Source organism: Enhydra lutris, unplaced genomic scaffold, assembly GCF_002288905.1.
Source record: "Enhydra lutris kenyoni isolate GAN:26980312 unplaced genomic scaffold, ASM228890v2 scaffoldscaffold24, whole genome shotgun sequence".
NCBI classification, from domain to species: domain Eukaryota; kingdom Metazoa; phylum Chordata; class Mammalia; order Carnivora; family Mustelidae; genus Enhydra; species Enhydra lutris.
Genome location: NW_019154108.1, coordinates 18347233 through 18419321, shown reverse-complemented (window position 1 = coordinate 18419321; position 72089 = coordinate 18347233). Strand labels below are relative to the sequence as shown.

Below are 72089 nucleotides of genomic sequence, written 5' to 3'. Positions count from 1 at the left end.
TGTTCTCTGTATTACGGGTCTGTTTCTGCTTTTATTTGTTCTTTGGGGTTTTGTTTGTTAGATTCCACATATAAGTGAAATCATACAGTATTTGCTTTTCTTTATTTCATTTAGCATTAAAGTCTCTAGTCCCATCCATGTTGTCACAAATCACAAGATCTCTTTCTTTCTTTTTTTTTTTTTTTATGGCTGAGTAGTATTCTATTGATGGACACTTAGAGTATGTCCATATTTTGGATATTGTAAATAATGCATAAACATAGGTGTGCATATAACTTTTCAAATTAGTATTTTCATTTTCTTTGGGTAAATACCCAGTAGCAGAATTACTGGATTTTATGGCAGTTCTATTTTTAATTTTTTGAGGCATCACCATACTGTTTTCCACAGTGGTGACACCAATTTACATTCTCACCAACAGTGAATGAGGCTTCCCTTTTCTCCACATCCTCGCCAACACTTGTTTTTGCTTGACATTCTGACAGGTATAAGGTGGTACCTCATTGTAGTTTTGATTTACATTTTCTCAATGAATCATGATATTGAACATCTTTTCACATGTACATTGGTACATTTTTTAAGATTGTATTAATTTTAATGAGAGAGAGCACAAGCAGGGGGAGGGTCAGAGGGAGAGAGGGAGGCAGACCATCTTAAGCAGACTCCTTGCCGAGTGCAGACCCCTACATCGGGCTCGAGCTCATGATCCTGAGATCATGGCCTATGCCAAAATTGTAAGCCCAACATCTAACTGACTGAGCTACCCAACCATGTCCATCTGTACATCTTTTTTGGAAAAAATTTCTATTCAGGTCTTCTGCCCATTTTTAGTTGGATTTATTTTTGGTGTTGAGTTGTATATTTCTTTATATATTTTTGGATAGTAACCCTTTCTTACATATATATCACTTGCAAATATTTTCTTCTTTCACTAGGTTGCCTTTTTGTTTCCCGATGGTTTCCTTTGCTGTGCAAAAGGTATTTATTTTGGTATAGTCTCAAGAGTTTAATTTTGCTTTTGTTTCCCTTGCTGAGGAGACATATTCACAAATATGTTGTTAAGGCTGATGTCAAAGAGATTATTGTCTCTGCTTTCTTTCAGGATTTTTATGGTTTCGGGTCTCACACTTAGGCTCTAATCCATTTTGAGTTGATTTTTGTGTATGGTAAAAGAAAGTGGTTTCATTCATTTGCATGTAACTGTCCAGTTTTTTCAACATTATTTAAGAGACTATAATTTCTCCCATTGTATTTTCTTCCCTCCTTCATCATAGATTAATTGACCATAAAAGTGTGGGTTTATTTCTGGACTCTACATACTATGGATAGATCTATGGGTAGATTTATCCACAGATCCAGCCAAATTGATCTATGTGTCTATTTTTGTGTCAGTGCAATATTGATTTTTATAGCTTTGTAGTATATTTTAAACTCTAGGATTCTGATACCTTCAGCTTTGTTCTTCTTTTGCAAGACTACTTTGGTATTCTGGAGTCTTTTGTGGTTCTATAAAAATGTTAGGATTATCTGTTCTAGTTCTGTGAAAAATACTATTGGTATTTTGATAGGGATTGAATTGAATCTGTATATTGCTTTGGGTAGTACAGACCTTTTAACAATATTAACTCTTCCAATTCATGAACATGGTATGTCTTTCCATTTGTTTGTGTCATCTTCAATTTCTTTCATCAGTGTTTTATAGTTTTCAGAGTACAGGTCTTTCACCTCCTTGATTAGGTTTATTCCTAGGTATCTTATCCTTTTTGGTATAATTATAAATGCAATTGTTTTCTTAGTTTCTCTTTTTGCTATTTCATTATTGGTATATAGAAACACAACAGACTTCTGTTTATTAATTTTGTATCCTACAACTTTACAGAATTACATAAATTACATTTATTACTTCTAACTTTTTTTGATGGCATCTTTAGTGCTTCATATGTATCATATCTGCAAATAGTGACTGTTTTATTTCTTCCTTACCAATTTGGATGCCTTTTATTTTTTTTTATCTGATTGCTGTGGTTTGTACTATGTTAAAAAAAAAAGTAATAAAGTGGACATTTGTGTCTTATTTCTGATCTGAGAGGAAAAGCTCTCAATTTTTCATCATCAAGTATGATGTTAGTGGGTTTGTGATATATATATATGGCCTTTATTATGCTGAGGTATGTTCCTTTTCAACAAACTTTGTTGAGAGTTTTTATCATGAATGGATGTTGAATTTTGTCAGATGTGTTTTCTGCATCTATTAAGATTATCGTATGATTTTTTTATCCTTCATTTTGTTAATATGGTATATCATGTTGATTGAATTGCAAGCACTGAACCATCCTTGTATCCATAAAATAAATCCCACTAGATCATAGTAAATGATCCTTTTAATGTATTGCTGACTTCAGTTTGCTAATATTTTGTTGAGGAGTTTTGCATTTATGTTCTTCAGAGATATTGGCCTGTAGTTCTCCCTTTTTATAGTGTCTTTGTCTAGTTTTGGTATCAGGGTAATGCTGGCCTTGTAGAAGATATTTGGAAACTTTCCTTCATCTTCTATTTTTTAGAAGAGTTTGAGGAGAATAGGTATTAATTCTTCTTTAAACAGTTGGTAGCATTCCCCTGTGAATCCACCTGGTTCTGGTATTTGAAATTTTCTCATCACCAATTCAATTTCATTACTAGTAATTGTTCTATTCAGGTTTTCTATTCCTTCCTGATTCATTTTTGGAAATTGCATGTTTCTGTGAATCTATCCATTTCTTCTGGGTTGTCCAATTTTTTGGCATATAATTTTTCATGGTAGTCTCTCATAATTCTTTATATTTCTGTGGTGTTGGTGGTTATTTCTTCTCTTTCAAGAAAATAAAGATTTTTTAAGTTTTAGGGGTTTCCTAGGGAAATCAGATATAAGAATCAGAGGGGAGTGTCTTTCTAAGCTGTCCAGGTCTCAGAGAAAAACAAAATCTTGTTATGAGTATGGTTTAGAGTGATCTTTCTGATCCCACATGCCACTGGTACAGCATGCAGAAGTCATTGGTAAGTCTAAGGTGTACGTAGTGGAAAAGGAGAACAGGAAGGGGGAAAAGGAGAAAAGAAAGACAATGGACAAAGAGAACATATAAGAGATAAAAAAGATTGGGAGAAAGACATGTTTCTGAAGGAGAATCGTAGGGTAGTCTTAGGAATTGAAGAGTGGCACCTTACCTTAAGCTATAACTTATAATGCAAATAATCACTATGTAGCCAATAGGCTGACACTTCCTATACTCTCACATGGCAGGCATTGTCAATCAGTTCTCAGACTTTTTCTTGATTAGGTGCTGCCCCAGAGTTCTTCTAAATGGCGCTCCAAACATTTGCTACCCAATTATAACAGTAGACATGAAAGATGAATATCATTTGCTGACCATAGACTAGAATACAGAACAGATAATTCGCCAGTGATTGTCTGCCCAAGTGGTAAAAACACAAAAAGGAGAAAGGTCTACAAGTGGCTTGATGCTGTTTACAAGGTCCTACTCACCTCCTTTATAGTTTCTTCCAGAGTTACCCTCTGGACTTCCTCTTCCTTTTATCTCTCTATCTCTCAATTCACACTTCAGATTTAGGTCCCTCTCTCCCCATCCCAAAGGCTCTGCCATTCAAGAATCTTACCAAGTTATAAGGTATTTCTGGCCACAAGCTCCACTGTGAATTTTCAACAGTATAAAATGGTGTCTGACCAAAGACCTGCAAAAGAAAGCTAGGAAACAGCCAAAGAGGTAGAGCTTCTCTTCACAAATATGTCACACTCCAATTGCAGCCACAAGGGAAGGGGATTCCATTGATTTCCTATCTCAAGGGACATTAACTCTTAAATTCATTCCCCTAAATCAACTTGCCTTGCAGAAAAGCACCCAAAATAGACTAAACTGAAAGATTCATTGATCTTTTGGGTCTGTTCTTCCCCAGCCTGGGAGTTATCTTGTCTGTGTACAAAGGCCAAAGCCCATAATATTATTTTTGCATTGAATTATTCATTTCTTTTTTTTTTTAAAGATTTATTTATTTATTTGAGAGAGAAAGAGAGAGAAAACACAAGTGGGGGAAAGGGTAGAGGGAGAGGGAGAGACAGAATCCTCAAGTAGACTTCCCTCTTCCCTCTGAGCAGATCCTGATATAGGGCTCAATCCCAGGACCCTGAGATCATAATCTGAGCTGAAACCAGGAGTTGGACACTCAACTGATAAGCCACCTAGGCACTCTGCATTATTCATTTCTGCATGGATTTAGAGAGTTAGAGCAAAGACTTGAAGCTTTTTTTATAAAGAGAAACAGCTTTGGATTTGCCTCAACTCTTAAACTGGAGAAAGTAGAGAGGCCTAAGAATATGAGGACTAGGAGTACAAATTACTTAGTGGAGGCAATTAGAGTGTCCAAAATTGATAGATAATTCTATATTACTGTACTGGAGAAGGGACAACCAGCTTTGAGACTAATGGTCATGGGGTTCTATGTTTACAGGTATCTAAGCTTAGCATTCTCACCATAGGTACCAACATGTCTCGAAGTATCCCCACATCAATTGTGATAAACTAGAGGGTCTAAAGCCCTAACTCCTGGCTGCACTCTCAGCACTTTATGTCAGCCTGACCATCTCCCCAAGACTATCAGCCCCGTATTTTGTCAGTCTGAGACCCGCTCCTTCTCTCCCCTTTGTTCTTGGCTATGAGATATAAAAGGAAGGCAGTGGTACCTATTGTACCTTACAAATATCAGGCTGTGAAGGAGGCTCAGTCCTTAGTGACCCCTCTCTGCTCTGCACTTGGGGTTTGACATGACACGCCCTGCCCGGCATGTGAAAATGCCTTAATGAGATGTGTGGTAGGGCTAAGGAGTCATGAGGTTATTGTGGGAGTAGCACATGGAAGCAGTCTCACCACATGATGTTGGTACCACAGAGCCCATGAGGCTGATGTGGAAAACATGCCAGGTATAGAGCCTCAAAACCTGGTTGGGTCCTGGAACTTCCCTAGACTTGCCATATGTTCTTAGGTAAGTCATTTAATTTCTGAGATTCATCTGTGAGAAGGGAATGGTGTCCATCACCCAGGGTGATTATAGAAATTAAATGGCCAAATTATAAATTGACAGTGGTATTCAACAGGAACTAATACTGTCTCTCTAAATAGACCGCAGCTGCCTAAATGGCCAAGACTTTCTTACATTCTTGGCTGGCATTCTACTTTCCACACCATTCTCACCATTTCTAGAACATTAGTATAGGCTGCATAAATTGTGTTGATGAATTAACGAGAATGCCTCACGATTACTTCTGTAAACTTTCATTTAAAAAAAAGACAGTAGCACCTGACTCCTCCCCTAGGTACCAACTCTCCCTGCATTGAAACAGTGACAAGTCCAATATTTTTCTTCCTAAAAAATCTCTTATTTATTCCATTCTCTTCATTCTCTTGCTTTTAGACCTCCCTCACTGAAATAATCTCCTAACTGGTCTCCTTGCCTCTACCATGATCCCCCAGACAACCCAACCTATGGTCAGACTTCAGCAGAAATAATTTTCCCAAATCAAAGTCTGGTCATGTTACTTCTTTACTTGAAACCCTTTGATGGCTCTCTAGTACCTTCAGGATGATGCCTGCCTGCTCTCAGAGCCCATCTGTGCTGTTTTGTGTCTTGCTATGTCTGCCTGTCACAACTTCTTCTTCAGCCTGCCTTAGCTGCTTAGAGTTTCTCCCCAAGTACCACAAGATTGTTCTCTCTGGTGCCTTTACTTACTCCATTCTGTTTGTAAGGTCTCTGCTTCTTATTACTCAACCCCTCCCCCCCCCCCTCTTTTCCTCCTATCTCTTTAATCACATTTTGCTCCCCATTTTCTTTCCCAGCCAATTGTCAAATATGTTGTTGTCTTTAAAAACTTGCTTGTGTCTTCTATTCATGGAAGCCCTTCCTGACCTATAGCTCTGATGCACTTATACTCTTGCTGCCTTCTAGACACTCCTATCATGTCACTTAGAACCCTTTTTGCACTTACCTTAAATATTATTCTCATTATACTGGGAATTCCTTGAGAACAGCAATGGCATCATTAATATCTATATCCCCAGTACGAAGCCCACTGACTGGCACAAAGTAACTACCCAATAAATATTTGTGAAGTAGCACGAAATGTTTTTTCCCCAGTTGTATGAAATTTCACCTTTTAATATGTAGTGTTACATGGGAAAGGACACACTGAGCCACAAATTATAAGGCACCAACTTTAAGATATAACCAGAAACTTAAACCAAAAAAGATATGGGATCAGTCTAGGTTTGGATCTAAGAATATTTTGATGTTTCAGATTTTAGTTGCATGGGTTAAGGAAATACATCTTCAGTTTCAGGCAACATCTTAGAAAGTGCTAGATTCCAAACACCTGGTAAGAAAAATAGAGCAAAATACGTAATCCAAGGTCCTTGTCCTGCAGGAATTCACAGTCTCACAACTAAGTGGGAGAGACACACCCATACAATACAACAGAGTTGGAAAGTGCCCATGGGACTCAAAGGCAGGGAGAAACAAGTTCCGATTAGGAGATAGAAATTTCTCAAGAATAGGATTTAAGTAGAGATTTGAAAAATGGTTAAGATGTTGGTAGGTGGTGGAGCGCCTGGGTGCTCAGTCGGTTAAGCGGCTGCCTTCGGCTCAGGTGATGATTCTGGGATCAAGCCCCACATAGGTCTCCCTGCCCAGTGGGAAGTCTACTTATTCTTCCCCCTCTGCCCCTCCTCTGCTTATGCTCTCCCTCTCTCTCTCTCTCAAATAAATAAATAAAATCTAAAAAAAAAAAAAAGACTTTGGTAGGTGGAATTATAAAAATTAACAACACAGCCAAGAAGGGGTGCAGCGGTGAGAGAATGCCAGGTGTACTCCGTGAGGGTGCAGTTGCTGTCCCTGCAGATCTGGGTGCCAGCGGAGGATGTGATGGGAAATAACCAGACAAGCAAATGCAACTCAGAAATCTGAGGGTTTGGGATTTATTAGTAATGGGAAACTCCCAGAGATTTTAAAGGAGATTCTGGTTCCTACTTATTTGCTCAAATTTAAATAGCCTTGAGTTAGTAGTTTACTTATTTATTTTTTAAATGTACTCAGCTCAGTGTGATTCACTATTTGGCTATTGAGCAAACATTTGAATTTAATTCTGGGAATACTTACCGGAAGAGAAAGAAATGTGTTGAAAAAGTCGGCAAAGATTTCATCCTCTAGCAGAATTATAAGATTTGTAGAACCGATTATCTCTATATGGGGAGAAAAAGCAAACAAATAAACAAACAAATAAAACCTTATGAACCAGGGTTGTTTTCAGGATGAGAAAACGAAGAAATAGCACAGATTATTTCACTTGGCCAAATCTCAGCATTTGATGACCTTTAGGGTCATCTATCTTGATTTTTCCTTCTCTCCAGGACTCTTCTGTGCAATATCGCTCTGCTTAAACACTCCCAGCTGTGGGGAACTCACAGCTTCCCAGGGCTACCCATTCCATTTATGAAGAAATGAAATTGTTAGGAAGACTTTCCTATTGTAAACTGCCTTCTTTTATCTTCTTTCCATTTGCAGAAATTCTGCCGTCTGAAGCTCAACAGAATTCATCTAAGTCCTCTTAAATGGTTTGATGCTCCCATATTTATAAAACCATCTCAACCTTCTGTCCACCTCCAACCCTTCTGGCTCATCAGTCACTAAACAATTCCTCAGCCATTCTTCAAATGGCCTGCTTTCTACCTGGGTCCTCCCTCTCTGACTAGAGTGGCACCTGCAACTCAAGCACTCTGCATGCTTCCCAGGGAAGAGCAAAGACAACTTTGTCCATTTATATGTTCTATTGGTGTGGCCCAAAATGGGGTTAGCTTTGGGTGCTGCCATATTACACTATTAACTCCACTATCCACTATCCTTTATTCATGCAGTCACTTTTCAGAAACCAAGGGCAGGAACTTACATTTATTCCATTTGAATTTCAACTTGTTGATTTAGACCCCAACAAGAACTTTTTTGAATACTGATTTGGTCATGCAAAGTATTTATTACTCCTTTCAGGGCTGATCATTGTGTAGCGGAATTTAATCTGAGGGGATGAATGTTGAATGTCATGAAGCCAAGCGCAGAGACCACAGGTGGACTGTGTGTCTCCTCAAAGTTTGCTCTAACTCACTGTGTATGCTCTTTAATGCCCAATATTCAACAAGTGAATAATCCAGTTGTTTTATCAATGTCCAGCATTTTCCCATCATACCCAAAGTTTATAATGAACGACGTATAAAATGAGCAACATAAATACTATATTAGTCCTGTCTCTTAGTCTAGTTAAATGTCTGGTGAGAACAGTAAGTGCCACTCACAGCTGCTAGAGTGCAGTTGTGATAATATAAGAAAACTAAACATTTTTTATGATGATGGTCGCTATTGTCTTTGTGTAATAGAAATAGGAACCCCAAATCAAACACTATTGCAATATAGCTGATGTCCAGTTTGCCCTTTGCTACACAGATATCTCTGCTCTTCTTTTTAGAAGCATTCACTGATCTATTTTATGTAGTCCACATGAATGATTCCAAAACATATGTTTTTAGTCCAGACTTCTTTCCTTGGCTTTAGTTCTAAATATCCAATGAGCTATGGGACATCCCTCCATGAACATCTACCAGCACTTCCATCTCAACATTTTCAAAGCTGATCTGATCATTTTGCTTCCTAACCTGATCTTTTTCCTGTATTCCCAATCTCAATCACTAGAACCACCACTCTTTCAATTGTCTAAATCAGAATCCTGAAAATCATCTTTGATTACCCCCTTGTTCTGTTTCTCTTCCTCTCAAATACTCCCCTAAGAAATGGAGGACCATGTTATGTAGTCTCTCCTCCTACATATCTCTGGAATCTATCCTTTCCTCTCCATCCATTAAGTCACTGTCCTTTTTTCAGGTCCTATCATCTCTCACCTAATGGTCTCCTTAACTTTCCCTTCCAAGCGCTTTCCACATACTGCCACTATAGTCTTCTAATGCTGTGGTTGTTAAAGCCCTTCCAAAACTACTCAGTGTCCTACAAATCTAAGGCTTCACCAGATCTGGCCTTTGGGTTATGTGCCAGCACCATACCATGCTTCCTCTTGTTTGCCAGCCAAGATATTGCTCTTTCCTACACGTGCTATGCACTCTCACTTTCAATCTCCATATCTTTGTTCCCATATTCCCATCACTTAAAATGTCCTCTCAACCCATTTGTTTGCAAATCACTAGTCATCAAGAACTGATTTACATATGATCTTCTTGCTGAACCAATCATGGTAGAATCTACCACAATTGCAAAGTCAATCGCTACCCCCCTGCACCATTATTTATATCTCCCATTGTTATAATTAACAAGTCACTGTTTTCTTCCATTGATGTATCATCTGTCTTCCTCAACAGACTGAGCTCAATGAGATGAGGAGCTCTGTCTTTTAATATTCTTCTCCTAGGCACTAAAGTGCTTACATTAATATCTAAGCTTTATAAAAGTTGAATGAACTCTTCTTTCAAGAGTTCTTCAGTCTTTTGAGCTTTTGTTCAATTGTTGATTTATCATTCAGAGAGCCTGGCATGGATTTTTTAATAAGATTATTGAGACAATCTGAATGCAGGAAAGTGGGGTTTGGCAGAAATTTCCCAACTGATTGTGTTCCATAGCTATACATGCTATTGGTGACAAGGGGCTTGACTATGACAGAATTTGCCACTAATAAGACAGTCTTAATGGGGTATATAAACTAGGTTTTCCACATCTTTCCCTTCCTTATCCTACTATGTCTTCATTCCTGTGTTTCTATTTTCACCTGTTCTGCCTTGAAACTTCCTAGTAATTTGGGCAGGCCTTCAACATTCATTCCATACAATAATACTGACTTGGGAACAAATGAAATCATTGGGTAATCCCAAACCTCATGCTAGCCTTCTCCCTGGAGGAGACATGGCACATGATAGCCCAATCTGTGTTTTTCTTCCTCCTTCTTAGTGGCTTTACTCTTCTATGATTGGGGCTCTGTCCTATTCTTAAAGATCAGGTGGCATAAAGTGGGGGTGGGAGTTGGGGAGGAGAAGAAGGAAAAAAAGGAAATAAAGGGCATGAAACATAAAAGCCATATGTGGTTTAAGACTGGGAAGGTGAGAGGTTTGCCTTATGTCGGGGGAGCTAAAAGCCTCAGAAACATCCCTTTTAGACACTCACCAGCATTGCTCATGTTGCCATGCTTTCCCTGCCACTGTGATTGATTAGGAGGCAGAATTTTAACCCCCAGTCAACAGAACTCCACCCCTTGTGAACATGCAGTGACACCCCCTCCAAGGGGTTCCAGATTCTATCAGGAAGTGGCCTATTTCTGTCTGGTGTAGACCTCAGTCTGAAGATAAGTCTTTGTTACCTCATCTCCTGGATCTCCTGGAATGTACCAGACTCTTCCTATACTTAGGCTTTTAGTCCATATACTATTTTGTGTGCTCTGACAAGTTCTTCATAAGTTGTTTTCAAGTTATACAGGTCCCGAGTTTTAGTTCTGTCTCTTTAACTTGACACTATGCTTCAGGGAAGCAAGGATCTGTTCATTTATTTCTAATGTGTCTCTTGTGTCTAAGATCCTTCTAGAAATTTAATAGGTACTTGGTGAATGTTTAATGTTTAATGAGTTGACTTATCTTCCAGATAAGCTGGCAAATTCAACCAACTATCCACGTGTGTTTTCTACCCTTTCTCCTCTTTCCCAGATAGTTTCTCTTCTGGTTGGCTGTGGGTTACTTCATAATCCATTGGCATTGAAAAGGAATAGAATAAACATTCGTTGAATATCTTCCATGAGGAAGAAGCTAGGCTAGGTATTTATAGTTTGTTCTAATTTGATTCTTAACCCACAAACTAGAGGTTATTACCTCTCTTTCACTGAAAGACAGGAAGTACAACACAGATTTTAGTCTGCCTATTTGATTCAAGAGCCCATGTTATTTCAAACATGCTAGTAAATCATACCTCCTTTTCACATGCATTTGAATGGACTTAAAAATAAGCCCCTTGGGGCCGGCTCCCTGCAAGTGGCGGAGCAACGGAGCACAAAATCAGGACTTTTAAAAGTCTGTTCCGCTGAGGGACATCGCTCCAGAGGCTTAACCGGGGTGAAGCCCACGCGGGGTCAGCATGGCCTCAGGTCCCGCAGGTCACAGAAGGATCGGGGGTGTCTGAGTGTCGCAGAGCTTACAGGTATTAGAACGGGGAAGCCGGCTATAGAGACAGAGCCGAGGAGTAAGCTCTAAGCTCGGGGTTACCTTGAACCGGTCGCAGGCTCGGTCAGCTCGGAGCGCGGCCGGAGGCAGGGTGACGGGAGTAATTGGGCGCTGTTCTCTGAGGGCGCACTGAGGAGTGGGGCCCCGGGATCTCGGCTCCTCTGGGCCGGAGACCGGGAGGCCGCCATCTTCATTCCCGCCCTCCGGACTCTACGGAAAGCGCTCAGGGAACAAAAGCTCCCGAAAGCAAACCCGAGCGGATTACTCAGCCCGGCCCCTGGTAAGGGCGGTGCAACTCCGTCCGGGGCAAAGACACTTGAGAATCACTACAACAGGCCCCTCCCCAAGATTATCAACAAGAAACCCAGCCAGGACCAAGTTCACCTACCAAGGAGTGCAATTTCAATACCAAGGAGAGCAGCAGAATTCCAGAGGAGGAGAAAGCAAAGCACGGAACTCATGGCTTTCTCCCTATGATTCTTTAGCCTTGCAGTTAATTTAAATTTTTTTTCTTTTTCAATTTTTTTTTCTCTTCTTCTGCTAAATTTTTTTTAACTTTTACCCTTTTCTTTTTTAACTTTTTTAACTAGTTTATCTAATATATATATATATATTTTTTTCCTTTTTATATTTTTTCTTTATTGGTTTTCTTTTTTTAATTGTTTCTTTTCTTTTTTTCTTTTTTTTCTTTCTGAACCTTTTTATCCCCTTTCTCCCCCCTCACGATTTGGGATCTCTTCTGATTTGGCTAAAGCATATTTTCCTGGGGTTGTTGCCACCCTTTTAGTATTTTACTTGCTCCTTCATATACTTTTATCTGGACAAAATGACAAGGCGGAAAAATTCACCACAAAAAAAAGAACAAGAGGCAGTACCAAAGGCTAGGGACCTAATCAATATAGACATAGGTAATATGTCAGATCTAGAGTTCAGAATGATGATTCTCAAGGTTCTAGCCAGGCTCGAAAAAGGCATGGAAGAGATTAGAGAAACCCTCTCGGGAGATGTAAAAGCCCTTTCTGGAGAAATAAAAGAACTAAAATCTAACCAAGTTGAAATAAAAAAAGCTATTAATGAGGTACAATCAAAAATGGAGGCTCTAACTGCTAGGATAAATGAGGCAGAAGAAAGAATTAGTGATATAGAAGACCAAATGACAGAGAATAAAGAAGCTGAGCAAAAGAGGGACAAACAGCTACTGGACCACGAGGGGAGAATTCGAGAGATAAGTGACACCATAAGACGAAACAACATTAGAATAATTGGGATTCCAGAAGAAGAAGAAAGAGAGAGGGGAGCAGAAGGTATATTGGAGAGAATTATCAGAGAGAATTTCCCCAATATGGCAAAGGGAACAAGCATCAAAATCCAGGAAGCTCAGAGAACCCCCCTCAAAATCGATAAGAATAGGTCCACACCCCGTCACCTAATAGTAAAATTTACAAGTCTTAGTGACAAAGAGAAAATCCTGAAAGCAGCCTGGGATAAGAAGTCTGTAACATACAATGGTAAAAATATTAGATTGGCAGCAGACTTATCCACAGAGACCTGGCAGGCCAGAAAGAGCTGGCACGATATATTCAGAGCACTATACGAGAAAAACATGCAGCCAAGAATACTATATCCAGCTAGGCTATCATTGAAAATAGAAGGAGAGATTAAAAGCTTCCAGGACAAACAAAAACTGAAAGAATTTGCAAATACCAAACCAGCTCTACAGGAAATATTGAAAGGGGTCCTCTAAGCAAAGAGAGACCCTAAAAGTAGTAGATCAGAAAGAAACAGAGACAATATACAATAACAGTCACCTTACAGGCAATACAATGGCACTAAATTCATATCTCTCAATACTTACCCTGAATGTTAATGGGCTAAATGCCCCAATCAAAAGACACAGGGTATCAGAATGGATAAAAAAACAAAACCCATCTATATGTTGCCTACAAGAAACTCATCTTAAACCCGAAGACACCTCCAGATTTAAAGTGAGGGGGTGGAAAAGAATTTACCATGCTAATGGACATCAGAAGAAAGCAGGAGTGGCAATCCTTATATCAGATCAATTAGATTTTAAGCCAAAGACTATAATAAGAGATGAGGAAGGACACTATATCATACTCAAAGGAACTGTCCAACAAGAAGATCTAACAATTTTAAATATCTATGCCCCTAACATGGGAGCAGCCAACTATATAAACCAATTAATAACAAAATCAAAGAAACACATCGACAATAATACAATAATCGTAGGGGACTTTAACACTCCCCTCACTGAAATGGACAGATCATCCAAGCAAAAGATCAACAAGGAAATCAAGGCCTTAAATGACACACTGGACCAGATGGACATCACAGATATATTCAGAACATTTCATCCCAAAGCAACAGAATACACATTCTTCTCTAGTGCACATGGAACATTCTCCAGAATAGATCACATCCTCGGTCCTAAATCAGGTCTCAACCATTATCAAAAGATTGGAATCATTCCCTGCATATTTTCAGACCACAATGCTCTGAAGCTAGAACTCAATCACAAGAGGAAATTTGGAAAGAACCCAAATACATGGAGACTAAACAGCATCCTTCTAAAGAATGAATGGGTCAACCAGGAAATTAAAGAAGAATTGAAAAAATTCATGGAAACAAATGATAATGAAAACACAACGGTTCAAAATCTGTGGGACACAACAAAGGCAGTCCTGAGAGGAAAATATGTAGCGGTACAAGCCTTTCTCAAGAAACAAGGAAGGTCTCAGGTACACAACCTAACCCTACACCTAAAGGAGCTGGAGAAAGAACAAGAAAGAAACCCTAAACCCAGCAGGAGAAGAGAAATCATAAAGATCAGAGCAGAAATCAATGAAATAGAAACCAAAAAAACAATAGAACAAATCAACGAAACTAGGAGCTGGTTCTTTGATAGAATTAATAAGATTGATAAACCCCTGGCCAGACTTATCAAAAAGAAAAGAGAAAGGACCCAAATAAATAAAATCATGAATGAAAGAGGAGAGATCACAACTAACACCAAAGAAATACAGACAATTATAAGAACATACTATGAGCAACTCTACGCCAACAAATTTGACAATCTGGAAGAAATGGATGCATTCCTAGAGACATATAAACTACCACAACTGAACCAGGAAGAAATAGAAAGCCTGAACAGACCCATAACCAGTAAGGAGATTGAAACAGTCATCAAAAATCTCCAAACAAACAAAAGCCCAGGGCCAGACGGCTTCCCGGGGGAATTCTACCAAATGTTTAAAGAAGAACTAATTCCTATTCTCCTGAAACTGTTCCAAAAAATAGAAATGGAAGGAAAACTTCAAAACTCATTTTATGAGGCCAGCATCACCTTGATCCCAAAACCAGACAAGGATCCCATCAAAAAAGAGAACTACAGACCAATATCCTTGATGAACACAGATGCAAAAATTCTCACCAAAATACTAGCCAATAGGATTCAACAGTACATTAAAAGGATTATTCACCACAACCAAGTGGGATTTATTCCAGGGCTTCAAGGTTGGTTCAACATCCGCAAATCAATCAATGTGATACAACACATTAATAAAAGAAAGAACAAGAACCATATGATACTCTCCATAGATGCTGAAAAAGCATTTGACAAAGTACAGCATCCCTTCCTGATCAAAACTCTTCAAAGTGTAGGGAAAGAGGGCACATACCTCAATATTATCAAAGCCATCTATGAAAAACCCACCGCAAATATCATTCTCAATGGAGAAAAACTGAAAACTTTTCCGCTAAGGTCAGGAACACAGCAGGGATGTCTGTTATCACCACTGCTATTCAACATAGTACTAGAAGTCCTAGCCTCAGCAATCAGACAACAAAAGGAAACTAAAGGCATCCAAATTGGCAAAGAAGAAGTCAAACTATCACTCTTCACAGATGATATGATACTATATGTGGAAAACCCAAAAGACTCCACCCCAAAACTGCTAGAACTTGTACAGGAATTCAGTAAAGTGTCAGGATATAAAATCAATGCACAGAAATCAGTTGCATTTCTCTACACCAACAACAAGACAGAAGAAAGAGAAATTAAGGAGTCCATCCCATTTACAATTGCACCCAAAACTATAAGATACCTAGGAATAAACCTAACCAAAGAGACTAAGTATCTATACACAGAAAACTATAAAGTACTCATGAAAGAAATTGAAGAAGACACAAAGAAATGGAAAAATGTTCCATGCTCCTGGATTGGAAGAATAAATATTGTGAAAATGTCTATGCTACCTAAAGCAATCTACACATTTAATGCAATTCCTATCAAAGTACCATCCATTTTTTTCAAAGAAATGGAACAAATAATCCTAAAATTTATATGGAACCAGAAAAGACCTCGAATAGCCAAAGGAATATTGAAAAAGAAAGCCAAAGTTGGTGGCATCACAATTCCGGACTTCAAGCTCTATTACAAAGCTGTCATCATCAAGACAGCATGGTACTGGCACAAAAACAGACACATAGATCAATGGAACAGAATAGAGAGCCCAGAAATAGACCCTCAACTCTATGGCCAACTAATCTTTGACAAAGCAGGAAAGAATGTCCAATGGAAAAAAGACAGCCTCTTCAACAAATGGTGTTGGGAAAATTGGACAGCCACATGCAGAAAAATGAAATTGGATCATTTCCTTACACCACACACGAAAATAGACTCAAAATGGATGAAGGACCTCAATGTGAGAAAGGAATCCATCAAAATCCTTGAGGAGAACACAGGCAGCAACGTCTTTGACCTCAGCCGCAGCAACATCTTTCTAGGAACATCACCAAAGGCAAGGGAAGCAAGGGCAAAAATGAACTATTGTGATTTTATCAAGATCAAAAGCTTTTGCACAGCAAAAGAAACAGTTAACAAAACCAAAAGACAACTGACAGAATGGGAGAAGATATTTGCAAACGACATATCAGATAAAGGGCTAGTGTCCAAAATCTATAAAGAACTTAGCAAACTCAACACCCAAAGAACAAATAATCCAATCAAGAAATGGGCAGAAGACATGAACAGACATTTCTGCAAAGAAGACATCCAGATGGCCAACAGACACATGAAAAAGTGTTCCATATCACTCGGCATCAGGGAAATGCAAATCAAAACCACAATGAGATATCACCTCACACCAGTCAGAATGGCTAAAATTAACAAGTCAGGAAATGACAGATGCTGGCGAGGATGTGGAGAAAGGGGAACCCTCCTACACTGTTGGTGGGAATGCAAGCTGGTGCAACCACTCTGGAAAACAGCATGGAGGTTCCTCAAAATGTTGAAAATAGAACTACCCTATGACCCAGCAATTGCACTGCTGGGTATTTACCCTAAAGATACAAACGTAGTGATCCAAAGGGGCACGTGCACCCGAATGTTTATAGCAGCAATGTCTACAATAGCCAAACTATGGAAAGAACCTAGATGTCCATCAACAGACGAATGGATAAAGAAGATGTGGTATATATACACAATGGAATACTATGCAGCCATCAAAAGAAATGAAATCTTGCCATTTGCGACGACGTGGATGGAACTAGAGGGTATCATGCTTAGCGAAATAAGTCAATTGGAGAAAGACAACTATCATATGATCTCCCTGATATGAGGGAAAGGAGATGCAACATGGGGGGTTAAGGGGGTAGGAGAAGAGTAAATGAAACAAGATGGGATTGGGAGAGAGAAAAACCATAAGTGACTCTTAATCTCACAAAACAAATTGAGGGTTGATGGGGGGAGGGGAGTTGGGGGGGGTGTGGTTATAGACATTGGGGAGGGTATGTGCTATGGTGAGTGCTGTGAAGTGTGTAAACCTGGCGATTCACAGACCTGTACCCCTGGGGATAAAAATATATTATATGTTTATAAAAAATAAAATTAAAAAAAAAAGCCCCTTGGACTTCTTTCAGTCCCTGGACTTCTTTCAGAAATTACTATGAATCTCTTTCCTAATCTTTGCTGAAGAGATCTGCTGCCATTTCCAGGGTAAACATACACTGGGGTAAAGGAGACAACCAGAGATCTGGGAAATCATTGCATTATAGATCTGACCCAACACACAGCCACTAAGTACCAGAGCTGAGATGTGAACTCAAATTTATCTAATTCAAAAATTTCCTGTAGTTGCCTGTGAATAATCATCATTTTGGGGCACCTGTAAAATATATGGATCCCCGAGCCCCACCCCTGCCCTTCTAAGTCAGAGCTTTCAGAGGAAGGACATGGTAATGTACAAGTACCCCACGTGATTCTTATCACACAAGTTTGGGAGACATCTGATTCCCTTTCCTTTTGAGAACTAAAAGGTCTTGAAAGGTCAGGGATCATGCTTGAAATGCCTGTAGCCAGTGATGTTGGCTTTTAGTCCTTGCCACTGTTGAGTGACAACGCTCTATTAAGTTGTTAATAGCTCCAGTAGCCTCTCTGAGCTTTGGGGAAGGGTGGGTGAGTGATCGCGAGGAGAGAATGCTGCTCGCAGCCTCATTGAGGACAAGTCTGAAAGCACATTCCCTTAAGGAATGTGGGTGTATATATCAGTGTTACATATGCCATTCTTTTAGGAAGAATGGAAAGGTTTTTTGTTTGTTTGTTTGTTTTCTTCTTTGCCCAGGTGTGATAGCTCTTTTCCAAAGGACAGGATAAACTAAGGAATAGATGAGATTAGAGATTAGTAAACCATCCAGAGCTTCGCCCTGATATCTCTATCTCTCTCTCTTTCTCTCGTGTGTGTGTGTGTGTGTGTGTGTGTGTGTGTGTGTGTGTGTGTATTACACTGACTAACAAAGGAGGTAACTGATAATTGATTGAAGAAATATGGTAGGCTACCAACTCCTCTTGGAACACAAATCTCTTCACTTTAAAAATCCAAGTCACTTTAAAAAAGAGTGGTCTTTACATAAACCAAAGGAAGCATAACACTTTTTCAAATGTAAATGATTATTGGTGGTTCATTATTAACATGCCTGGCACCTTCCGAATTTCTTCTCTTTGGGACAAGAAGATTTTTTAGACATGACAGGCTTCCCAACAATTCCAGAACTCTTCAAGTCTTTTAACCCTTTCTTAGGTATGACACTGATTGACTCTCTTCTCAGTAACTTTTGGCTAAATTATTAAGGTTTACAGAGGTGATTGTCTTTTATTTGAATATTCACTTCCTATGGGAAGAGAGCCAGAAAAATGAAGAATTGTTTGATAAGATAACCAAGTGCCCAACAGCCCTACAGAGAAAGGGAATTCAAGACTCTGGTAGGCTGATGTTTTCAGTGAACAGAATAGCCAGGAGATACTGCCTGCCGAAATAATACCCACCAGTTTACAAAACCCTTGGAAGCTGAGTTTAGTGATTCGAAAGTCCCAAGGTAGGAGAGGATGAGCCATCTGGAAAGGGACTGAAGAAAGGTTGTTAAACACATAGAAAGTTGGATGACAGTAAATTGTAATAGTTGCTCCCTTGCAATCTGTTCTCTCCAACTGGCATCCTCTTTTAACAGTAGGACAATAAATCACACTACTTAGGAATTGGGTGAAATGAGCTGAAAGGAAATGGCATAGACGAAGTGGCACTCCATGTCCCGTAGTGCCCGGCAGTAGTAGGTACCGGCTAATGTACATTCAGTTCAGCTGAGAAATGGATGTGAAGGCCATATGGAAAGCTTGAAGTCCTGCCCAAATATAAAGACCTAAAAATTGTGATTGAGGAAAGGGGACACTGAAAGAGGGTCCGGGAGAGATAAAGCAAGTAACACAGAGTCATTGTCCCAGTGTTAACTCACGAAAGCTTGAGATATAATATCGACAGACAATAGAATTCTCCTAAGCAAACCTGTGCCTTCTGATTTAGAAATTTGTGTGCATTACTGCTCATTGTTAGCTATCTAAGGAAAAGATGCAGCGTACAGAATTTAGACCTTAGTCCTAATTTTTGTCATCTTTGCTGATATAATAGATTTCAATCAAAGACTTCAGAATGGTGGTCGATGCAATACATGTAATCTTAAAGTAAAAGGAAGTGCAATTTCGTCCTACATAAAGGGGTTAAAATGCTACATAATGGTACATAATAGGACTTGGTGCATTTAGCTACAGTAATACAGAAAGAGAATAAAAACTGGAAAAGACTTTCACTAAAATAGGGCTATTTAGCTAACAATTCATTTTAAGGAAAGATACTGAAATTATAAGAAGTATAACCTTTCTTTTTCTTTTTCTTTTTCTTTTTTTTAAGATTTATTTATTTGACAGACAGAGACAGCAAGAGAGGAAACACAAGCAGGGGGAGTGGGAGAGGGAGAAGCAGGCTTCCCACTGAACAGGGAGCCCAATGAGGGGCTCCATCCCAGGACCCTGGGATCATGACCTGAGCTGAAGGCAGATGCTTAACAACTGAACCACCCAGGCACCCCAAGAAGTACAATCTTTTGTGACTGGTGATTAGTGAAGTCTTGGCCAAAGGCAAAACCAAAACAAAACAAAACAAAACAGAAAACAAAAAACAAAACAAAACAAAAATAAGGAAGATGTGGTCCATATACACTATGGAGTATTATGCCTCCATCAGAAAGGATGAATACCCAACTTTTGTAGCAACATGGATGGGACTGGAAGAGATTATGCTGAGTGAAATAAGTCAAGCAGAGAGAGTCAATTATCATATGGTTTCACTTATTTGTGGAGCATAACAAATAGCATGGAGGACATGGGGAGTTAGGAGAAGGCATTTGGGGGAAATTGGAAGGGGAGGTGAACCATGAGAGACTATGGACTCTGAAAAACAATCTGAAGGGTTTGAAGAGGTGGGGGGGTGGGAGATTGGGGGAACCAGGTGGTGGGTATTAGAGAGGGCACGGACTGCCTGGAGCACTGCGTGTGGTACAAAAACAATGAATACTGTTATGCTGAAAATAAATAAAAAAAATGATTAAAAAATATATAAAAACAAAAACCAAAGTAAAACAGAAAACAAACAACAACAACAAAAACGTATATAATCCTACAAAGAAAGGGTTAGTCTTGATCTTATATTCTTTGACCTAAAATATGTATAAAAATTCCGAGTTTTGGACAGAGAAGCCTCAAGAAGTTGGCAACAATAATTTTATTTCTCTTGGTTGAGTGGGTAAATTTAAATTTAAATTTTATAATATGAAACAACTAAGGAATTTCAACTAACGAAATATGGAAATGGAATCTGTTTAGGAAAATTTTTTTCCTATGATTTATGATATGCATTATTTATCAAATGCATGATTTTATTGAAAGATGGTGAACAAATGATAGCAATTTTAAATAATATTACATTTATAAATAATTTTTTATGTCAAGTTAAAAAATTTAATAATTAGTATATCAATGTATGCCTAATCTATTGGATGTTAATTACAATACAAGTAATTGCAAATGTTTTTGTTATTTTGGAACAATATTCCCCTTCAATTAGTAAGAGCCCATTAATAATATTCTGCCTTCAAACTGAAAAGTAAATTATTAAACGTCTCATTAAACAATTTTGTGTGGCTCTTCCTTAGCCACCCATCCTAAGGGACAGGAACTTGGTAGTGTTCTCTGTATCACTGGGCCATGAAATTCCATCCCTGGAACTGCTCTGATAAGGTTATGTTTGCTGGGCTTTGGTGTCTGAGCAGAGGAAACATAAAAGACCTCAGAATTCCTATCCTGAACTCCTCTAACAAACTCCTACTTATCCATCAAAACGCAGATCAGAATTAAACCAACATTTCATATGTGCTACACCTGTCCTAGATACTTTATTTACTCCTTCACCAACTATTTGATGCATATCTATTATGTGATGAGCTAAACAAAAGCATTTTGATTATTTTATAAAGTTGCTAAAAAGACAGCAGCCGTTTCAGCTCAAAGGGCATTGTACACGGTTTTGTTTTTGAGATACACACATATCTATCTATCTATAATCTATACCTAGAGTTTGAATTCTGTGTTTACTCAAGTCCACACGCCTAAGTTTAACAAGAAACAAACAGACCTTCATTATGTTTACCAGATGCCTGGATAACACCTGCTTATGGATTTTTTTGCCCTTCTCTTCATCCCTTCGTTTTTTTCTAAATTGATACTTCAACACCAAACAGAGCAATTACCTTTTCCAGGCTTGTGTACAAATGTGCCCTCTGGTGGGCGGTGGTGAAGATTACACCTTTCTCTCTACAACTCTGGGGTTTTTTGCTGTTGCTATTGTTTCTAAGTTTATCTTCAGTTGGTTTTACATTCCAAAGGTTTTACATCTCAAGATACAAATCCAAAGGATTACTTTTAGAGTGCTCATACCTACTGTGATGTGAAGAGAACAGAAAGACCCTTTCATCCAAACATCAGGTCTGTCCATTCCACCATTATATCAGCCCTTAGTAATAATTCTTTGTGGCGTTGTGACCATGCTAATATTTATTATTTTACCTCAAAGGTACATACTGTGAGACATAATAATATTGGGAGGCATTAATTTACTACAGGAGATGAGTTCAACAGCATCTACCAGGAGCTCAAAAGTACTCAGAAAGGGACAGATCTGTCAGTAGATGGCTTTGGTATCTCTTCAACCTCATCTTTGTAGAGAGATAATATCTTGAAATATTAATATATTAATATTAGGCTTTGCTTTTCCACCCTTGTAAATAACTTCTTCCCCAGTTAGTGGCAGACATTGCCACAAGATGAGGTTTGATTGTAATTGTAAGAAAAGAAGAGTCAATTTTTAGATTAAAAAAATCCAAACCATGCTCTTAATTCAAAAATAGGAGGGCCGAGTGAAGTAGAAAACAGGGGTTTGCCATATCAGTAGGAAAGAATGCAGAGGAAAAACAGATTCCCTACTTTCCCAACTTCAGGACACTCGAAGAGGTTCAGCTAGGGTTCAGGAAGGATGAGTTGCAAGGTTAGGCAAGTCCTGAAAAATACCCAAGATTGTGAGGGAGAAACAAGGGGAAGGGACCCAGAGGTGACAACCAGGACCAGGGCAGGACCTACAGAGAGGACTGCAAAGCTCCACGGGTCACCAGGACCAAGGAGAGGCAAAGAAGCTGAACTAATGCCTAAGAAATATTTTATTTCCACCCCACAGACCACTGTTATCCCCGGTGGAGAGCAGCATTGCTACCTGATTGGATACCCTACTGGTGCAAGGTGAAAGCCCTCCCTGGAGAGTTGGTGCCTGCCGGTCACATGCATGCCATCCCGCATTCAGAGACATTGCTGACCACCCCTGAAATGACACTGGGAAGCACCACCCCCTTTGCAGTAACTCTGAATGCTCACAGCTCCTCAAACCACAGAGTAGAAAACCTTAACAAGAAGACAATAATTTGGGGCACCTGGGTGGCTCAGTGGGTTGAAGCCTCTGCCTTTGGCTCAGATCATGATCCCAGGGTCCTGGGATTGAGCCCCACATCGGGCTCTCTGCTTGGCAGGGAGCCTGCTTCCTCCTCTCTCTGCCTGCCTCTCTGTCTACCTGTGATCTCTCTCTGTCAAATAAATAAATAAAATCTTAAAAAAAAAAAAAGAAGAAGAAGACAATAATTCACCCCTGCTACACAGTAACTGTTGAACTAGAAAATTAACCAGGAAGAGTAAGTCCAGAACCAAAGGAAGACAGGTATGTCCAGTTTTCCTAAGAACTAGAAGCAAAAGGGAAACCGGAAGGATGATGACCCCCTAGAATCCCTGCCCCAGCCTCACTCTGTCCTAAGCCTGGATATTATAATCATGACCAAGAGTAAGAGAAGCCTAACAGATTGTCTGTATCCTGGGCACAGCAGGGAAAGAAGCATAGCAGGGGTCATAAAGACATTGTTTTGCAAGTTGCCAGCAATTTAACTCTACTACTTAGAATTCCACCTCTGTGGACACCCAGGCATAGCATTATGCGACATAACTAGATATCTGACTGCCTTAAGCTAGTGTTTTTTTTTAAACCTTTTGAGTCTTAGATTATCATCTATAAACCTACATGATAAGATAATTGTGAGGATTAAAAAAAATTTTTTTGTGGGATTAAATAAGCCACTGAATTTCACGACACATGAGAACCAGAAAGGAGTTGTTCCAGGTGAGTCTACCACTTGGAAATGGATTGAGGTGTGTATAGAATAATGGGCTGATCTATCCAGGCAGAAGAATCTGACAGACTCTACACTCAGTGAGACTCACTCCTGAAAGCACACGGGTCTTTTTGCGCCCTCGCTGTGTACAAGGTGCTGCTCTGTTGTGCTAGACCCTGCGGAGGAAAATGCCTTCCAGGAGTGTGGTGATGTTATCATGGTATCACATATGCCCGAACTCACCAAAATATATACATTAAATATGTGCGATTGCTTGTAAATTAAGTATATCTTAATAAAGCTGAAAACAAAAGATCTCTTTGACAAACCATAAGAAAATAATTCAGCAATTGTTCTCTGAGCCCTTTCTAGTTAAAATAACAGTTTAGATTTGGTGTAGGTATTGAAGAGATCCAGAAAGAGAAAGGGTGAGGAGGTGCTTACTATGATGGGTAAATTATGATGTACTAAACATAACTTGTGGTCAGTATTCTCTTGGGTGAGTGAGGATATATATAAAGACCCAAAGGGAAGATATAGTACATTTATTTTTCTGTTCTCCTGGGGGGGATGTGAAGATTACAGAGAGGAGAAAGGCAAAGAGAATGCCTTGGCTGGAGTTGAGGAGAGGAAGAGGAGGTGGGGGAAATACTTGGGGAGCCGAGAATGAAGGTCATTGTGACATGCCTCTTGTGTTTCAGTTGCCTGTCCCAGCACACTGCTCAGCAAATGAGACTGAGAGAAGCCAGAGGGGAGACGGGGTAGGTCCATCCCAGGAGAGTCTGCTGCCTTGGTCGTCTTCCTCTCTAACACCACCACTTCCCACAACTTCTCATCCAGGTGTTTGAGAATGTGCAGGTGATAGGAACCATTCTGGGCTTCCCCAGGTTCGGACATCAACAAATGTAACAATACCACACAACGGAGAAGCCGTAGACCCAGATCATCAAAATGGCAATGAAAGCCACATGCCAGCAGAAGAAGGTGGTAACAAATATAATGTCGTTTTCATCATCGTCCATCCATTTATAGCCAGAAATTGGTTTGTACAGCATAAAACCTATCTGAATCAGCCAAGAGCCTGTCAACATATAAAAAAAGGCCTTCATCACCCAAAGCTGCAGCATATCGGGAGCCCACAGCTCTGCGACCACCACCAGTGCCAGCAGGAATATGGCCTGGGTGAGCAGGACGTGGGACTGCAGCTCCACACCTTCGGAGTCCTGTATGTGAGACACCATCAGAGGCAGAAAGAGAAACATGCCCAGGGCTTGGGCGCCCTGCTCCAGAGCAGCACACCGCTGGGGCAGCAAGTTCTGGCTCACCACATCCACACACCCGCTCAGAAAGAAGGCCATATAGAGAGTGAAATGTTGCCACTGTTTGCGGTACAAAAAGTTTCTCTGATGATATATCTTGCTGATAAGTACAAACTGTCCCTGTATGTTATGCAGCTCTTGGGCTGCTAAAATGAAGGCACTTAATATCTTCACCAGCCCAACATAGCATACTTGCTGCAGTCTTGCCCATCGTCCTTTGCTCCAGGGATAGCGTGGCAGATACTGGACAGGGTAGTTGCATATTAAGGCCCTGGAGACTAGTCGTGCATGATAAAGTCCATAGAAGAAGAGAGACAGTCCTGGGTACAGATGGCCCTCAAAGCCTCCCATGGAACTGAAGGTAGATCTGACCAAAGGGAGAGAGAAGCAGCTCGGAAATGGTCGCCTTGGGTTCTAGAGCGTGGAGGTAGCTTCCTGAAGCCTACTTATATCTTCTCTTCAGCTCGCTGCATCCACATACACGGGGAAATGGCTTTGGAGGAAACCCAAACTTATGCTGGGGTGGGTGTCATGGTTTCCGTTCTGGTCTTCTGCTCTGGTTCATTGATAGCTAACCAAGCATTGCCAAACAGTAAAATAAGCATATTCTCCCTCACAGTGCCTGGACACCTACAGTTCTCAGAGATTATGCTATAGACTCCCCTTGCCTCTCCTCCTACATGCTTTTCATGCCATCGCTATCTTCCTTACTTCCCAAATTCATAGAAGTAAGGAAGAACCGAGAGAAAGCATGGAAAGGATACAGTGTGGGGCATATCCCTTAAGATTCCTCACATATAATCTCATACAAGTGCTAGGTACAAATGTATTCTCCTGGGTATAAACAGTCTTAGGTAAACATATACATACAATATTCAATTTCTCTGACGTTGTTTGAGGCTTGCCAGAAAAATATTCCCTCCTGAGGATCTGTCTTCTGCTGATCTCCAGAGAAATCTTTCCTGCTGAGAGTCTCTCCTCTGAGCTGAAGCAATGTTTTTCCAAGTTAAAATGTAGGTGAACAGGTTCTACTCAGAGGTGCTAATTCGGAATTTCTTGAGGGTGGTGTCTCGAAATAAGCATTCCAAGACACATTCCCAGGTAGCTCTTAGGCGGACTAAAATTTGAATCACTTAGTAATATGTATGTACTGGTTAGAAAGAAGATCCTATTAAACTAAGCTTAGTGTGAAGTAGCCATCAAATATTTTCTCTCATGGAATAAGCATTTAGTTAGAATGTAATGGTCATATAATACTTCATGACAGTCATTCAAGTGCAGGAATGTCTCAGGTTAAATTTTTCTCATACTGATCCTACAGATTTCCATTTTGGTTCATTTGTTAGTAAATTCTCTTTTGGTCTATCAACGGATCTTCCATTTTATTTTATCAATTTTAAAAAAGATTTTATTTATTTATTTGACAGACAGGAATCACAAATAGGCAGAGAGGCAGAGAGAGAGGGGGAAGCAGGCTCCCTGCTGAGCGAAGAGCCCGATTCGGGGCTCGATCCCAGGACCCTGGGATCATGACCCGAGCCGAAGGCAGAGGCTTTAAACCACTGAGCCACCCAGGTGTCCCTATAATTTTTGCTGATATAAAAAAACCACAATTTTAGATTGATCTTCATATTAACCATCTTGTTGCTCTTGCTACCTATGCTACCTATGCTCTTGCTAATTTTCAAATGATTTTTAATAATCATATGAACTTCAATAATGAAAAAATGATCTCCTTTTAGATACACCTGTCTTTTCTAATTGTCTCTCCCAATTGCATTAGCATGACAGAATTCTGTTGTTGTTTTAACTGTGAAAGCTCCCCTCTCCTGGGAAGTATCTCCTCTAGCCACGTGGGTTAAATGGGAGCTGTCACTTGCTGACAAATCCTGCTTTCCTCGTCACACATCAGTCAAGGGATTGAGTGGCTAAACCAGTGAGGCTGATCTAAGCCCTTCGCCAACAATTTAACTAAAGAAAACAGCTCTCAGCCCTTTCATAGATTATATCAGTTCTGCTTACAGCAGAACTAATTAGCATATTGGGGTTATATTTCCTTCTCCGTGGATCCATTAATGTATTCATTATCTGTTGCTGTGTAACAGTTTAACACAATTTAATTCTGTGGCTTAAAACAACATGCATTTGGGGGACTGGGTGGCTCAGTTGGTTAAGCGTCCACCTTTGGCTCAGGTCATGATCCCAGGGTGCTGGCACCCACCCCTGCATAGGGCTCCCTGCTCAGCGGGGAGCCTGCTTCTCCCTTTCCTCCCTGCTTGTGCTTTCTCCCTATCTCTGTAGCGATCTCTGTGTGTCTCTCTCTCAAATAAATAAATAAAATCTTAAAAAAACACAACAACATGCATTTATCTCACTTCCTGTGGGTCAGGATGCAAACAGAGCTTTGTCAGTCCTCTGCTCCCAGTCTCAAGAGGTACAGTCATGATGTTGACCAGGCTGCATTTCATGCTGAATCTGAGTCCTCTTCCAAGCTCACGGGGTTGTAGCAGAATTCAGTTCTTTGTAGCAGTAGGATTGCAGTCCCCCTTTGCTTGCTAACTATCATTTCTCATCCACTAGACTAACAAAAATTAGCTTGACAACTAACTGTCTGACAATGTGAAACAAATAGAATAATGAACATATTGCTAATAAGAATATAAATTGATACAATCACTTTGGAAAAGAATTTGATATTATATGGCATAATATAGAAAGTTGAAGATCTACATCCTTACTTGTATATGGTATACGGTAATGCATCCACACAAGGATCATATGCAGGAATGGTCCACAGCAGCCCTGTCTATAGCTGGCGGAGAGAAGGAAGAATAATAAAAATGTCCCTCAACTTTAAAATATATAGATGAACTTGTATGATAGTCATAAAATAAAATATGGTAGAGAAGTAAGAATGAAAAATACAGCTACATTCAACAACATCATGATAATTTTATGTGTTGACTGAACCCCAGGATGCCCAGATTAAATATTATTTCCGGTATATCTGTGAGATTAACATTTGAATCAGTGGATATTGTAAAGTGGATTGTCCATCCCAATGTGGGTGGGCCTCATCTAATCCTTTGGGGACTGAACAGAACAAAAGGCAGAGAAAGATGGAATTCATCCCTTTTTCTTCCAGCCTATCTGCTGACCTGGGACACAGATCTTCTTCTGGCCTTACACTGGGTTTATATCACCAGCTTCCTTGGTCTCAGGTCTGTAGACTCTGACTGGAATTATACTACAGTGTCTCCAGCTTGGAGACAGCAGATGGTGAATTTCTGTGCCTTTGTAATCATGCGAACCATTTCCTCGTGATCAATCTCCTTTATATATATCTTCTGTGGGTTCTGCTTCTCTGGGGAACTCTGACTGATACCAACATGGAACCTCAAAAATATATTTAAATGAAAAAAGAATGTCACAAAATAACATATACTGTGAGATTCCACATATATAAAAAGGTCAAAACCACACAAAATTAAACAATGTAAACACATACATAGAACCATAAACAAAATTCAGGAAAGTGGTTACCTCCCAGAGGGGAATGAATAGGATAGACTTGAGAGGGACACAGGCATGGAAAATAACAATGTTTTTCTGTTCTTATAGTTGGTGGGGACCACAGGAGTGTTGCTTACATCTACTCTGTAGAGTTTATATGTATTCTAATAATGTTATTTTGTATCTACTTAGGGTTAATTTTTTTTTTTAACAAAAATAAGAATTTTAGGTAGAAGCACTGTGCGGATAAGTGTGACTGGATGTCTATTCAGTCTGCTTTATGGGGAGAAGGTAGGAAGACAGCTGTTTGCAATGGGCCTCTCCAAATTCCAAAATGAGATTTTCTCTAGGACATCAACACTTACATGTATCATTCTACTACTGGCTGTTTTTCACTCAGTCATAATGATGCTTGAGATAGAACTATTTTGTTATATATATAGAAGTATTTTGTTATATCGATAGTACTGATACATTTAATATTATTTTCTTTATCTAGTCCCCTAGTGATGGACGTGTTGGTTTAGCTGATTTCCTTTTTAACAAACAATGCTGAATTAATATTTTTCTTTAGAGGAGATAACCATAACTAGCATTTCTGAGTCACAGAACCATTACCTTCTCAAAATTTAATAACTAGTGATGTATCTCCCTTCAAAGTGATAGTACAAATTTTCACTCACCCCTACAATATTTTTTTTTAATTTTTTATTTCTTTTCAGCGTAACAGTATTCATTGTTTTTGCACTACACCCAGTGCTCCATGCAATCCGTGCCCTCTCCAATACCCACCACCTGGTTCCCCCAACCTCCCACCCCCTGCCCCTTCAAAACCCTCAGATTGTTTTTCAGAGTCCATAGTCTCTCATGGTTCACCTCCCTTTCCAATTTCCCTCAACTCCCTTCTCCTCTCAATGTATTAATCAACAAGTTCTTTGGACATTGTATCCCCACCTATACTGCCCTTGTCCAAGCATGACCAACTTTGTTTTGTTGCCACATCCCTTAACTGGGTTCCAATCCTCATCTATTCCTATCCACACTGCAGCCAGAGTGAGCTTTGGGAATAGAGAGCTAATGACACCATTGGCTAATTTAAATTCTCTAGTAGCATCCATGGCTTTGTGGATAAAATCCATGACCTTAGATTAATCCTGGAAGGTGTCTCTTACCTGGTCTCATTTCTGGTCCCTTCCTACATGTATCATTGTCTTTAGGCATATCAGAAGCTTCAAGTTCAGCCTGCAATGGACTTCCTATTCCACATTCTTTCTCTGTTTGGGAAATTCCTCCTTTCTCCTTCAAAGCTCAGCTTGAGTATTGTCTCCTCTCAACAAGGAATGATACACATCTCTATAGTTACACTTATACACATGCACTTATACTCATCTGTACAGTCACACAGTTTTACCACTCCTTATTTACTAGGAAGCATTTGAAGTTGGAGACCATGTCCTGTCTTCTTTTTCTTTTGAGACTCTAGCCCCATGCCTGGAGGTACTCAGTGAGTGTTTGATGAATGAATATATGAGTGAAGTATCACATGAACACAGGATTTCTACCATAAAATGCTTTATAATCTAATTATAAAGACAGAACAGATACATACAAATGATGCAAGGCTACTAATGCTAAGAGCTAAATGACAAATAAGTGAAACAAAAGACCAGACCTATTTAATTAGAGGAAAGAGCTCACCCCAGCTGTAGAAGTCAGGGCAAATATGATCATTCCCAGTGAACAGCTGGAGAGGCTAACATATGTGAGTTCAAATTTTATCTTCGACTCCTTTGTCCTTGGATCTATGGGTGTGGAGGACTTGGCATAACTGTAACACAAATACTCTCTCTCTTGGGGGCAATATTCCCTGTACTGAGAGCACACAGTATAAACCAAGGGCAGAGTGTAATCCCAGCAAAGAGCTTGGTAATGCCGCACAGAGCTCATATTCAAAGAACGTTTGTCTTTCAGCAATTGAGGTTCGTTAGTGAGGGGTAGACTAGACGGCCTCAAACCAAGCTCTACATGTGTGGCTTTCAGAACCCACAGATTTCATGCTGAAAGTCCTGATACAATAATTGGAAAATTCACGTTCCATTAGAGGGACATAAACAAAAATTTCTCTCCTCTTACTCCTTACTGTATGAAAGAAGAAGTATCATCTAAAAGGATGAAAGGAATGGGCATATCCTATTGATTTGGGGTTTTGTGACTAAAAATAGGTGGAATGTAAATCAAGAGCTTCTGTTTGACCGAATGTGGCAGGAGCAAGGAGTTCCCCATATTGAGCCAGATACACCACTGATGGGGCAGACTCCTGGGGTGGGGAAGGAGCAAGTGCCCACTTACGAACTGATGTTTTATAATCTACAAACAAGACCTCCACCAGAAGCAGCTCTCCTGGTACTGTAGTGGATTCTTGGCTACTCATTGACTCACCCCTAGGGACAGGGTCTGGTGGGCACAGGCCAATAGTAAGGTATGAATCTTGGCTGTTCATAATAATTATCTCAGAAGAGGCTTTAAAAATACAGAGCACTAAATTTTCACCCTGACCCTAATGAATAAAGTCCCTCTGGGTAGGGGCCTAGGAATCTGAATTTTGAGGTACACCCAACCAACCCCCCACCCCCCAACTATTGGTGATTCCAATTCAGGCCATCTTTCCTGAGGCTTGGAAACCATCTTTCCTGAGGCTTGGAAACCATTGCTCTAGACTAGAAAACACCATCCTCATCATTAGGCCATGCATGGGCACCATCTTCCTGCCCTAACTAACCCACAGATTCACCTAGGAGTATGGGGTGACATCTTTATAAAAGCAGAACCCACAATGTTTATCAAGAGACGCAGGCATGCAGGAGGAGAAGGAGAGGAGGCAGAGGTGGGAGGAGGCTAAATGAGGGATGGACAGGCAGGTAGAGGGAAGGGAATGTGGAGGAGAGAAAGAGAGATGGAGGAAACTGAGAGAGAACATGGGGAACTCAACAGAAAGGAAAGAAAGGTTGAAAGCAGCCCAGACCCTGAGAAGACGGAGACAAAGAAAATGGGACTCAAGGGAGCAGGTTGTGCTTTCTTTCCCAAGGGTGGGAGAGAAGTAAAAAACCCTCCTTGTCCTGGCTCCAGGAGACCTTATCAGGTAGTGATTAAGAAAATGAGGAGTCTGATTGGTGTTTGACACCTAGTTTGGCTATTTGCTAGGTGGATGCTTTAAGACAAGGTATTCATTTTCTCTAAGATTCATTCTTCTCATAGGTAAATGTGAAATTATGGGGCATCCATGAAATATAGTATTTTAAAGCAGGTTATAAATATAAAGTATTTTAAGTTGGCAATCTTAGGGCTGGATGAGATCATAGAGCCTATTTCTTCCAAATCTCTGAAGATTCACAAAGGAAGGAAGGAACTGAAGCACAGAAAGTGATTCACAGGATGTAACATGGTTAGTGGGTTAGTTCATAACAAAGTCTACGCTGAGATATTTAGTCACAAGTTGACTGTCACTAAGAAGTACAAGGGAAATCCAGATCAACATGAGGCAAAGAATACGTGGGTGAAGGCTGTTACCCCCTTTTTCACCTAAGGTCTCCACTGATGGGGCCTGTGACACCAGAGAGACCCAAACACTTGGAAACAAGAATGTATCTGTCTTTATCCAGTGCCACCCAAGGACAAAGACTATTGGGAGAAAATAAGTATTATAGAAGTACAGTCTTTTTGGGAAAGGAAAAAATTTTATCAAGTTTTCTTTCTTTTTTTTTTTTTAAGATTTTATTTATTTATTTGACATAGAGAGAGAGCGTACAAGCAGGGGAAGTGGCAATCAGAGGGAGAGGGAGAAGCAGGCTGTCCACTGAGCAAGAAGTCCAATGAGATGTGGGGCTTGATCCCAGGACTCTGGGATCATGACCTGAGCTGAAGGCAGATGCTTAACTGACTGAGCTTCCCAAACACCCCTGTCAAGCTTTTCTTTTACCTGCCAGTTCATTTAGTTTATCTATGTTCAGTCAAGGTTCTGAGTTAAATTAACCAGAGCCACTTTGATCCTAGAGTGAGGGGTTGGGGGGCAGGGAGCATGGATGGGTGATGGGGAACAGGAGAGTATCTCATTGGCAGACACTGGTATTTCCATTGCTGGAAAGACAGATCCTCTAATGTTAATTAATAAATTGGCCTTCTGGTTTACATATTAGTGTCACTCAGTCTTTTAGAACATAAACAGGCTGATAAATTGAGTTTCTGGATCTGTAATGCTGATTTACTCTGGCTTCCTGTGACCCCCAATTCCTGCCCCACCTCACTTTCTGCCACCCCAGCTACACCCGTCTAATGCTACCCAGATCCCACATTTGCATTTAAAGGAGACACCTCAGAACCACCAATGCCTTAATTTGATTCATTTCAATTCAATGTATTTGTATTAACTACCTATAATCAGCCAGACACTGTGCTAAAAGCTGATATTACAAGGACGAATAAGACATGACACCTGCCCTCAGGGAACTCAAAAGCAATACCTGGACATTCAGAGTGGCCCATAGGCCACCAATGTCAGCATCACTTGGGAGCTTGTTAAAAATGCAGACTCCTAGGCTCCAAATCAGACCTACTGAATCTGAATCTCTAGGTGATTTTTATGTGTATCAAGTTTGAGAAGCACTGATTTAGTAGAAAAGAGCCGACTGATGCTGTTTTGAATTAAATTTTATGTTGAATAAACCAAGTATGGTGGGAACATAGAGGAGCGTGTAGTTAACTCTGATGGAAAGGCAGACATTTGCACTGAAATTTAAATTCAACAGGCCAATAACATGGGGATGGGGAGCAGATGAGAGAAGGTGGGAGCATTCAGGTGTGGAAAATGGCATGAACAAAGTTATGAATGTGTATGGTGTCTGGGGGCAGGGGTGAGCCAGACTAGGACAGACTGGAACAAAAGTCTTTTAACAGCTTTTTGATCTCACCCTGGGATGGATGGCACCATCCATGCTTAGATGCTGTACCCTCTTTTGACTTGGATGGGGAGGCCCTCCCTACCCTTGTTACCAGCCCTCCACACTAGGGGCTGATCAGTGTGTCGACAGGCAGAGGCTTCTTTTCAACCTCTAGCCCTCAATGACCCCTCAGGGATGAGGGGCTGATGTTTGCAGTCAACAAAGGATGCCGAATCTCAGATCTCATGCCAGGCCACCTGGTCCCTGGCAGTGACTCTGCAGAATGACCTTGGGAGGGAGTGGATGCACAGATTCCCACAGATTCCCATGGACTCCTATGAATTCCTGGCAGCCCGAATGGCCTTTAGGGAGAGGGATTCCCTCTTACTAAGGTTGTAAGGGAAGCTGACTATGGAGAAAGTCAAGAAAGTAATGACAAAGGGCAGGAAAGGGGTGGAAGCAGGGTCTGGAGGCTGGGTTGTTGTCCTAGACTGGCCTCTAGAACATGAAGAAGGGCCTCAGCTATAAAATGATGAGGATGTACATATGATTTCCAGGGAGCCCCAATAGCCTGTGATTATGGCACTTTCCAGTTTTAGAAAGGGCTGCCATTTTCCCCATTTTTCAAACTACTTAGATCCTCTTGGAATTCACTGCCCAGTGACAAAATAAAATATTCTTCTTGGGGACACACAGTCTCCACCAAACACAAGGCACCCAGGTTAGATTGTCTATCAGGGTTATATTTAGGAAAAAAATAAAAATATATTAACTAATCATGAAATATACATTAAATATCTACTATGTGTTTTGTCTGGTAGCCAAATTGGGCACCAAAGGAGCAGAAGCTTAGGTTCTGGCCAAAAATATTCTCATATATTTTTAGAGAACTATGACACACTTTAGTAAGGAAGAAAGCAGTAAACAATTCTTCAATTAAGTGTTTTATTAATGATAATTGTTAACATTTCACAGTGCCAAACACTTTATAGGAATATCTCATTTATTTACATAAATATATGAGGTAATAAATCACTTAGGATGTTTGGGATGTAACCAGTAGGAAACCCTGATTCCACTGACTTAAACATTAAGAAATGTATTCTCTCACTTAACAAGAACTTCACAGGTAGACTAGTCCCAGAGCTGGTTAGTACAGTGGCCGAGTAAAGTCATTAAGGACTCAGATTCTCTCTAGTTTTTCTCTCTGCCATTCTCATTGGTATTGTTCACAGATTAACAACCATATTGTTTCAAGCTGCTGCCACACTTCCCAATGGCACATCTTTACAGAATGTCCAGAGGCAGAGAAGAGAGCTTTTTTTCTTCATTAAGTATATAAAGCCACCCAGCCTGGAGATATATCTCTATAGAGATATCTATATAGATTTAAATATATACATAAAGGATTTCTTTACGACAGAGACATTTCCCCGACAGGACCTGGATTTCATGCCCACACCTAAACCCAACACCAGCAAGGGAATCACCACTGGGCTCAACCTGCTTCACTCTCTGCTGCTGGGGCTGATGCCTAGGCCCACCTCCTCTGATACACAGAAGGAGGAGAGTAACTAGCGTGCCCACACATGCGCACGCGTGTGCGCGCACACACACACGGACACACACAAATTTGGGGGAGGATGTTTCTTTAGGGTAAAAGAAGAGGCAGGGGGCTATTAAGAAGGCAAACAAATAATAACTGTTTCCATTTTACAGTTGAAGGAACAGAAGTTTTGAGAATTAAATAATTGGGTCAAGGTCATACAACTTTACACAGTAGAACTGGAATTAAAAATGGAGCCCATAGCCATAGCAATTTCTTGCTAGACATGTCTCCAAAGGCAAGGGAAACAAAAGCAAAAATGAACTATTGGGACTTCATCAAGATAAAAAGCTTTTTCACAGCAAAAGAAACAGTCGGCAAAATCCAAAGACAACCAACAGAATGGGGAAGATATTTGCAAATGACATATCAGATAAAGGGCTAGTATCCAGAATATATAAAGAACTTATCACACTCAACACCCAAAGAACAAATAATCCAGCCAAGAAATGGGCAGAAGATATAAACAGACATTTCTGCGAAGAAGACATACAGTTGGCCAACAGACACATGAAAAAATGTTCAACATCACTGGGCATCAGGTAAATACAACTCAAAAGCACAATGAGATACCACTTCATGGTTAGAATGGCTAAAATTAGCAACTCAGGAAACAACAAATGTTGGCGAGGACATGGAGAAAGGGGAAATTTCTTATACTGTTGGTGAGAATGCAAGATGGTGCAGCCACTCTGGAAAACAGTATGGAGGTTCCTCAAAAAGTTGAAAACAGAGCTACCCTATGATCCAGCAATTGTATTACTAGGTATTTACTGCAAAGATAGAAATGTATTGATTCCAAGGGGTACCTGCACCCCAATATTTATAGCAGCAATGTCCACAGTAGCCAAACTATGTAAAGATCCCAGATGTTCACCAACAGATGAATGGATAAAGAAGATGGGGTATAGATACAGAATGGAATAGTACTCGGCCATCCCAAAACATGAAATCTTGCCCCTTGCCACAATGTGGATGGGACTAGAGGGTATTATGCTAAGCAAAATAAGTCAACCAAAGAAAAACAATTATCATATGATCTCACTCATACGTGGAATTTAGGAAACAAAACAGAGGAGCATGGAGGAAGGGAGGGAAAAATAAAACAAGATGTAATCAGAGAGGGAGACAAACCATAAGACATTCTTATGGGAGAGGGGAAGGGCATGAGGTAACAGGGTGATGGACTTTAAGGAAGGCACATGATATAATGAGCACTGGGTGTTATATACAACCGATGAATCACTGAAAACTACCTCTGAAACTAATTTTAAAAAGTAAATGTGAAAAAAAATGAAATGAGGGAAAAAAAAAAGAAAATGAAGGCAGAGATAGAGCTGATGTTTCTACAAGCCAAGGAGCACTGAAGACTGCCAGGGAACCATCGGAGACCAGGGAGAAGGCACAGAGCAGACCCCTCCTCACAGCCTCAGAAGGAACAACCCTGCTGACACCTAGAACTCAGATTCTTCACCTGCAGAACTGTGAGACAACACATTTCTGTTGGAACCACTCAGTTTGTGGTACTTTGTTATGTCACCTCTAGCAAACTGCTATAGTCTCCTTGGGCAGGGGGCTATAGATGTGATGGTGAACCCTCTTCTGCTAGGGTTGCTTTTTCCTTCGAGAGTCTCATGTGATTCGCTGGACAGTAGGCTGGTGCTAACTCCATTTGACATTAATTTCTTGGCTTGAGATTCTTGGACACCCCCCCCCACTTGAATAGTGTGAATTCAGAGAGGGTGCAGATTCTCACGTGGGCCTTGTTTTATTTTCTTCCCTGGGCTCGTACCAGAGAACAGCTTCCTTACTTCCTGAGCTGGTGGGAAGAATTTGTTGAGTCTCTCTTACACTAACAGGACCACTTCCAAATCCAGCTTTTATGTAGAAATCTGTGTTTTAGTTTTGCCAATGTCTGAGCCCAAGCACATACCTCCTGTACCCCTACTGGCATGAAAACCCCAGCTAGCAGGGCCACGGAATCAACCCACGATCTTGTCCTCTAGCTCTGAGCTACAGTTTATATTTTAATCACCTGGGAATTGGGGGATTTCTTCTTTAGATCTTGGATTAAAAAAAAAAAACAATCTTGTTCTGCTACATCTTATTTATTTTATCCCTCATGTCTTTTCCTGTGGAAGTGGGAGGGGGATTAAATCAGCCTGTTATGTTGCCAAAAACAGAAGTCCTTGGAGAAGGAAAGAGAAGTTATTAAAGAGGAGTTCATCTTTTACTTTTTTAAAAAAAGATTTTATTTATTTACTTATTTTTATTTATATTATTTATTTATATTTATTTATATTATATTTATACATTTATATTATATATATTTATATTATTTATATTATTTTTTAAAAAGGTTTTATTTATTTATTTGACAGACAGAGACCACAAGTAGGCAGAGAGGCAGGCAGAGAGAGGAAAGGAAGCAGGCTCCCTGCCGAACAGAAAGCCCGATGTGGGGCTCGATCCCAGGAATCTGGGATCATGACCAGAGCTGAAGGCAGAGGCTTTAACCCACTGAGCCACCCAGACGCCCCAAGAGGTTCATCTTTTAAAGGGACCAAAGGTGTTGAGTTGTTGGGGCAGTTCACACATCTAGGTGGGTGCTTTGCTTTCTTTTGAGGGTATGGTGTTGCTGGTCCAGCCTAGCCACTGTATGCATGGGGCTGGAAGAGGGTGTTCCACAGTCTAGAAATAGCCTCCTCTGGGGGCTGAGGTTGCTCCCACAGGAGGGTCCCTAATGTAACTCTCTTTCGTCCCACATCTATTCCTCTCAGGAGCTTTACAATACCCATGAGAAATCAGAGAACATAGCTGGATGGCAACTGAGTCTCAAACCACCTGAAAAGGATTTTGATTTCTCCTTTCATTGGGAGGCTAGACATAAGGGAGCCAATTACGGAAAATCCCAACTACTTAAGTCAGGGTTACAGCCATCAGAAATATCCCACTAAACCCATAATCTGTGTTAATGACCATAACTAAGAGGTCCTGCCCATTCTCATTAACATTATATCCATCATGAGCTTAAGAGACTCAAGCCCACAAGGGAGCCCAATTTCTCATGTGAGGGAAGGAGGAGAGGGTCCTTTACTTTAAGGCCTCCTGAGAACCTGAAGTCCCCTGAAGTGTTCCTAGCAATCCCATCTGCATCTGCTAGATGTGGCACTGTGAGGCTTGAGCCAGCAAGTCAGCCAGCCGAGGATGCTGGCCAGCTTTCGGAATCTCCCTAAAAACTACGAAGTACTCCATGCAGTATGAAAGCTCTCATTTCTCACGATGGGGAATTCAAGCACGTTTCCTCTCTTGGAGGCACATTCAGGACCCAGACTTGATTTTTTAAGTGTTGCAACACAAGGCTATTCTGATGTATCTTGGGCTGGCTAACTAACTGGCTGGCGGAAGCATCACCGTGTCAAATCTGGTAGATGCAGATGGGATTGCTAAGAGGAAGAGCATCAGAATTACTCATCTCCTTTAACAGCCATAAGAGTGGATGGTATGGTTTTATGAACATCAGACTTGAGAAGATCTAGTCCTTTTCTCTGGTCTTCTGACTACCGAGATGTTAAAAAAAAAAAAATTACACATAAATGGTTTCACGCTCTCTGGACAGAAGTAATGTCAGTCACTTCTCAAATGAAAATAGAACTGGCTCCAGCCCCAGTCTACCAGATTGTCAGGAAATGGATCCTTCGTCATCTACCCCATCTACCCCTATCTCCCTCCTTCTGCAAGAACCCCATGACTAAGGCAGTCGCGTAGTCTGTCAAACAGCCTTTCTCAAAGAGAGGAGAGACATGAGACAGGATATAGTAGTCTTGCTGTTGATACAGCAACAATGTCTCTGCCCTGCCAGCTTGGGAGGGGCGCTGAAGCTCTATGTTTCTGGTGATTTAGCCTCAGTAAGGTAGTGGCTGCCACAGTCTAGCCTCCATTCAAGCCAGCAGAGGCCTTGGAAGGAGGGCCCCTCTGAGTAACAGTCACTCGGTATGGCCTCAGATGCCAGTGCTTGTTACCTGGGCCCCAGGACCTTCTCTCTCCCATTCAATCCCGGCAGACCCCTGGTGCCCCCTCTGAGGCCCTACTCAGAAGAAGTGATTGAATTTATTCCCAGTCCCTGGGATTTCCTCCAGGATCAGGCAGCTGTTCACTTTTAACTTCCTGAAGCCCAAAAGCCCATTCTGACTTCTGCTTCAAGAGTTTGAGCACCATGAGGAAAGGCCTGCATTTTCAGGACAAAGAGAAACCCATCCACTCTCCCGAGGAGGAGGATCCGAACTTTAGGAACACAAAATTCTATTTGCCATCCTGGCAGTGTAGTTAGGACAATGTCTTTTATTCCTTCTGGATGAGTTTCTACCTATTTTTCCAGGACGGAAAGGGGAACTATTACTGCTCCAGGGACACAGACACAGCATACAATGAAAAGTCCCACCAGGTCTTCCTGAGGCACAGAAACAGAGAATTCAAGTTGAGTTTTTAATGCCTCAGTCTTTCATAGCAGAAAAGGGTATCCCATGACTTTGAGATCTGACCCACTGGTCCTCAGCACTTAATAATGTTTATGCAAATGTATTACTTTTTAATGATAATAACACCTAATTTTGTCTGCCATCAAATTGCCCAGGAAATTGGAATAAAAATGGGTTTTAGAAACAATTTTAGGCATGATTATTGCTAAAATGTATTAAAACATATCTGCTACGTTTGATAAGATATGATAAATATATTTTACTTTTTTATCTTTTTAGAGCTTGGCTAGTTATTTTGTTCAGTCATCATATAGGAAGGCAGGGTAGGATATGGAGGGAGCACTATGAGTATCTACACTTAGACCCAAATTGTTACATGCTTTTAAGTTTTATTCTGCTTGTCACAGTTTTTTTCTCTTGTCAGGACATCAGCTTGGTTCTTATCTGCTGTCATACATGTGAATTTTCTTCTTCAGTTGCTATGCTGCTTCTAATCTATGACCTAGGCAATGAATCAGTAAGATAAACTAACATTGCATGTATAGAGACAGTAAATTGGTTTTGAATGAGATTTTTTTAATGCGTAATTGTCACTGCATAATTGTCACTGCTGAAACCACAGAACATCAACTCAAATTAAAATTTTAGGAGTGCTTCCTTCTTTTGTCTTGGATATTCCCTATATTCTAAATACTTGACTTTCCTTTGTATGATCTTTCAAAGGTGAGTTGAGCATAATGACAGGTCTATTCTCAGAGATTCTACTAGTTAACATCTAATTCCATGCATAAAGTTGTGGATTTGGGTACCCTCTCATTTTTCCTTCTGTGTGCCCTCCCATTCCTGCCTCATACTGCTCTGTCCCCTTCTTTCCAAGCATTCATGCTGGCAGCACGTGGTGATAAAATAAAATTGGCATCGAACTTGGACCACCCCACTGAATCCCAATTTTTCTTACTTGGGAAGTCACATTGCTTCTCTGAACCTCAATCATCTAATTAGAGGGAGTGACAATTCTTCTTACATATTTGTGTGTTGTGAAAATTGAAAGTGATAATGCTTGGGAAAGCATTTTTTAAAAACGTTATTATCCCAATGTAACATTCTTTTTTTTTTTTTTTAAGATTTTATTTATTTATCTACAGAGAGATCACAAGTACACAGAGAAGCAGGCAGGCAGAGAGAAAGGGGGAAGCAGGCTCCCTGCAGAGCAGAGCCCGATGTGGGATTCAATCCAAGGACCCTGAGATCATGACCTGAGCTGAAGGCAGAGGCTTAACCCACTGAGCCACCCAGGGGCCCCCAATGTAACATTCTTACATGTCCTTGTTGCTAACAATTATTGAGATATTCTGTGACAGACACTGAGTTAGGCTTTATTGTTTTTGTGGGATTTTTTTTTAAGATTTTATTTTTATTTATTTATTTGAGAGAAAGAGAGCGAGCATGAGAAGGGGAGGGGCAGCGAGAGAGACAAAATTTTAAGCAGGTTCCATGCCCCGTGTTGAACCCACTGAGGAGCTCAATCCCGCGACCCTGAGATCACGACCTGAGCTGAAATCAAGAGTCCAATACTTGGGCGCCTGGGTGGCTCAGTGGGTTAAGCCGCTGCCTTCGGCTCGGATCATGATCTCAGGGTCCTGGGATCGAGTCCCGCGTGGGGCTCTCTGCTCAGCAGGGAGCCTGCTTCCCTTCCTCTCTCTCTGACTGCCTCTCTGCCTACTTGTGATCTCTGTCTGTCAAATAAATAAATAAAATCTTAAAAAAAAAAAAAAAAGAGTCCGATACTTAACCAAGTGAGCCATCCAGGAACCTCTAGACTTTATAGTTTTTTTTTTATCACTTAATATTCACAAAAATATCTGAAATTATGCTAATAATAATGCTAACTATTGTCCTCACTTTGAGAATGGGGAAACTAATGTTGAGAAAGGCTAACTAATTAGGGGCGGCTAAGTGCCTCAGTTGGTTAAGCGTTAGACCTCAAAGACTCAGGTCCTGATCTCAGGGTCATGAATTCAAGCCCTGCTTTGGGCCCCATGCTGGGTGTAGAGTCTACTTAAAAAAATAAATACGTAGACGGTACTCGGAGCGGCCAGACCTTCCGGCTGAACAATTGTCCTCGGTGCCTGCAGCGTCTTCTGCTTGTTTCCCAGGCAGCGCTATCCGGCGGCCAGAAAGTCACCATGTCTGTTCTCAAGATCCACGCCAGAGAGATCTTCGACTCTCGTGGGAATCCCACCGTTGAGGTTGACCTCTACACTTCCAAAGGTCTCTTCAGAGCTTTGTGCCCAGTGGTGTGTCCACTGGTATCTACGAGGCCCTCAAGCTCTGGGACAATAAGACCCACTACATGGGGAAAGGTGTCTCAAAGGCTGTTGAGCACATCAATAAAACTGTTGCTCAAGAGAAGATTGACAGACTGATGATCGAGACGGACGGAACAGAAAATAAATCTAAATTTGGTGTGAACGCCATTCTGGGTGTGACCCTGGCTGTCTGCAAGGTGGGGGCCTTCGAGAAGGGGGTGCCTCTGTACAGCCACATTGCCGACTTGGCGGGCAATGCCGAAGTCATCCTGCGGGTTCTGGCTTTCAACGTCACCAACGGTGGCTCCCACACTGGCAACAAGCTGGTCATGCAGGAGTTCATGATCCTGCCTGTGGGTGCAGCCGGCTTCTGGGAGGCCATGCACATCGGGACCGAGGTCTACCACAACCTGAAGAATGTTATCAAGGACAAATAAGGGAAGGAGCCACCAACGTGGGGGATGAAGGCAGGTTTGCGCCTAACATCCTGGAGAACAAAGAAGCTCTGGAGCTGCTGAAGAATGCTGTCGGGACAGCCGGCTATGCCGACAAGGTGGTCATGGCATGGAAATAGCTGCCTCAGAGTTCTTCTGGTCGAGCAAGTATGACCTGGACTTTAAGTCTCCCAATGACCCCAGCAGGTACATCACACCCGACAAGCTGGCCAACTTGCACAAGTCCCTCATCAAGGATTACCCAGTGGTGTCCGTCGAAGACCCCTTTGACCAGGATGACTGGGAAGCTTGGCAGAAGTTCACTGCCAGCACCAGCATCCAGGTGGATTATTTATTTATTTATTTATTTATCATCTGGGTTGGAGCTCCAGACCCCAGGTCTGGGTCTTCATACAATGGCAGAATTCAGGTATTTTGGCTCATGGAGATCAGGGAAAGGGAAGAGGCAGCTCAGAAGACATTCTGGAAGGCCCTTCATATCACATCCTGGTGAGTGGCTGTCTCGCCACCTCTCTCTACAGGCACAGAGGCTGCCCTGCCCTGGCCCCTGGTTCTTAGGGCTAGCCTTCAAAGTTCCACCTGAAGAATAATTCAAACTCCCTTCCAGATGGAAGGGTCAGACTCAACTCCCTGACCGGCCATGCTGAATTCCTGTGGCTGCCCATATGTAGTCAGCATTGCAACTTCTCCATGGTGCAGTGGGGTAAGCCAGGCTCTCACACTCGTAGAAACGTTTCTGGTGTCCCAGTCATCCCAGCCAGCAGTAGATGATCTAATAGAGAACTACAATTTAAGATGCTTAGAGAGTCCGAAGTCCCCTATTTACATTTTATTTGTCTGCTCATTCCCTTAGAGCTATGCACCTGCCCAATCTCTCTATGTCAAAAGCCCAGGATCCAAAGGGATATTGACTCAGAATCTAATAATCTTTAAGAAAAAATTCAGAAATGACTGCAATCTCCTGTTTGAGCTTTCCTTATAACCTGTACCATGTGAACAAAATAGGATTGCCAAAGAGAACACTATAATCTGAGAGGTAGAGGGGTTTATCTAGGTGGAACCATCATGTTCCAGCCTGACACTCTGCTTCTCCCCTATTTTTCTCCATTTACTCATTTATTGACTGGACAGAATTTAAAAACTAATGGCAGTAATAAATATTCTTCATATCAGCAAATGCTGTGACAACTAATGCTTATAATTAGCATCATCTCTATTTGACAGATAAAGTAATCAAGGTTCAGGGACTTGCCAAAGGTCCCAAAGGCAGGAGGTGAAAGATTGGAATTCAAGCCCAGGTCCAGCTAGAATCAAAGGCTGGTGGTTGCTCCTGGGCCACAGTGCCTCTTAGAACCCTCCTCACCACTCTTTCCGCTGTGTCCTGGGACTGCACCAACTATATCCGGAGAGAACCTCAAGACCATATGTGACAACATGAATGGCCCTGACTCTAAAATAACCAGCAAGGTCACTCCTTCCTCACTCTGATTCATGGAAATGGGAAAGATGCCATTAAGGCATACACACCCCTGCCTCAGAAACACAAGGCAGCTGCTAACAGGGCCAGCCTAGACAGCAGTCCCTGGCTTTCTGCAGAAACAGTCTTTTTTTAAGCCAACATCAAATGTGTTCATTCAGAGGACCCCTTCTGCCCATCCCTCCTTAAATCCCTAAAGTGCATTTCTATTTTCTATTCATTTATTTATATATTTTTACTAATTATATTTATTTATTAATATTCTATTTCTTTATCCCCAGGATTTTTTTCCCAGGATTGTCCCAGCCTAGGGAAGAAACTAAAGGTTGGAGTGAGCATAAAAACATGTGCTTCTCATTAGATTGTCTGGAACATGAGTTGTAACCTGCCCAACTTCAACACTTGGAATAGAAACACAGCACGCAGTTGAAAACACAATTAATGCTATATTCCCACCAGATCTCTGACTGCTCAAGATCTCTGGCTCCCTACTGACTCATCAGACCCAAAATAAATGCCACCCTCTGGCATTCAAGGTCTTCTGTCAGCTGTGTCTCCAGGTCCTCCTCTTCAAGCTTCCTGTTTGGAGCCCCCCAAAACTCCCTGGCTTGGCAGACAGGCTGCCCCTTCCCTCAACATCTCTCCATCTTGGTTCCTCGGCTTGTGCCTGAAATGCCCTCTCACCTCTATGCACCTCCCCTAACTCCATCATTTCTTTTAAAGCTCAAAAGAAAAGTCTCCAAGAAGCCCTTCCTCACCAGCCCCTATGCCTATATGTCTTTATTAGTACCCAGTCAATGAACCATTTCCTCAGCACTTCCCATGGGTCATCAAGACCTTTTCTGACCAAAATGTACTGAGCCCTCTCTATGTGCCAGGCATTGTGCCAAATGCTCTGCATGTCACCCTATTGCTCTGCTCCCTGTTACAGAAAACCTTCTCAAAGAAGTTGTTTATACTCATGTCTCAACTCCTGTCCTCTCACGCTCTTTTGAACCAACTTCAAACAGACTCTTGTCCCCACCTCTGCGCTGAAATTGCTCTTTTCAAGGTCACTAATGATTTCTATGCTTCTAAATCCAATGGTCAATTTCCAGTGCTCTTCTTCATTGATGTCTCAGCAGTATTTGTACAAGGATCTAACTATTGTCTCATCTCATAATGAATGAGTTTTAAGAGAAGTTAGATAATATTCCAAAAAAATCTTTGTATTTGACCTTATGAAATAAAGGTGGGATAAATACATAAACATACACATAAAATCACTATAATTGTGTCAGCTACAATTGTAGTCTGACAAAAGTACAGCTGCTCAAATAACTGGTGTTGCTCTTAGCAATATATTTTTTTCCCCTAATTGTTAACTTGGATAGAATTCTAAACAAAGCAAAGTACAATGTTCTTTTGACTTAAATGATTAAATATTACATGTTTGGTAAGTTACACTGAAGATATTTTATAAAGTAGAAATAGAGTCTAGACTCAAATAATTTAATTACATTTTTTTTCACTAAAGTGAATGCTTGACAGTAAAAGTTGTATGGGACCTGGGGCACAACTCATGAGCAGAGATGGTGACCAGCTTTATTCTGAACTATGTTTTCAAGGTTGTTTGTATAGCAAACAGATTTCAAACACAGAACTACTGTCCCCCTCAGAGCAAAGGGTAAGCACACTTACTGCACATTACAAAAGATTCAAGTTTCCTCAGCCTGGAGTTCCACTCCTGTCATGCAACTGTATCTCTGTCATTTCCTGTCATTTCATGTATCTCTGGCCCTTCCACACTGCCCTGGGGAACTGAGACTCAGGGAACTAGGGAAGGAAAAGGCAGATGCTTTGTCTACCATGATTATCGTAATAAAGGTCTTTATCTATGACCCCAGAGGCTCCTGTCTTCTGCCAGCATCCATGAGGCTGTGGTGGGCTGACTTCCTGGCTTGTACATCAGGTAAAATTCAGACCCTTCAGAGTTCTTGACAATCGTTCCACTGACACTGGAAGTATATCCTTACACCCAAATCTATATTTTAGTCTTGATCTCTCGCTGAACTCCAGGCATTTCTAATTAATTGCCCTCACTACCTGAATATCAAACAGGCATCTCAAACTTAAAGTATCCCAGATAAACTCCTTATCTTTTCCCCCAAATCCTTTTTCTCCTGAAGCGTTTGCCAACACACACACAAAAATGCAAATTAGTCTTCCCAGTTTTTCAGACTGAAAAACTTGGCTTCATTTTGGGGGCCTTTCTTGCTTTTATATTACTCATCTAATGGCTCTCTCAATCCTTTTGACACTACCTTCAAAAAATATGCAGATATCTGACCACTTCTCACCATCTTCACCCCTCCTCCTGGTTGTCAGAACTATTAGCCTCCGTGTGGATAACTGCCATAGTCTTAACCAGTCTCTCCCCAAATATCCATGGGACTCCCCAGCTTACCACTCAGATCTCTGCTCGAATGTCACCACTATCACATTGGCCTTCAAAGATGATCCCACTGAAAACAACCATCTCTCACAGGCCTGGCATGTCCTATTCCTTTGCCCCATTTCATTTTTCTCTCCAGCCTTTACCAGCATCTTATACATAGATGCTCATTTTTTTTTTAAATTTTATTTATTTATTTGTCAGAGAGAGTGAGCACAGGCAGACAGAGTGGCAGGCAGAGGCAGAGGGAGAAGCAGGCTCCCCGCTGAGCAAGGAGCCTGATGTGGGACTCGATCCCAGGACGCTGGGATCATGACCTGAGCCGAAGGCAGCCGCTTAACCAACTGAGCCACCCAGGCGTCCCAGATGCTCATTTTTTATTGTCTTTCTTCTTCCACTAATTTCTTTCCCATTTCCCTCTATTCCATTGGAATGCTACTGTCAGTCTTTTCAGGGTGTGTCTTTTATTTTTTTCTTTAAAGATTATTTATTTATTTGACAGAGAGACAGAGATCACAAGTAGGCAGAGAGGCAGGCAGAGAGAGGCAGGGAAGCAGGCTCCCCACAGAGCAGAGAGCCTGATTTAGGGCTCAATCCCAGGACCCTGGGATCCTGACCTTAGCCGAAGGCAGAAGCCACCCAGGCGTCCCAGGGTGTGTCTTTTATTAAAGGTGTTCCTGTTCTTTAGCAGCTCCCAGACTGCGGGTACTGGGCCGTGTTCACCCTTTGACTCCTACAGCTCCTAACACATTTGCGGTTACAGCATAGACTCTAGTTGGTTGAATCAGTCCAACCTATCCAGGTGCAAGCTGGAAGCGATTTATTCTTTCCTACCGTGGCCCCCTAAAAACTGCTCTGTGGAACCAATTTTCTTTGCTCCTGGGCCAAAATCTCAGTCACTCAGAAACAAAACAAAACAAAAAAAACAAAAAAATTACAAGTGTTCAGTCTGGTACAGTCATCAAATAATCTAGCCCAATTCATGTGCATTATCTAAACTCTGAACTTTTGTCTAGTTCAAAACTCATCTTCTAGCTCAGGCTGCTCTGGGCTGAGAAGTTCACAGAGGTGGTGGGGATGGCTGAGATGGTGCGTGGTCAGCTTCGCTCTCTTCCTCGCTTCACCTCTGTCCACTCTCTAGCTACCCTTCCTGATCTGTCCCAGGATGGCTAAAAGAAAAGGAGATTGGGGAAAGGCATGTGGTCTTATGAAGCTAATGTATTTGCCCACACCCTCTTCATGATCCTCTTTCTAGAGATACCTCTGGTGCTTCCTCAGAGGTTGTATACTGAGGCTACCCCAATGCTGGCTATGCCTTGCCATCACATGACCACCTGTGACTCCCGCTTTCAACCCTTTAGTTCCCTTCATCCCTCCAGGTGGCCTTCTAGGGAAAGATCCCTTGAAGAAGCCCAGTCCTGCTGACTTCCGTAGGGTTTATATGCAGACTTTGGACACAATCGCCATTGCCCTTCTGTCAGTGGGCACGCACCCCACTCCCTCTGTGCCAGCTCTCAGCACTCTGTACCAGGTAGGAACAACCCCATGCAAGCTTCCTGCCGCTGGACTCCCAGGTGAGAGTCAGACTTAGCCCTCCATCCCTCCAGGTAGCATAGTCCCACTCTCCTTACAGCACCTCCTGGAGTCTTTGTCCCATGGCTTGACATAAGGGCAGTGGACCTTCATCCCTCCCACTAGCCAGTGAGGATGGTTCAGAAAATGCACAGGACACTGACAATTCTCTGTAAAGAAATTCCCACTTTCCAGTCTTTTGTCAACATCAACTTCTTAGTTGAGCTAGAGCTGGTTGGTACGGAAAAGCCAGCAGCATCATGACCCCAGGGTTTCCTGCAAAAGTCTGGCATAGCAGCTCCAGAACCTCCACTTGGGTGAGAGGTGGTACAGAGGGAGTGGGGTGCATGCCCACTGTCATTCCTCTTGGAATGACAATAGGATTTCCCACCAACAGTTTTATTATTAGCCTTTGAAACTCAGGACAAAAGGATGAGTTACAGGTAAGACCCTGTTTTAACATTTGTTGAATTGAATACCACAAATGGAACATGACAAGATACATCTCCAAACGAGGTCTACTACTCTTGAGACAAATCCAAAGTCCATCTCTGCTTATCTGATGGATTGGATCATGGATTGGATGGATTCTTAAGTTCCTTTCTGGGAAAGTCTTCAACCAGAAGCCTGGAGAAGCAGTGAAGGAACAGTCTTTGATAGGAGAGTTTTTTTTGGTGGTGTGGTTGTGATGGACACGTGGAAAAGATGACCATGCCAGTCAAGAGTTTGTAATGGGACAGAAACAGTGTGGATAGTCAGTCTAGGACTGGTTCTATCCAGGACACTGGGACCCTTTTATGATAGGAGAAAACTGCCTCTGCTGAGGACTGCCTGTGGCAATCCTAAATGTCCTTATTTAAACATTATATTGACCTGAAACTCCCTCCCCCTTTTTTTTTTTTTTTTTTTTTTTTTTGCCCCCAAACTCCATATCCCAGTAGAAATTCCTGGGGATATGCTTCTCACCAGCTTAGGCACTGGAATAAAAGAGAAAAACAGAAATAAGCATGAGGGACATTAACTCTCATTATTCAAGCACATACAATGATCTCCATGTTTGCCTATTATGAAACAAGTCATCTAATCTTTGCAATTATTCTGAGGAGTAAATAGAACTAGCCCCTGGGAAAACTGAGGCTCGAACTTATTAAGAGATTTTCCTCATGAACACAAAGATAGAAGAAACAGAATAGGTACAACTTGCTACAACCAAAACATCCCCTGGATTTTCCTGCCAGTTCTCACAGTATGCTCCACCTGAAAGACCACTGCTCACCCCTACCTTTCCAGATCCTACCATTCTTAAAGGGCAGCTTCTATCTACCTCCCTGCGTATAGCAGTCTTGGTTCCCTCCAAGGTGGAAGCAATCACTTCTTCCTCGATCTGATGGAAATTTGTACCTCTTTTGTGACATGTCACAGTCTTCGCACCCTCCCAACCCCACATAGAATGTGGCCATTTCTGTGCCCCTTATTTCCTCTACTACAACGCGGAATCCTTGAGGGCAGTGACAGTGCCTCATCCACCTTGATATTACCTAAAGCATATAATAAAAGCATTAGAGCACGTTTCTTGCTCATAGATGGTATTCAACACATGTTTGTTGAATGAGCAACAGAGAGGCATTGCAAAAAATGAAATCTCAGGTATACTGATTTCTCAGAGCACCTTGTTTGCAGCTCAAATGAACAAGATCTGAAGGTCCACTGTCATCAAAAGCAAACGCTGGCCCGTCTCCAGAGGGCATCTACCCTATTCTGGCTTCTGCTTCAAAGTTTTCCCTAAGTCCCAGTCGCAGCCTCTTGATCTTTCCCTGTTTGCTCATTAAAGTTAATTTGGGACATGAAAAGATCTAGGACTGAATATTTCATTAAGGTCAGGTCTTCTTAATGCACCAACTGCAGACAACACGTAAACATAGCACAGAGGTCGCCAGTACGAGGCCAGTGCCTGTGGTACCTGTTTAAAGCCCAAACCCTCTGTTCATGGACTCATATCTTCAGTCAGCTTTGGGAATGCTAAGAATACCGAGAGAAGTAGATCATGTCTCTTCGTGAGTCTTCAAGGAGCTCCGAGGCTCTCCTTCAGGGAAGGGGAAGGGCAATTAGGAAACAGCAGTTTGTATGAAAATAGTCTTGTCTAGAGTCCTGGGTATGGACTAGGACAATTGCTAACAATGTCAGCTACCATTTTCTGAGTTCTTACTGTGTATCAAGGATTGTACCTAGTGTTTTTACATGGATTACTTTTTTCTAATCTTCACAGTGACCCCCTGAGGAAATATTATAATTGACCCCCTATTATACTTATGGGGAATAAATAAAATTCCAACCATGGAATAAGAGAGTCTAACCATGGCAGAGTTCTCCTAGAGTCTGGACTACTAACTGCCTCACTATATTTTTTTTCTTAGGCTATCTTAGAATGTTCCAGTCTTTCTTAGCAGGCAAGAAAGATTCTAGCCAAAAGCTGGTACAGCCGATAGTGTGGCTTTGAATGAGATACTGGTGAGGCAAGGCTTTGATTTCTATTAAATTTCATATATAAAAATTCATTTATGAGGAATGAAAGAATAGAGGTTGTCAGTTCAACTACTGGTGCTACAAGAACCCAAGGACATGGGCACCTGGGTGGCTCAGTGGGTTAAAGCCTCTGCCTTCAGCTCAGGTCATGATCCCAGGGTCCTGGGATCGAGTCCCGCATCGGGCTCTCTGCTCAGCAGGGAGCCTGCTTCCTCCTCTCTCTCTGCCTGCCTCTCTGCCTACTTGTGATCTCTGTCTGTCAAATAAATAAATAAAGTCTTTTAAAAAAAAGAACCCAAGGACAATTTTGCCTTATGTGACATGTCTGGTGGCACGTCAAGTTTCCAAGATTCCACAGGATTGTTTGTAAAGTTTAATAAAACAGGAGCTGAAGGAGTGAGGGAAGTTGGAGAACACAGAAACACAGTAATGTGTCACCAATCTCAAGTCCCCAAAACTTCAATTTCAACAGACATGTTTATTTCAGTGGAAATTTTAAATCTAGTAAATGTAAGTTACTCATTCGGATGGCAATATTTTTGAAGGAGGAACTGGGGTCAGGACCAAAAAAGGAATATGGAGCCATAAAAGAAGTCCAAATATATCAATGATCACAGTAAGAGTGAGTATCTTAAATTCCCCTGTCGAAGTAACACAGATTTTCCAGAGCAAGTTAAAATACAAAGTTAAGCTAAGTATATGACAAGCTTAAGCAATAAGCACGGGAGGGTTGAAAACATAGGCATTAAAGTATACTAGAAAAATAAAAGAAAGTAGATGTTAAAATGCTAATATCAGACAAAAGAAAACTAAAGATGAGAGTCATTAATAATTAAAAGGGACATATGTGTTTTCTTCTATTATGTTCAATTCACTGAGAAGACATGATGATTACATATTTAATGTATTAATATTGGGCAGCTATATACATAAAATAAAAATGGAAAGAAATAAAAAAAGAGAGTGAACAAATTCAGAGTCATTGTCAAAAACCGTAATAGAGGGGCATCTGAGTGGCTCAGTCAGTTAAAGTTCTGCCTTCAGCTCAGGTCATGATCCTGAAGTCCTGGGATCGAGCCCCATGTTGGGCTCCCTGCTCAGTGGGGAGTCTGCTCCTCCCTCTCCTTCTGCCCCTCCCCTTGCTCTTTCTTGCTCTCTCAAATAAATAAATAAATAAACAAATAAGATGTTTTTTAAAAAAATAAATGACCTTTAAAAAAAACTATACTACAGCCATCTCAGAAGTGATATCATATCAAAATGAATAGGAATATAGGATATTCAAATAACTTCTCATGGGACCTTTATGAAGAAAAACAACGTAGTTTTTTTTTTTTTTTTAAGATTTTATTTATTTGTTCGACAGACAGAGATCACAAGTAGGCAGAGGGGCAGGCAGAGAGAGAAAGGGGGAAGCAGGCTCCCAACGGAGCAGAGAGCCCAACGCAGGACCTGATCCCAGGACCCTGAAATCATGACCTGAGCCGAAGGCAGAGGCCTTAACCCACTGAGCCACCCAGGCGCCCAAAACAATGTAGTTTTAAGAAACAGAAATCAGCATAAAATGGATAATTAAAAAAGGGTGCAATTTGTTTAAAAATTAAAAGATGCTTTCCTAGATAACGTTTGGATTAAGTAGAAAATAAAAATAGAAATGTAAAAATTGAACAGTGAACGGTGACGAGAGCACTCCATATTTCAAAACCTGTGGGATGCAGCTCGAATGGACCTAGGTAAAAAAGGAAGTGTCCTTGCCATTCCCCTGAGCCTTCAGGCTTCCTACACCAGAACTGTACCATTCAGCACAACAGCTACTGTCCACATGTGGCTAGTTAAATTTAAATAATTAAAATGAAAAATTCAGGTTCCTAGTTGCACTGGCCACATTTCAAGTACTCCATAGCCACCGGGGGCCTAGAAGTTATCATATTAGACAGCATAAATTATAGAAGACTCCGATCTTTACAGAAAGTTCTCTTTGGCAGTGCTTCTCTGGAATTTGCCAGGGAAATTCCAGTATGTCAACTTTATTGGGTGTAAGCCAACATTAAGTCCATCTTTCAACTGGCCAACCTACAGACTCTTTATACCAGAATCTCAGGAAAGTAAACTCATATTGATGGTTGTGTTTCTATCGGTGATCCAATCTCACTTTACATGGTCAAACATCTTTAGAATTTATTCACATCCGTGCTCCCCACACTCTTGCCGATACTGACTGGTGAGGCCTTGTAACTCCTTGGGTTTATTGGTTTCCTCTCCCACTTCAGACAACGTCTTGTACATCCTTGTCAGGGCTATACTGAAATCTAGTCTTGTTATGGACATGGCGGTATTAAGTGTGTTGGAAGTGGGTCCTACAGAAACTGGGATCCCCTTGGACGGGACTCTCCCTGGTGCGGACACTGAAAGGTGTTCATGCAGAGGAAGACTTCGCTCAGGTAGGGGAGGGGTTTCCTCCATCAGAAAAGCAGGTTCAAAGGAACTGAGGAAGTCAAAGTTCTCAGCCTCACCTGTTTCCTGGTCCTGTCCCAGAATCACTCCTCCTATAAGTGCCCCTGATTTTTTTTTTTAAGATTTTTTATTTATTTGTCAGAGAGAGCACAAGCATAAGCAGGAGGAGTGGCAGGCAGAGAGAGAAGCAGGCTCCCCGCTGAGCAAGGAGCCCAATTTGGATTGGGACTTGAACCCAGGACTCTGACATCATGACCCGAGCTGAAGGCAGATGCTTAACTGACTGAGCCACCCAAGCATCCCTAAGTGCCCTTGATGTAGACTGGTGGGCCAAGCACTTGATTGACACAACCACTCTAGAACCCGTATGTTACCCTCGTTTCTTAGCTGTATCTGCCTTGTAATGGTAAGAGAAATGAAGGATTCCTTGAAAACTGGTATAAAGGGTTTTGAAAGAATCTGACTCTAGAACATTCCCTGAGTTACTGGCAGTTTTCTAGGACACATCTAGGGGTGATTCTGATTAAACTTGAACCTCCCCCATGAACAACTCCTGTCAATGAAATCTTCTAAAATGCACTCTATATACAACCCAGCATGACATTCTCTAATTCTAACTAATTTTGTAATTAATATCTATTTGTATATTCTCTGTGCCTGTGTGTACTACACACTTAATTACATTGTAAGCTTTATGAGGACAAGATTATCTCACAGCATTTAGTTAATTCATGTTCACTAGCTTCCTGAGGACATTCTTGCTCACCTTGGCATTTCACACCAGACAAGTGTCAATGGTTGTGCTTGAGGATCCTTGAGAACGGGGGTGGGGGGACAGGTCTGAGGGGTGTCTCAGTGTGGAACAGTGTGGAACAGGCAGCACATGAAGGACCTCCAGGGGCTCCTGTGGTCAAGCAGTTTTCCCCTCATGAAACAGCTGTCCAGGCACTCATTGTCCACAGATCCTGGAGCTGTCTGTCGGTTCTGCTAATCATTCACCACCTTTGGCTTCCTTCTCAGCTACTTGTGGGCAGTGTCTGGTTTGGGATGGGTGATCCCTATTTTCAAAGCCCGAGATCAGGATGTTCATGTTTTAATGAACAACACATAGTGCTGGTGCCTGGCCAAGGTAGGGGCCCTGAGCATCCCAGACGGGACCTTAAGTGGAGCTACTTGTCCTCATATGTGCCACTTCCAACCTCGCATTGCTGCTGGGTCAGTGCTGCTCATCTCCCTCCTCCCCTGACCACTGCTTCACATCCGCCAGGAGCGACCAAACATGGAGATAAATGCAGTGGCCAAGCGATGAATGGTATCTGCTTATTGCTCAATGTCTACTATGTCCATTAAACCCACAGCACTGAGGTGGTGGAGATAATATTACTAGTGACCCCAAATAGTTTCTTCTGATACCTGCAGTCCATTCAAGGTGGAGCTGGGCTACTCAGGAACATACGCTGGTTCTTTGCTGATGGTAAATACTTAGTAGTGCAATGGGTTTTGCTGTACTGAGGGCCAGTTCCTCTCAGAGAAGCTCAACAATTTGGCAGGTCAAGGCAAGAACCACAGAGATTTCTCCTCCCTAGTCCACTCTATGACAATGTCATACTCTTGGCTTCCCTCTGTACCTCCTCTCCCTGAGCATTCAGCTCTTTAAAGTTTCCTGGGCTTTTGACCACTTAAAAAGGAAAACTTGTGGGTGACAAATCATTCCTTTCTATGCAAAACCCCCAAGTGTTTCCCTCCCTCCTCCTCCCCATCGATTTCCCCACCTCGCCTCTCCATTTAGAGAACACAGACCACAGTTCTTTCTTTTTTTTAATAGAGAAGCCAGAAGTCAATTAGGGGGAAACTGGGACTGGAATCCTGGTCTCTCGATTTCCAGTCATTTTTCTCCCCAAGCCAGGATTTTACAGCAAAATGTTAACAGTGGTTCTCAACAGGTTTGGAACTGCAGGTGCTTATTTTTCTCTCATTTTGCTTGTATGTTTTTCTAAATTTTTTCTATAAAGGCTATGTGTTCATTTTGGATTTGTTTGGGTATTCCAGCTACAATAGCAAACAGATGTGAAAATTTCCATTTCTCAAGAAAAACAGTTCATTCTTTGTTTATTTATAGTCCAAAAGGAGTGTTCCTGAACAATGTATAGTTCCCTAGGAGGAGTAACCCAGGAACCCTGTTCCTTCCCTCCTAGGGATCCTCCATCCTTAACAACATATGGTAATCTATGATATTCTGTGTAAAGCCAGAGGAAGGAAAATAACATGGAAGAGTATGTGAAGGAGGATTTTATGGGTGAGGCCAGGAAGTCATCGGTATCATTTCCATTTACACCCCATTGGCTAGAACTCAGTTGCAAGGCTACATCTAACTGCAAGGCAGGGTAGGAAATGTAGTTTATCAATGCCCAAAGGAAGAAAAGGAAATGAATGTAGTGAAATGCTGGCCAGTATATGCCATGCTTGTGTAAGAAAGGAAAGTTGAAATTAAAATGGAACAAGGAAGTCAAGTTCCTCCTGTAAAGCTCTCTCTTTACAGCACTTTTACATCCAAATCCTCACTCTCCCACTGGTAAGAAATGGCCTTCATCCCCAAGGGCATGGATAGATTGGATTTTTTTCCTGTTATTTATTAAGTAGTGGTAGGAAAGGGAGATAGGTGGTGAGGGTTCATAATCTGTGCTGTGACCTGGGTGTAACCACTCCTCCTTCCCACTGGGGGTGCTATGAGCATACAAATGTTGCCTCTGCCCCACAGCATTGCTCTAGCCTGAGACAAATCATTATGCAGAAAACTGTGATGTCAGCATCCTTCATTTCGAGTGATGAACTTCCTCCTCTTCCACACACCTATCACTCTCAGAGTAACTCTTATTCCATATACCTCCTGCAATAAACCCAGAACCACTTGTGTGCCAAAGGCCTGCCTCACATTCTCTATACCTTGTTCTCTATCATCCCCTCTAAATGAAAACTCTTGCCCTCATGTATTAACTTAAATGCAGCTGGCTATCATCTCATACTTAGGTCTTTTCTTACCTATATGTATTAGACACATAGTAAATCATAATTTATAAACTTCCATGTCTGGAAAGAATATGGTTGCTTTCAATATATGGCCAAAGATATGAGTATGGGTTCTTAAAAGATGCACAAATATTTGTGAGTAGCCCAGGCCTTTTCTGGTTAGTCTCCAGTTCATGTACCACTCCTCTAAGTGCTGCTCCTCTAAGCACTAGACAGGAGCAGAAAAAAGCAGGCCATGGGAGAGATAGAGACAGTATGACCAAAAGCATCTCAAAAGTCCAAACACAGAGCTCATGAGAGCATACATTCTCACAGGTGCATACTAGGAAATATTCACCTTCCTTTTTTTTGGGCAGACGTCAGTTTGTCCCCAGTGTACCAGAATGGAATGGAACAATGAGACTCATATCACCCAAAGTATAGGATCCTGTCCCGAACTTTGCATTCTCTCTGGGAGCAGTGGGCAGAAGAAGATGATAAAAGTAGGTAGAAGTTAGCTCTGAATATGCAGTCCAAAACTTGAAGGGCCCTCAATGGAGAGGAGAGAAGAGAGATCCTGAGTTTTGGTCTTCAGTCTGTAGTAGGACAGACCTGTAATTTCATGGGAAAGTTCATATGTCATTTCTACCTAGGGCTATATCTTTTCTCTTATGGACTGTATCAGGCCACAGTGGTCTTTAAGACCATGATAGTCAATGACTCATTCCTCTATCCTTCATGCACCCTCCCCCCACCCAAGAATAAAGGAATATAGTCAAGGCTGTGGAAAATATCCTATGGAGGTTTGCTGAAAGTGTTGACTGGTTCCATCTTAGCTGTTTATGTGGTCTTATCTTGATGATGTGATGGTACTCATGGACAAGAATGCACCGAGATTTCTGTATCCCAAAGAGTGGCAGGACCTCACCATGCTCATCCTCCTCACCCTCAATGGCTGTTTAGATGTCATGAGCAAGACCTTGCTGCCTCAGAGGTGTGTGCTTCTAAGAAAAATGTTCCCTGGCCCTGACCTTCTACGTGCTCCTGCTATTGTTGACGTCACATGTCTAACCAATTTTAAGAGAAATCAGATTTTTAAAAAGTAGGATCTTTTTTTCACTGTCAAGTTGTCAAAAATCATCCAAAGTATTAAAGAAATAATACTACCTATTGCTGGAGAAGATGTAGGGAAAGAAATCTAGGGAATTATCATACACTGTCTATATTTCCTTGAAGTCAGTTTGGCAGAGTGTGCCAAGCAAACAATTCCATTTCTTGCTGTCTGCAGTGGACATCTGTCATATAAGCCTAACGCCATCTTTGAAAGAGCCTCCCAACATTTTGGACAATTTCCACATTATCAGGCCTGCCTTTTGGTAGATTTTTATATTTAATCTCTGTACTCCCTTGTGGCTAGCTAGGGTACAGGTATGTGACTAGTTAGACACACCTACTTAAGACTCGAATGCACAAGTGAGCAATGTAAGGAAATTGGCTGTGCATGGGGTTTCTGTTCTGTAGAAGAGTAGTGGCAAAGATAGGAACCTATGTTCATCATTATACTGGTTCTGTCCCACAGTACTGGGGTTAGTGCCAAAAAGAGCAACCTAAGCCCATTTTGTGAACTAACTTATCTATTTAAATAGATTCCTCCTCTTAAACGTGACAGAATAGATTCTTACTGTCTATAGCTAGGAACTCTGATATAGCATCTAGTCTAGAAATACTCATACAACTATATAAAGAGCATATACAAGAATGGTCACTGAAACATTTTTTTTCTATCAAGAACTTTAATAAACTTTCACCAGTAGTGAAATTATTAAATAATTTATGGAGCACTATACAGGAATTAAAAAGAACAGGGGAGATCTTGATGTCATTGATGTCAGGACATCCAGATCTCCAAGATGAAGTGAAAAAAGCTAACTCCAAAAAATGTTGGGTGGTTATGATCCAGATTCTGGAGACAGGTATGTTCTTGTTGACCTCAGAAGGTCTTAATTTTTCTCCTTACACCCGCCAAGAATGGTCAAGACCACAAGGCAATCAGGAGAGATGGTATCCTAATGGTGCGGTGAACTTCACTTAACATATTCTACAGAAAACTCTCATTTGAATACTAAATCAATCAGATTTTAACCTATAACTAATGTGACCTTATATAATTTATCATTCAAACCTGGATACTTGAGGGAAAAAAAAGGCAAAATTAATATTTGTACTGGGACAACAGGTAAAAACCAAACTGCTACAGACACACCAGGATTTATGGGTACCCTCCCTATAACCTAAAGAGAGATGTGCTGTATGTCTTCAGTTTGCCCCTTCAAATCCACCTTTCACCTCCATCCTGTTCCCTCTCCCAGGAGACTGCCCTGGTCTGTAGCATATCACTGAGCTCCTTAACCTCTGGCTTCAGGCAACCTTTGGTCAATGATGAACCCCAGGAGGACGATGGATAAGAGTGAGATTAAGGTGTTTATTATTTTAGCTCCTGCTTTTGGGGTCACCTCAGGCTGGCAGTACCCTGCCCCCAGGACACCATCAGTATCAGTTTCTCTGGCTACCATAAAAAATGACCACAAACTTATAAGGTGGCTTAAAACAGAAATCTACTTTCTCACAGTTCTGGATGCCAGAAGTCCAAAATCAAGGTGCTGATTCCTTCTAGAAGCTCTCGGGAGAATCTGTTCCGTATTTCTCCCCTAGCTTCTGATGACTGCTGGCAGTCCCTGGCATTCCTTGGCTTGTAGATACATACTCTAATCTCTCCTTCCATCTTCACATTGTCTTCTCTTTTGTGTGCTTCTTTGGCTCAAATCTTCCTCAGACTTTCTCATAAGGTTTCCTGTCCCTGGATTTAGAGCCCACCTTAAAACCAAGATGCTTTCATCTCAAGATCCTTAATTGTATCCACAACGACCTTTTTGTCAAATAAGGTCATATTCACAGGTTCTAGGGGTTAGGACTTGTAAATATCTTTTTAGGGGCCACCATTTAGGGGCCACGACAATGTCCTTGCTTATAGCAGAGTTTCTCCTGTTCTATGTCCCTTGGGGCCGAGAGTTTACAACAGCTCCAACTGTTACCCAGCTCTCTCTTGGGGTCTCCTTCTACCCTGCTGACATCTGCATACACAGTATCTTTATGAAACCCTCTTTGAACTATCCCAATTTGTGCTGCCATCTATTTCCTGTGGGGACCCTATCTGAAACACCAGTGGAGCAATTTGCCCAGGAGGCCAGAAACCTTAAATAAAATTCATGCTCAGATGTTCAGAGTAGTGACAAGAGAAAAACTACAACTGGATTTCACAAACATGAACATACAACAAAGGAGACTAATTTGTAAACATGTGGGTAATAAGGGGATTTTCCATATTCAATCAAAGCAACCAAAGGACTAAATTAAGTTATCAAAAAATCCTAAGTGGCTACTATTTTACAGGTACTATGCAGTGATTAGCAATACAACAAGGAGAAAGATACAAAGATGTACATGATTATATTGCAACTTATAATAAGGAATGGAAAGGAGGACTGGGTGGTGTGGTAAGCTGAATTCTAGGATGGCTCCCATGATTCCTGACCCTGGTGTACACTCTGTACAATCTCCTCCCCTCAAATGGGACCAGTGAATATAATGGATTATCATGACCAAGATTGGTTATGAACTGATTGAGTCTGAATTACTGAAAAGAGATTGTCCTGGATTGTCTGACTTTGTCAGGTGTAGTCTTTAGAAGAAGGTAAATCATTGAGAAGATGTACTCCTGTTGGCCTAAAAGAAAGCAAACATCCATGTTGTGATCTTCCTGTGGGTCCCATGGCAAGGAACCCTGAGCAACCTGTAGATGCTGAGAGCCATCCTGGCTGACAGCCAGCAACAAAACAATAGCTTCAGTCTTAAAACTGCAAGGAACTGAATTTTGTCCATAGTCAATGAGCTTGCAAGAGGACTGTGAGCCTCAGATCAGAATCACAATGCCAGCCAACACCTGATTTCAGTTTGGTGAGATTCCCTGCAGAGGTCTCAACAAACCCATGTTGGATTTCTGATTCAAGGAAACTGAGATAATAAGTGGTTCACCTAAATTCCTATATTTATGTGAATGTGTTATGCAAAAATAGAAAACTAATATAGCTGGTATTAGTTCTGGGTGAAGGTGTATCCAGCACTGGTAGTGATGAGAAACACTGTATCTCATTACGATGTGTGGCCCATTGCTGAAAGGTTGTAACCAAAATGAAGCAGGGATCCTAATGAGAATGAGAAGCTTCAGGACCATCAAGTTCTTTTGCTCTCTGTCTATATCACAAGGCAGCCTTTGTGAACTTAGTTTCTGGGGTTCCAGAAACAGTGGCTTGGACAGGGCCCATGAGAATAATTCTAGACTTTGAGATACCAAAGGCAGAGGAGAGAACTGGTCGGAAGAAATCCACTTAACCTTTCAGGTGGTTTATCACATCAAAGTTGATGGATGGCCAAGTGTTGAATTTACATGAGCTTCCAGGGGCCTCTTGGAGGCCTGGCAGACAATACCAACTAATGGATTTAAAACAGATAAATCCTTAAATCTTATTGGCTTAACACAAAAGAAGGTTATTTCTCCCATGCTTATAAGCCTTCTACCTGGTCTTTCAGATATGACTCCTCCCATCTCGTGACTTTGTCCTTCTCTAGTACCTCACAGTCTACATAATCAGCCAGTAAATATGGAAAAGGAAAGGTTGAAAAATAGGCAGAAGTTTTGAGAGGCCCTGTCTTGACGTGGTGCACATCACTTCCACACACAGTCTTCTGGACAAACACAGTCACTGAGTGGCTGGAAAGTATGGTCCCAGAACCACACTACATTATGGGAGGGGAGCAAGAGTATTCAGTGATGATGAAGATATCCTTCCTAAACTGAAACGAGATAAATTAATCTCGCACATGGAATTTGGAAATTAACCATAGGGTTCCCAATTTACAGAATTAAGAATTCTGAAGAAGAGAGAGCAAAGGTTAACTCCTAACCTGGGCAGGCATATCTGGTGTAGAAGAGAAATGATTTATGGAAAAACAGGTCCAGGGTCTGTCCTTCAAGCTCTATCCTCAGCCATGGGTATGCGTTGGTCGCACAGTCATAAAGGAAGGACTAGGTATAACAGAGGTAAGGTGAGTATATACTCCCACCTTGCCAAACATTTCCAGAAGAAAAAGAAATTTGCCCCCATTGAAATGTGATCGTTGAAAAGTACCTGAAATCGAGTATATAAAGTCATAATTATGCAATGAGGTATAAAGCTAACATTCTAGAAAAATTCAAAGAGGAAAATTATGGGCTGGTGTGCCAAGAGAAATAAAGAACATATATCCTTTCAAACTGAGAAATTAGAATGTTGTTTTCCATCTCCTGTGAGCCTTGTTTTGGTAAGTCAATGACAAACCCAAGGCTTAGTAACCATTGCTTGAACTAAGATGAAAGTCTGGCCCACGAACAGATGGGCTCTCTCTGACCTTGTGCATATTTCCATGGACCCACGTCCTGTGTGGTTCTTCCTGAGTTCTCAGCCTCTGGCTTTTTCTTCCTGTGGTGTATTTCTGCCTTGCAGCAAGGTGAGTTGCAATCATTTTTTGGTTGATGTTGTTGATGATGATATCCCTCCTAAAAAGAAAGGAGGTAAATTAAAAGATGCTTTTGGAAGACACCATACTAAAACCCCACAGCTATTAAGAAGCTTATAGTGTAGTTCTCTAGATGTTGTTTTTTTAAAAAGAGTTTATTTATTTGAGAGAGAGAGAGAGAGAGAGAGAGAGAATGAGTGGTGGGAAAGGGCAGACGGAGAGAGAGAAACAGACTCCCCGCTGAGCAGGATGACTGATGCGGGGCTCCTTTCCAGGACCCAGAGACCATGACCTGAGCCGAAGGCAGATGCTTCAACCGAGCCACCCAGGGGCCCTGCTAGATGCCATTTTGACCAAACTTCTATATTCTCCATGATCTGTTCTTTTCACTAAAACTTTAAAATTCACCTAACATGTCATTCTATACTGTCAAAATCTGCACAATCCAATATGGTAGCTACTGACACATTGAGTCATTGAGTGCTTGTAAGATGGCCTGTCTGAACTGAGGTGTACTGTAGGTAGAAAATAAACACTGGAATTTGATGACTTAGTATCAAATGAGGAATCTGACATACTTTATAGTTTTTATATTAATTACATGTTGCAATAACATTTTGGATATATTGGGTAAAAATAATCTCATTAAAATTAATTTCACCATTTTGTGTTTTCAATGTGCTGTTAGAAAATTTAAAATTACATGTAATATTTGATTTCTATGAAACAGAGTTAGTCCAAAGAGTCTCTGATGTCTGTTTTATGTGTGTGTGTGTATATGCAGAGGTATATGCCTTCAACTAAATTGTAAGCTCTTTGAGGGTAAGAACTATGTCATATAATTTTTTATGTGCCCTGCTATACTCAGTAGAATCCACAGCAGTAGCAAATTCTTATTTACTGAATTCCTAAAGACCTTCTTGCTCATTCTAGCATTTCATGCCAGACATGTGGGGTGGAGGATGGAGCAGGTCTGAGGGGCGTCTCAGTGTGGAACAGTGTGGAACAGGCAGCACAGGGGCTCCTGTGGTCAAGCAGAGTTTCCCTCATGAAACAGCTGTCCAGGCACTCATTGTCCACAGACCCTGGAGCTGTCTACCAGTTCTGCTAATCATTCACCACCTTTGGCTTCCTTCTCAGTTACTTGTGGGCAGTGTCTGGTTTGGTGATTCCTATCTTCAAAGCCCGAGATCAGGATGTTCATGTTTTAATGAACAACACGTAGTGCTGGTGCCTGGCCAAGGTGGGGGGCCTGAGCATCCCAGACGGGACCTTAAGTGGAGCTACTTGTCCTCATATGTGCCACTTCCAACCTTGCATTGCTGCTGGGTCAGTGCTGCTCATCTCCCTCCTCCCCTGACCACTGGCAGCCAGCTCACAGCTGCCAGAAACAACCGGGGATATGAGTGTGGGAGCTGGAATGAACCCGGCTGCCCCCAGCATACAGGGACCGCAGCCTTGAAGTATGAGGAGCAACATTAAAAGTGACTAAATACAGTTCCCTGGGGCCTGTAGACCATGCACTCCCCAGCCCAGCCCTACCATTACTTAGGGGAGTGATGAACCCTGTGCTTCTCCCAGAGCAAGTCTAAAACCAAAGAGAATCCCTGGGCTTCTCTCCTCCCTGACTCATTTCAGAAGTGTCAACTCAGACTCTTCCTTTTAATCTCCCTGCTCTGAGCACTGAGCTCTACTGGGATCTCCAAGCATTTTGATACCTCATGAAAAGGAAGAAAGAAAAAGGAGACAAATATGCTCACTTCTGTGCAACAACATCCATGATCTTTTATTTTCACCTCAATAGAAAGTCAAGTTCAACACGTAATTTTTTCAGCTAAGACGTATGACATTCAGCAGATGAGGAGAGAACTGGAATTAGAACCCAGATTTAAGGGGCGCCTGGGTGGCTCAGTGGGTTAAAGCCTCTGCCTTTGGCTCAGGTTGTGATCCCAGCGTCCCGGGATCAAGCCCCGCATCGGGCTCTCTGCTCAGTGGGGAGCTTGCTTCCTCCTCTCTCTTTCTCTCTGCCTGCCTCTCCGCCTACTTGTGATCTCTCTCTCTGTGTCAAATAAATAAAATCTTTAAAAAAAAAAGCACCCAGATTTGTGACTTCCGATTGATGCATTTTTCACTGCCATATACTGCCTTCTTAAAACTGCATTTCTATACCTCAATGGTGGCAATGGTCACCTCCAGGTTACAGGATTAAAGATGATTGTTAATGTTGTTCTTTTTGCTTATATATTTACCTGATTTTTCTACAATGACTCTACATTAATTGAAAAAAAAAAAAAAAACCACCTGGGTGCCTCAGTGGCTCAGCCAGTTAAGCATGACTTAGGGTCCTGAGATTAAGCCCCACACTGGGCTTCACACTGGGCGTGGAGCCTGCTTAAGATTCTCTCCCCTCTCCCTATGCCACTTTCCCACCCCCACTCACATGCTTTCTATAAAACAAAAGGAAAAAAAAACCCACCTAAGACTAAATTTTAAAATAAGCAATTCCTTCATAAGGCAGAATTAAGCCTTTTTCCAAATTGCTTTCATCCTCAAATCTTAGCCCCTGCAAATCTCTCAATAAGAAGAAGCAATCTGAGTTATTGTCATGCTCAAGGGCAGAGAGAGATTTAATTTTTCTGGAATTAAGTGAACTTGAGAAGAAGTAGGTATTTGGACAGGAGGGAGGGATCGGAGACAGTGCTATGACCTGGGTATAAATTCTCCTCCTCTCTTCTGGGGCCATTGCTGGCATACAGGTGCTGCCTCTCTGCCCCTTGACATTGCTTATACTGTAAGAACTGATGATTATGCAGAACACTGTGATATCAGCATGGTTCATGCTGAGTGATGAACTTCCTTCCCCCTTAGCACAACTGCCATGCCCCCAAAACTATTTCAGTACCTACCGCAATAAACCCAAATCCATGTGTGGGTCCAGGGCATGCCTCACATTCCCTCTACCTTTTTCCTCCACCATCCTCTCTGCTCTATTTTCATTACTTTCTTTCCATCCTCTCTGCTTTATACTCAGCTTCCTATTACCCAATACCTAGGACTCTGTCTTCTGAGGTGCATTAGAGACGAGTGGAGTAACAGATAAATGAAGCTGATGGGCTAAGTCACATTAAAATAAAATGGCCAACACCAACTCAGAAGTGTCACTCACTCAACAGTGTCTGCATTTTAAGGATTTGACCTTAATCCCTTGTACGAGTTAGGGATGAATCCTGGGAGCAAAGTGATATGAAATATGAATTTCTTATGGCCACTAGACCTTACAGATTTGTAGTGGAGAAGTCTAGGGAAGGCTGCTATGAAATGAGGCCGGAGGTCATTTCAACATGGCAGCAGTCATGGAAGAATCCCACAGCAAGTTAGGGAAGAGCAAGGACAGACCGAAACCTATGAGAACAAAGTGGAGCCTGTGTCTGCCTCTCGCCACCTCATACTTCATTGGCAAGTGACCCTCCGAAAAAGCTGGTGCCCGGACTCTAAGAGAAGCGAAGGGAGCTATGGGCTTGGTTGCTACCCATGCCAAGGAGACGAGACAACAGATCAGGAACAGAATGCAGGAGCTGCAGGGGCACCTGGCACCCTACACCTTCAGGGTGTGCTTGGGTTGCTCCTTCAGTTCTGCCTTCACATGCTCATATAAATCTCTCCTGTAGCCAACCCAACCTGGAACCATAGAAGGAAGGGCATTCCAGGAAATACAGCTTAAGCTCGGTGAAGCTGACCCACTACTAACCCACCACAGTCCCTGAAAATCAATGATCAAAAGATAGCTTTTCAGATCCATTTATTGGCCAGTAGAGATGCTGATGCGGGGGTAGGGGCACAGATGGAGATGTGAAGAAGTCAGAGGAGGAGGTGAAGGGAGATTTCTTGGGGATCTTCAGAATGTGTCTGTAAAAGAAAAGCCAGATTAGTGCTAGGTGTGTAATATATGGTCACATATCCCAGTGTTTATAAATGTAGGTGTTCAGAAAGAAAACCCTAGAACTGGACCAAAGTTATGTCTGAATGGCCAGGCTACCTTGGGATACCACAGCAACTCTTACCCCTATCCCATGCCCCTTTCTCTTCATTTGAGTGCTGGGCAGCACACAGGCAGGAAGCCATGGGAGAAAGGGACAGGTGTGCACAGGTGTGGACCCTTCTCAAGGGCCACAGAGAGGAGCCTCTAAAAGCACATTCACAAGCTTCCTTCTTTGGCAGAAGTCAGTCGGTTCCCAATGTACCAGAATGGAATGGAACAATGAGGTTTTACACCACCAAAGGCGTAGGCTTGTGTCAAGAAACATTTCCTCTGTGGGGGAGCAGTGGGTGGGGTGAGATGATAAAAGATGGTGGAAGGCAATTCTTTTCAAAGGCCAGAACTTGAAGTGGCCCCAGAAGGTGTGGACTTGCGCAAATTTTGCTCTTCTCTCCTTTGTTAGGCAGATCTGTAGCCAACGTACAATGGGAACCTTTATTGGTCATGTGTACCCAGGACTATTTCTAATCTTATATGGACTGTATCAGGCAATAGTAGTCTCCAAAGCTGTGATATTCAAAGACTCTCTGCTGGACCCTTCATGCCATCCTAGGAAGAAGGGAAGATGGGCCAAGCTATGGAAGATATGCCACGGAGGTGTGCTGAAGATGGTGATTGGCTCCATCTTGATAGCTTATGAGATCCGTTGCATTAAAGGAGGGTTGATACTGATGAACAGACTGTTGCCACCAACATTTATGTACCCCAAAGAGTGGCAGCATCTCACCATGTTCATCCTCCTCACCCTCAACGGCTGTGTAGATGTCATGAGCAAGAACTTGCTACCTCAGAGGTGTGTGCTTCTAGAAAAAGGTTCCCTGGCCCTGACCTTCTACGTGTTCCTGCTGCTCTTGACGTCACATGTCCAGGACTCAACGGGGATAGAGCTTCAGATACATTGTCTGCTCATCTTGCTGGTGTTCCTGTTGATGCTGGTGTTGACTGCAGAGCTGTGGACTCCTGACACATTTCACCTCCTGCTGATTGAGACTTTTCTGTTTCTGATGATGGGTTCCTGGCTGATACAGGCAGGTTTTATTCTGTACAAGCCAGTCACTGGCTACCCATGGCAGGATGATGACATCAGTGACATCATGTTTATCACCACCTTCTTCTGTTGGCATGTGATGATCAATGCTTTGTGTCTGCTGGGAATCTATGGCATCTCTTCCCTTTGGCATCGTTGTTACCATCCCAGCTTGAAGCTGATGGGATCCAAAGAAGCTCCATATCACAAGGGCACTGTAGGACCCCTCTACAAATTACTGCAGGAAGTAGAGCAGTCAGAAAGCGATGACCAGGCTCTTCTCCTTTCAGAAAGCTCTTCCTGAGACAGCCTAGGATGCTCGGCACATTGTCCACCCATCTTCCTCCACGCAGGTTCTCTCAGTCATGTGCACCGGACACTTTTTGGTACTGAGTGAAGGTAATGGCCATGAAGGAGCACAGCTGGTCTCCATCTGCTGGCACATCTGCTGCCCTTGAATGTCTAATTGCTGAGGAGATGAGGAGAGAGGGGCCTGAGAAAGGGACACTGATGGGATTGGTGGGGTGGTGGGGAGAGCACCAGAGGAGTAGGTGAATGTGCAAGAGAAGCCAGGGGTTGGAGGTGGGGGACAGCAGATGAGATAGAAGGGAGGCTTTCAAAGGAAGGAGAGCAGAGTCATGCCTTCACCAGCTACTTCTCCAGGGACAAGTGACTGCCTTTCACCTGAGACTACAATGATTTCTCACAATTCAAAACTGGAATCATTGAAGTCTCATCCCGATAAAGAAAAGCGGGTACTTCAATTTGCTCACCAAAGTGGCACCATCACGTGGAAGTAATATAAACAGAGTTTAGAATTAATTTATACTGGTTGAAAGTATGCTTTATATCCCCCCTCCCACTTCTAAGGATTGCCTTCATTTCAAATCCGAATTAATAAAATGAGACTTTATCAATGTTTTAATTTAGTAACACTTCAAATGTGCAGAATTCAAATATAGAATTCAAAGGCTTAGTACTTCTTCGATTCCTATTTTATTACTCCTGTTCCAGTCAAAGCTTACTTATTTCCCTATCACCGCCTTTGCACATGTTATTTCCTCAATTGTACCCTTGGGTCTTTGCAAATTTCACTCCCTTGCATCTCACAGAAAGCCATCGGACAATCACATGTTTACCATGTTGTTTGGTACTCAACATAAAACCCAACCTCACCCTCACCCCACTAAGTACCCTCCAGGAGGCCCTCTCCAAGAACTCTTACTGACTCCTTTGTTCTGGAACTCTTAGGTGCTTATATGAAATCCACTTTATTAAGCTGTTCATATAGCTGATACATTGTGCTTTGTACTATCTCTGAAATAATCTCTTTTGGGGAGGTTTTTCTCACCACCTAAAGACTCCTAAAGGGTAAGGACTTCTCCAGATCCAAGTGACAAACTTTCCTGTACATGCACCGGATATGTAGCATAGATGATGCTTAATAAAGGCTTATTTGCTTCCAGAATCTCCACCTACCCCTGTTTCTTCTAAATGTTTTTCAAGACAGGTGCAGGGTTCTGCAAACCTTCGGGAAACACCAACAGTCCTAAAGCCTGAGTCATGTCCTTAGTAATGGGCCCACTCTCTTCCTCGTTCCTGGGATAACAAAATCCACCAAACTATTTCTAAATTGTTTACTCTGTTATTGCTTGTTAATCCTCAAAAGTGTTTCTATAAGGAACTTCCAGAAAACCGAGACTCAGAAGGTTGACTTACCCACATCTTAGAGCCGGTACAAAGCAAGACAGGAATTCAAATACAGGTGTGTCTGACTCACGCCAGTGGCTCAATGTCCTCTGGGCTACAGTGACTTTGCTAATAGCAATGGTGAAGGAAGTGATCCTCAAACTGAAATTTTTTGAGAAAAAGAGAAAAGGAGAAAAGGGAGAAAGGAAGGAAGAAAAAATGTTCACCCAGAAGGCCCAGCCGGAATGAGTGGCACCCTATAAGTACTCCAGATGTCCCCTAAAGGGCATGTCTATGTCAGATTTCTGTCTACCACCCAGTACCCCCACCCTGGCCTCCCCTGGGAGTGAGAGTCTGGTAGACTCTCAGCTTCTGGCTGGGTCTTAAATTTCTGGGCTCAGATCCGAGGGAGGGCTGAGGATAAGACTTGTTTGGAACCACGTTTTCTGATCCTTGCCATTCCCCCTTTAACTCTTGGGTTCTAGACTCTTCAGTTACTCTTCATGGCAGATATCCTTTTTTCTTTACCTCTTGTACGCACTGGTGGGCAATGAGGAAAGAGCACCAAACATTCTTAAGCGGCTCTTTCCCAGTTATTTGAAAACTAATTTTATAATAATAAACCACTGGTAATCAGTTCATACTCCCAACACAGTATCTCTTAGATGTCAGTGTAGGTAGTAAACTTGCTTGTCATTAATTTACTATATTGGAGATAATAACACAGAGGCCTTCTCCTTGCAGGCCAGTTGGTGGGGGCGGATTGCCACTCTTAAGCTTTGGGGCTATTCTTCACAAAATTACACCAGAGGGCGCTAGGATCACGCCGCCCCAGCCAAGCCTCCGGCTCTCCAACGTGGTAAACAAGTCTCCCAGAACTGGTATAAAAGAAGTTGGGGGAGGGGATAGGACGTCAGGAAAAATAAGGAACTAAGTCTAAGTATTGCCCACGCAAGCATCCCGAGAACATATCCCAGGGTTGTTTCCCATTAAAATCTGGCATGAGGAAAGGAAGCAAACAGGGTTTCAAATCAACGAATGGGACAGAGGGTAGAAGGCAGGACTGGGGAACCCGTGGGGGCTATCTCTGGGAAAAGAACTGACTGAAGGACACATTCTGGTCCAAGCAAATTTTCTTTATTATTATTATTTTTAACCACGATGCTAAATTTCCTAAGCTTTTATTTGTTTATTTATTTATTTATTAACGTATAATGTATTATTAGCCCCAGGGGTGCAGGTCTGTGAATCTCCCCGGGTTTACACTCTTCACAGCACTCACCATAGCACATACCGTCCCCAGTGTCCGTAACCCACCACCCTCTCCCTCCCCTCCCCAACCCTCAGTTTGTTTCCCTAAGCTTTTAAAAATAAGCTTCACTAATGTTCCAATCAATCTGGAGAAGAGAGATCCATACATATATTGAGAATAAGGAACAAGATTTATCTAGGAAAATCCCAGATTCATGAAATAATGAAACTGGGGACAGATGGTTAAATAGGCAAAATGTTCTCCAAAGATTCCTTTAAAGAGAACCTGACATAAAGTATCCCCCGCCCTTTGTTGTTCGCAAAGAGTATATAGAATGTCCACTCTGTGGGAGACACTGGACAAGCCACCCTGTAGGATTTGGAGGTAGACTGGCTGGCCCCCTCAGGGAGCGCTTTGCTCCATGGGAAGGAGAGGGATTGCACGGGTGTGGCGGTGGGGGCCCAGGAGAGCACCCACAGCAGACTGGAGGAAGGAAAACAGAAAAGGCTCCCAAGGGAGTTGCACCTGGGAAGTGCACTTGGCTGTGAAGTACTGCCCTAGGGTGACTTCAGCAAGCTACTGCAGGTTATGGGTGCCTTGGCCTTCTCATCTTTCAGAAGGATGTGCAGATTAGTTCCAGAAGTGCACGGCTTTAATTTTCTCAGTAGGACTTATTTCCCCACGGTGTTAGCGAAGATGGACTTAACTCCTCAGGTTCCTATTGGAGTGAAGATTAGGAGTAGGGCTCAAGCCCAACGAAAATTCCATGGTAACACACACTTTGGGAAATGGAGTGTTCCCTATATCCGAGTGATTTCAAGGGGCCTTCAACAAACCTCAAATTAGGCTAAAGAACAGATAGCTGAGACGTGAGCTTCTCAGTTTCCTAACCTGAGTTTAAGAATATCAAACAATCAGTCTGGGGCCATACCATCCTGGACACACACCCCATCTCGAGGAATCTGGGAAGCTCGGCCAGGTCGGGCCTGGTTAGTACTTGGATAGGAGACTATCAGACAACCAGGAAGGATATAAAGAGCAATTCTTCTGTGTTCAGTGTTCGGTACTGAATTGAAGGAAAACCTGGTCTTTCCTTCCTTATTTATGGAGAGTGAAATTGGAAAGCTTGGCCAATGGTAGCTTCTCTCCAGAATTTGGTTTAAGAGTCACGATATCAACTTCCAAGGCTGTTTGTTTTGTTCTTTTTGTTTTCTTCTCATTTTGTTTTAAGATTATACTATGGTCTATTCTTTGGGAAAGAACTGGTGTGGTTTTATTTAAAAAAAAAAAAAGTATAGTTTACAATTCTGGGTTGGGTTTCCAGGGTGTTACTCAAGTTTGGGTCTCACCTCTGTTTTTTGAGCCTGAGCTAAGAGTTTTGTTGAATGCTTATTGAAATCATTCAAATATAAGGAAAACTCCACTTCCCAAACTGCCTGTTAGGGTTGAAGGTTTGATTATGTTTGAGCCCTACCCCCAATCCCGTCTATGATGAGTGCAAGACAACCACACAGGCCCTAGGAAGGCACTTCCAGACCACTAGATTAAGAACTTTACAGGGTTCCTGGGTGGATGGGTTGGTTAATCATCTGCCTTTGGCTCAGGTTGTGATCCTAGGGTCCTGTGCTCTCTGCTCAGTGGGGAGCCTGCTTCTCCTTCTCCATTTGCCTGCTGCTCTGCTGGCTTTGGTGCTCTCTCTCACTCTCCAATAAATAAATAAATAAAAATCTTTAAGAGCTTTACAACTGGCAAGTGGGAATCGGTCCTTTAGGAGAGAGAGAGAGAAACTGAGAGAAGAGCTCACAGACAAAGCCCACCCAAGACAAGGCCTTTATTATAGGTAGCAGGACAACACAGAAGGGGAGCTCTTAGTCCCTAGCTCTTCCTGTAGATTCGGAGCAAAAAATGTTTACCTGTAATACTGCTTTCCCACTCCACTCACCTGTTGGACATAGCTACCTTATTCTAAGAGAGAAAAACCTGACTTCAAAGCACATGTAACGGAACCCCCCCCCCATCAGCTCTGATACTCGGTGTACCAAGAGATGGAACAGTTCACCGGTTCAAGCATGCTAATGCTCTTTTATGGCGAGGGTGGAAAATGGGGGCGAGTGGCAATTTAGGGAAGGGGGAAGAGGACAAAGGCCAGCAGACACAGCAAAGTCAAACTGAATGGCACAGGCAGTCCTCCTTTTAACTTCTCTAAAAGTACAGTCTGGGTTTCTGGGAGCGAACCAGTTAGCTTCTTCTGCTTTTTCTTCCCCTCATACTCTTTAAAGCTTCCCTGATCGGCCCCCAGACTCATTTGGGCCCTAACTGGGCTGGTTTTAGTAAGTAGGGGGCCGACCAAGGACAAGGCCACTTGTTCCTTCCTGAAAGACTCAGTGGTCATGTATTATGTTTCTAACCCTCACCATGTATGCCTCTGGTCACATGAATGGATCAAAGCAAATCCATTTGCATTCTCGGAAAAGCAGCTCAAAGCACATGTTTTCTTGATGGTGCCGCTGTCATTTCTGTGTGATCAACAAACATCACCTATTGAACACTCACTCTGGACACTACTGGGAGATAGAAAGATGGATCAGTTGTTCAAGGCAGTGAAGATCCCTAGCAAGTGAGACCACACAGCAAAATATAATCCCATAAGTTTTAAAAATTGCATTTACTTCTTGCTATCCCGCTTTCTATTATGCTTGCCACCTGCATCTCAGAATCTGGCGGTGAAGAGTTCAGTAGAAGGCTCTAGTTTTGGCTGAGGCAGTTGGGCAACTGAAAACTACCATCTTTTAAAATAAAAACATTACCTTTCCTCTCCCCCACTTCCCCTCAACTCAGGACTGAGTCAGAATGTCGTACTTCATGGGTTGTTACTGGGAAAGAAAGAATCCAATCTCTTTGGATTACCTTGACCTATAATAATTATAATTACAGTTTTCCAAGTTTACCATATGCATCTAGTGTATGTGCTTATCAGAAGGAATCCTTAA

The 72089-nt window shown here is 41.9% G+C and overlaps 3 protein-coding genes and 1 pseudogene across 3 annotated transcripts in view; 2 read left to right on the top strand and 2 right to left on the bottom strand.

Annotated features, from left to right (window-relative positions):
• LOC111150784 (regulator of G protein signaling like 1) overlaps window positions 1–10264 on the bottom strand; it is an 84959-nt gene extending 74695 nt beyond the window's left edge. Inside the window, exons 1-3 of the mRNA XM_022508383.1 lie at window positions 10252–10264; window positions 7198–7280; window positions 3652–3726 (exon numbers count right to left, since the gene is read on the bottom strand). Of these exons, the coding sequence (XP_022364091.1) occupies window positions 3652–3726; window positions 7198–7280; window positions 10252–10264 (171 nt within the window). The remainder of the gene's footprint in view (window positions 1–3651; window positions 3727–7197; window positions 7281–10251) is intronic.
• A 13671-nt stretch (window positions 10265–23935) lies between these two features.
• LOC111150786 (transmembrane epididymal protein 1-like) lies at window positions 23936–25096 on the bottom strand. Its single transcript, XM_022508385.1, has one exon. It carries the CDS (start codon window positions 25070–25072, stop codon window positions 24299–24301), a length of 774 nt encoding a protein of 257 aa, XP_022364093.1. The 5' UTR covers window positions 25073–25096; the 3' UTR covers window positions 23936–24298.
• A 16326-nt stretch (window positions 25097–41422) lies between these two features.
• LOC111150689 lies at window positions 41423–62577 on the top strand (annotated as a pseudogene).
• A 2979-nt stretch (window positions 62578–65556) lies between these two features.
• On the top strand, window positions 65557–66462 carry LOC111150785 (transmembrane epididymal protein 1). The gene has a single exon (XM_022508384.1). It carries the CDS (start codon window positions 65557–65559, stop codon window positions 66460–66462), a length of 906 nt encoding a protein of 301 aa, XP_022364092.1.
• The last annotated feature ends 5627 nt before the right edge of the window (window positions 66463–72089 follow it).

Bases quoted from the DNA above. Each gene is read 5' to 3' on its own strand.
- LOC111150785 (XM_022508384.1), top strand. From the start codon at position 65,557: ATGGGAACCTTTATTGGTCATGTGTACCCAGGACTATTTCTAATCTTA.
- LOC111150786 (XM_022508385.1), bottom strand. From the start codon at position 25,072: ATGGGAGGCTTTGAGGGCCATCTGTACCCAGGACTGTCTCTCTTCTTC.